The sequence below is a fragment of the Melozone crissalis genome, unplaced genomic scaffold (assembly GCF_028551555.1).
Source record: "Melozone crissalis strain CALT ecotype California unplaced genomic scaffold, PUWL_Pcris_2 ptg000111l_1, whole genome shotgun sequence".
Lineage (NCBI taxonomy): Eukaryota > Metazoa > Chordata > Aves > Passeriformes > Passerellidae > Melozone > Melozone crissalis.
In genome coordinates, this window is record NW_026535888.1 from 5,283,423 (window position 1) to 5,354,144 (window position 70,722).

Genomic DNA, 70,722 nt, shown 5'->3' on the forward strand with positions numbered 1-70,722 from the left:
TTTCCTAAATAGCTCATCCTCGGAACCTAATCCACCGATCGTGAGACATTTTCTAAACAACACACAGGCAAAGCTAAGGGAAAATCCTTTAGTTTTGATCAGAAACCCAGAAACAGGACAAATAGAGGGTCCTTTCAAACTAATCACTTGGGGCAAGGGTTTTGCTTGTATTTCCACAGATCGAGGTCTGAAGTGGGTGTCGGCGCGGCACGTGAAGCCATTCCGGACGCGAGAACACGAGAACACTGATCCAAGAAACAAAGAGACGAGTACTCAGACAGAAGTCGAGACTCAGACTGCGAAAAACGACCCGGAAGAGAAATAAAAAGAAACTAAGGACTTTGGGGGTTTTCACATAAAAACGAAAGAGATCTTCTTGGTGCAAACAGAAGGGGGAGATGTGGGATCTCAGCCTCTCAGAATTGGGGTGCAGGGTGAACAAGACCACCCCTGGGGGGCTCAGGAGTCCTGGAATGTTGCCAGAAATATCTGGTGGCTGGACTTTGATCCCACAGGGGAGATGAGATCAGTATGAGGATAGGAGGATTTCACCGGGGTGAACGGTGAAGGGATAAGTTAATTGGAGTGTGAGACAAAGGGTTTAAGATTTCTGTACAGGGGGGTCTAGAGAAGTAAGATGGAGGAATTGGGGTGTGCCCTTCTCCTTCTTCTTCTTCCTCTAGGCCTCCATCTTCTGTGGTGATGTTGGCACTCTGGGATTGGACCTTACTAGGGGAACACTGGTTAATAAGGGTAGAGGGTATTGGAGAAAAATGATAAATATTGTATACGTAACTCCAAGTATAAAGATAGGTGACCGCCCCAGGGGCTCTCAGTGTGTGCCCATGGCTGACTGCTGAGCAGAACTCTGTCAGGCCAAGAGAAAATCTTTTAGATAAGCATTTAATAAACACCGAGACCGAGAAAAGATCTGAAGTCCCTTCTCGTCCTTTGGAGCGCGGGCGGCCCAAGGCCATCTTCGGGCTTTTCCAGACCATCTAAACAGCCGAAAATCCGACAGTTCATGATCACTGCTGCTACTGCCCTGAGGCAGGCAGGCCAGCCCTTTCTCACAGTATCGAGTTGTTTAGAAATCAGGCCACTGCCCATTTGTAAGGACCCAGGTGTTGTGCCAGAGCCCCTAAAGTTATTCTCTCTCTCACTGGGAATAACCAAAACAGCTTGCTCTCATCAGGCAGCCCCACAGCAGGGGCCCTCATGAGTTCACGCTTCAGTTCCTCAAAGGCCCTGTTCAATTCAGGCGTCCATATCACGGTATTTTTAGAGATTTTCACTAATTTGTATAAAGGTTTCATGATCAATCTGTAGCTGTATATGCGCAGTTGGCACCCAGCTGTCATTCCAAGGAAAGCAGGGAGTTATCTTAAAGTTTGTGGTCGAGGTGTCTGCAAATTACTTCCTTCCAGGCAGTTCCCAAAGACCGTTATCCTCCCGAGACCCCATATCCACTTGTTGCTTGTTGTATTGTGTTCTGATCTGTTGTAGTTGCATTAGGCTGTACTTTGGTTTGCTGAAGTTCCTCCATGTTACAGTGCTTCTGCCCCCGTTGCCTCCTCCCTCCTTTTTAATGTCAATCTGCCTCCTCCCCTGGTTCCCTGAAAACTGCCTTGCCATCCCCTCAACCCCTTCCCTGTGTCCTGTCTGTCACTCCACAGCTCATCCCTTCCCTACAGAAACTTCTTCCAAGGGCGTCGAGTGATAGGTTCAGGCACTGGGGCCCCTCCCCCGGTTTACCCAAATTGGTTCCCCTATATGTCTGTTTTCCTGCTGCCCACGCCCTCCTGTAATTCCATTGGCAGATGGGCGATCCCCTCCCCTGTTCACTCACCCCTTTATAACACCTTGCACAGCCCAGTTCTCTGTCTGCAGTTGGCTGGATCCCTAGGATTGCAGATCTCCTTGGAGCTCTCTAATAAAGCTGGACTTTGCCCCCAGCTTGAGTCCCCTCTCCTTCTCCTTGATTTGGCCTCAGCTTGGTCTGTGGCTGCTTTGAACCTCCTCTGCCTCTGCTATTTTGGCCCCTGCCTCTGCTTCATCCACGCCCACGTCCTCTCCCTGGGGCTGATCCAGAGCTGCCACCATGGCTGCAGGGAGCTCTTTTCCTTTTTCTCTGTCTTTAATATCATACACCTTCTCTGCTTTTTTCATTAATGCCTTTAACTCTCTCTTTACAGGCTCTTTCTGCTTCTGAAGTTTCTGCCTGACATCTGGGCTAGATTGCCCAAACATCAGGGAAATGAACTGCTGTTTTCCCATATCCAACCAGGGATCCAGGGCTGTGTGTTTATGTGCAGCTGCTCAGAACCTGTCCACAAAGTCAGTGGGTGACTCGTGCTGTCCCTGTGTAACATTGTATATTACTAACCAATTTATTGCTTTTGGAAAGGCATTTTTTAATTCAAATTTGACTAGTTCTTGGTATCTGGTTTACATTGCACAGCTGCCTGTATCATTCGTGTTCCACAAAGGATTTACAATAGGAAACAACTGGTGCACTGTACCTTGTCAGGCTCCACTAGCAATTTGTCCCTGCACATGGGCTCTGGCTGTGTTTATCACCAACTCTTTTGCTGGTTTTCTTAGCTCTGTCAGCATGAAATCACTATCACCTCAGTCTGGGTCTTCATTTTCGACTATGAACTCCAATCATTTTGCTACTTTGCTGGGGTTTTCAATATCCATTTTAACTTTTTCCTGCCAATGATTCAGGTCACTAGTAGAAAAGCAGAAGTTCACCCACATGGCTTCACCTGGGGGACCCACTAATTGCCTTAAGGGGGAGACTAAAGGCACATCTTTGTTGGTTTGATTCCTTGTGTTGGTTGTCCCTGGGGTCTCTGAAATTGTCCCCTCACCAGGATTATTCATCTCATCCTCACTGCCATTTGGGTTTAATTCAGGAGGCAGAGTGGTTGGGTGAGGGGAAATGTACCCGAGCTGGCCTGGGGTAACTCGGCTGTAAGTCTTGGACACCTAGAAATCAATTTCCTCGTGCTTTTTAGCCAATTTCAAACATCTCTGCCCTATGCTACATGCAGAACAACATCGCTTCATTTCCTGCCTGTTATCTCTTTCCAAAGTTAGGACTAAAGGGTCCTGTGGGGCCAAATAAAAGCCACATTCTTTCTGCCACTCAGGTTTATTCTTCAGGGAAAAAAAACATGTCTGCATATATCACTTGATCTCATTTTTCTTCATTTCTTAAAAATAACATCAACTGTCAGAATGTATGATAATTTGAAGTTCCATTAGGGGGTCACTTTTCACCACTTTCTAACTGATACCAAGGCTACCATTAGGTAGAGTATTTAATCAGATTAGCTTTCTTTGAAAAATTACCCTCTGGGATTCCTCCCAAATCTTTCTCATGTGCTAAAATACATTCTAGTAGACTCTTTTCAATAACATTTTTACTTCTTGTGTTACTCATTCTTAATGCTATCTAAATCTGGAAACATATCAATATGTGTTAGTACTTCTCTTTTCCTTCTCCTTATGCCCTGTATACTGCACCTAACACACACTGGGTGTCTCCGAATCACCCAGGACCAATATTCTTTTTTATAGTCCTAACAAGCAATGGACACAAAAGGATTACACGTTCCACACAATCTACAAGGAACTGGGGTATGATCGGAGATAAAACAAGTTTCTTACAACACTGCCTAAAATAATACTCAGGAATAGATCTCATGTAAACCTAGAGTTCACAACCCTTGACTTTTTATGTAGTGTCTAAAAGCTTGGGTGACTGCTCGATGTTGTTCAAACACTTCTCAACCTCAGATGGGCTTGGGGCTGTGCCCGTTTCCCTGGGGTGTTGCAGTTCATGTTTATTTATCAGTTATGGTATAATAGGTTTTTTTAATGTACCTCATGTTTTCCCCAAGTTGGTTTACCCCTAGGTTTTTCCCTCCCTCAAAGCTGTCCCTCATGCCATGCCCCACTCTTTGTTCCAGCTCCTTCCCTGCCTGTCAAGATGACCCAGCTCTTTATTCCTGAACCTTCCCTGTCAGTTTTGTCTTGGACCAATCCCTGGCTGCACCACTCCTTTGGAATTCCCCTATTTCAGGAAACCCCACTGGCCCATGGGACCTACCCTCTCCTCCCATCTGTCCTAATTAGTCCCAAGCAACTGATGGAATCCCCTCGCTCCTCCCCTGCAGATTCCTTCCTGCTCAATCGTTTGTATCCACCCCCTGAGCTGTACCCCTATAAAATCCCGTGCACAGAAGTGCTCGTGGCTCTTTGCTTCTGAATCCTTCCCTTAGAATAAACCTTTGCCTGTGGAACCTCACATTCGAGGAGCCTCCTCCTTCTGTTTTGCCTGGTTCATGCTGCAGTTTTCAGATCCTGAACCACTGAGCAGTGGCTCAGGAGCTTCAGCCGCAGGCAGAACCCATGCCTTGGCCGTTCCCCACTCCTGGCGCAGCGCCGCAGTTTTCCCAAGAGCCAGCCTGGGCTCCGCTGGGCTGCGTCAATGGGGAACCTGTGCTAGTGCCCGACCGTGCTCTGGGTGAAAAACCATTTCCTGATATGGGAATGAAACTTGCCCTGTCCCAGCTGCCTGCCCTTTTCTCCAGTCCTGTCACTGGTCCCAACAGTGACGGGAGCTGCAGCAGCCCCTCTGATTGCCCTCAGGAGGATGTTGAAGACCACAACGATGCCCTTTACTCTCCTCCAGGCTGAACAGACTAGAGTGGCCTCAGCTCCACCTAGGGCTTCCCCTCCAGACCACGCTTCATCCTTGCAGTCCTCCTTTGCATTCTGGCTAATGGCTTAATATATTTGTATATTGTGGTGCCAAAAACTGCACCTGTCTGCTTACAGCACTTCTCTTGGCTGCTGCTTCAGGGTGTGGGCACCATAATCAGAGACACAGAACAGCTTTTCCTCTCAGAGTTATCCTTATCCTCTGCACTTCCATGTGTCTCCCTTCATACTCACTGTGGAACCTCTCTATTTGTGGCTGTCCATTGCTGTGCTCAGCAGGGACACAGTTTTGTTTGGACATGAGCTGCCTCCGCCGGACAGACAGCAACTGAAGCCAAGAATGTCAGAGGCTGCGCAGATTCTATTTTTTCCAGAATGCGGAAAAGAGAGTGAGGAAAGCACAGCGTTCCACTGAAATCTGATTGTCCTGGGAAGCTCAGAAGCTGATGGTGTTGTGCTGCTATTGCCAATCCCTTCCATGAGAAAATCCTTTCAGGACTGACTAACAACTTCTGCCTTCTGACAGACAGCAAGTGTAGACAGCAGTTGCTCCAGGTGCTCCGACCATCAGCCCCTGCAGGTAGGAGCACAGCCCCCAATGCATGTGGGCTTTGGCTCCTTCTGGCACAGAAGCCCCCAGGGGCACAGGTCTTTGGGGCAGGAGATGGGCACCAGCGCTGCCAGGGCTCGGGGGCAGCAGCTCTGCTTGGGCAGGGACTCTGCCACAGCTGCTAATGGCAGCGCTGCCCGGGCCCCAGGGCTCAGAGCAGCATTGGTGCCCGGGCTCACACGTTCCTTGTGTGTGTCACACCCGCAGGTTTAGGATGGCCACGGGCCAGGCCGTGTCCCAAGGAGGCCGTGCCAGCTTCCCTGGAAGGGCCCGTGCCCTTCCCAGCGCGGCTGCGTCGGCAGCCCTGGGGGCTCCTTCTGCTGCCCTGATCCCACAGAGCAGGGCAGCGTTTGCTGATGCTCTGAGCCCTTCCTAAAGATCCTGTCAGGCTGCCTTAGACACCTGGGGCCAGGCATTTCTTCCAGCTTGGGCCAGTTTGGCTGGGCTGGGGGTGGCCCCAGGGCAGGCGGCAGTGTGTGCAAGGGCCCTTGGTGACACGCTGCAGCACGGTCACTGTGACATGGAAGCTGGTGTCCAAGGTCCCTTTGTGACACGTGGTGACAAAGGAGCTGGCGGTGAGCGGAGCAGGCCACAGTGCCCGGAGCACGCGACGGGACAGGATGGGACAGAGCGGTGCTGTGAGGAGCCCCCGCACAGCGCGCTCGTTCGTGTCCTACCCGGAGCTTTTCCGTGGCGTTACTTCCACAGGTGACCTCGTGGAAAGACTGCGGGCCTTGCTGATCTGTGGCCTTCCCGAGGTTCTCTTTTGCAGGAGCCTATGAGGCCAGACTGTAGGACTGGGTGACTCAGAAATTCTCTGAAGCATCTCCCATCCCTGCTGCTGGCGCCCTTGAGGACAGACCACAATCCTTGACAGGAGTCTCCTGTCCTTGTGGCAGGAGCCCTTTAGACCGAGTGCAGGACTTGCTGTCCTGCAGCCTTCCTGAGGCTTCTCTCTTGAAGGTGGCTTCCAGGCGCAGCTGCAGGACTTGGTGACTGGGAGCTTTTCCAAGGCATCTCTCCTGCAAGTTGCCACAAATCCAATCAGAGATATGGAGCAGAGACTCCTGAGAGTGCCAAACTTGGCCTGGGTGGAGGAGGAGGAAGAAGGCCCTGGAGCTGCTCCAGCACTGGAGACCAAGGAGGTGGTGCCATTCCAGCCACCGCAGGAGGGTGAGTGGCAGAGCTGGGCCACAGGAATGGTGCCTGCAGCTGGCTTGACCCCATGCCATGCCATGCCATCCCCTGGGGACATGCCCAAGGACAGGACGGAAGAGGGGCCGGGCAGACACCCCACAGTGGCCGTGCTCCATCCCCTGGGCCATCCCGGGGCTCTCCCTGCCTGGGCAGAGCAGGGCTGGGCTGTGTTCTCCGGCCTCTCCCACAGCCTCTCAGCTCTGGCTGCGCTCGCTCTTTGCCAGATGCAGCCCTGGAGCACACACAAGAGCAGGAGTCCAGCCGTGGCCGCTTCCACAGCACAGCGCAGGTACCTGCAGCCACCCCCACCTGGGCTGGGCCTGCTGTCCCTGCTCAGCCCAGCAACCTGTGTGCAGCGTTCCATGCAACATCCCCGGCTTCCTGCGCTTCTCCTACAGCTCGTCTGCAAATTCACCAAGAGCATTCAGCAGGAAGACACCTGCACTATGGGCACTGGGCACAGAGCGCACTCTGAGCTCCTCAAACTTAAGACCAGCGTCACCCTGATGCATTTGCTTGTGGAGAAGGGTGTTTTCAGGCCAGAACAAGTAAGCAGCCTGTGGCAAGGCTTCAATTCCCCCATGAATCACATGGCTTCCCGAGCCACGCCTGCTGGTCACTGGGTGCCTTTGAGGCCATAGCAGTGCAGTGGGAAGGGAAGCATTTCTCTGGGGAAGCTGGAAACTTTGCTCCATCTGGCAGCTTTCCAAGTCTCCTCATGCCTTCTCCAGGTGCACTACCTCCCTGAGCTGTCTCCCAGCTCTCTGCCCTCTCACAGCCACAGCTGCCAGATCGGTGCCCATGCCCTGTGCTGCTGCCTGGGCCCAGCTCTGTGCGGCTCTGGGCTCCTGCCAGCCGGCTCCCCTGTCACTGCCCTGTGCCTTTCAGGTCCTTGAGTGCCTGGACTTGAGGGAATGCAGTGACAGTGTTCTGGAGATCATGTCAGAGAACTTGCAGAATGAGCACAGGGAGAGGCGTCACTTGGCACTCAGAGGCTTCGTAGTGCTGGGCAAGAATCCCTCCGTGGTGAGAAGAGGGCAGTGGCTGAAGCTGTGCAGGCAGCGTGGGGCTGGGCAATGCAGTCGCCTGGCCTTGCCTGGGCTACAGGTGCTGGGGCAGCTGCTCCCAGCTCTCCTGCCTCCCGCTTCCGCTGCCCCAGTGCTTCAGGACAGGCCTTTGGCCTCTGGGCCCTGCGACAGCAGAGTGGCCTTTCACAAACTTGTGTTCCACACAGGCTGAAAAAATGTGGAGCCTGACTGAAAGTCTTGTGGAGCTCCAGCAGGAAAATGAAAGCAATGTGATCAGGATGACCATCCTTCTACTGAGATATTTGCTGCTGGATAATGGTGCCCCAATACCCACCCCCATCGCCCTGCAGCTGGCTGAGGCGCTCCTGCCACTCTTTGACCATGTAAGGCTCTGTGCCCACAGCCACGGCCACTGGCTGCTGCCCTGACACTTCGTGCCCTGTGGAGATGCACGCCTGTGCCCTGGGGGCCTGAAGCAGCTGATGCTGAGGTCTTTGGCCTTTCCTTTCATCCAGGATGATATCCAGGTGCAGCTGAGCTGCATGTGTGTCTTCCAAGAGATGCTGGACTTGTTAACCAAAGATGGAAGAAAGGCCCTCAAGTCCCATGTGCACCAGAGCCTGGTCCCACTCTCCTTCCACTGCCTAGATGAGAATCAGATTGTTGCTGAGGTGAGGACCTGTGGCCGGCTGTGGTCCCCCTGGGAGGGGGCTGGGCTGCCTCCTGCCCTGGCACCTTGCGGGCTGCAGCCTCCTCATGGCTGTGGCACTGGGATGCTCCTGTGCCCTGGCCTGTGGCGCCAACTGTGCCTCTCTGGTGCTCTCCAGGCCTCTCGGGAAACCCTGCATTCTGCAGCCAGATTCCTGAAAAGGAGGAATATTGAACAAATGCTCCAGGTGGATCAGACATTGAGGTTCGGAGAGGGCCTGGTAAGAGCTGCCGCAAATCCCCAGGCTCAGCCTGGAGAAGGCCCCTGAGGGCGGTGCTCAGTGTGCGGGCCGGGCAGCTGTGCTCCCACCCGCTGCTGCAGCCAAAGGCCTCGCGGGCTCTTCTCCAGGCTCCTGTGGGCCCGAGCCGGGTGCCCATGGAGCCCCGGCCCAGCGGGGCTGCGTGCCGGCACCACGGCTCCCTGGGCAGCAGCCGGGCCTCTTCCCCCTGCCCTCGGGAGCCCTTGGCCAGCGGCTGCTGGCCGCGCCTCAGGGCTCTGTGGCCAGGGGAGGCTGGGGCTGGGCGCAGGCAGCGCCCGGCCCAGGGGCTGAGCCTGTGCCAACCCTTCCCTCCTGCTGCTCTCTCCAGCTGGCAGAGGACAGGAGCAGAGCGGCCAAGCACCTGCGCCAGGCACTGCACTACCTGCAGAGCCCACAGGAGTCCCTGCGAGAGGCGGCCATCAGGTTCATGGGTGAGTCCCGAGCCCAGGCTGCCCCTCCCCTCCCCGGCCAGCCGCAGCTTGGCCCCAGCCCCGCCGGCTGCCCCAGCAGCGCCAGCCGGGCCCGGCGCCGTGCAGCCCCGCCTGGCCCAGGCATTGCTGCTGCCACCCTCTGGCAGCCGTGCCCTGGGGCGGCAGCGTGCGGCAGGGACCTGGCTGAGCCCTGCCGGGCCAGCAGCCCGTGTGGCCACAGTGCTGGCAGTGCCGCTGGCAGGGAGCTGTGCCGCTGGGGCCGTGACAGGCTCTGTGTTCACAGGCATGGCCAGGCGGCACCTGAGGGGGCAGCAGCAAGAGCTGCAGCTAATCTGCACTGGTGAGTGAGGGCAGCGTGCTGACAGCCGGGGCTGCCGGGGAGAGCTGCAAGCCCTGCCCCGGCTGTGGAGGGCTCTTCTCCCGTGGGCAGAGCACACTGAAATTTCAGGGCCACATGGGGGACTTGTTGATTGCAACTTCGGGCTGATCCCCTTGCTCCCTGCTCCCTCCTGGCCATGGCAAGAGCTGGCTGGGATGACCCTTGCAGGGGCCTCTCCTCAGCTCCTCGCAGATCTGGCACCTGACCTTGACTCTGTTCCTCTCTCTTGAAGCCCTGGAAGAAATGGCATCTGACAGCAGTCCTGCCATCGGAAATCTGTCAGCTGAAGCTGGGTTCGTTCTCTGGGCTGTACAGAGGGCTGCCTACTCCACGTGGCATAAGCTGCGAGATGAGTTCCGCAGCGCATGGAAGAAACGGCCTCGCCTGTCCCACAGAGCCTTGCTGTTCTGCTGGAACTCTGTGTAAAGATGATCTGGAAGATTCGTCTGCTGGGGCTACTTGAGCCAGCAGTGATTTTCTTTTTATTCAAGATTTTTGTTTTCATATTTTTATTTTTCTTTTGTATGTAAATAAAAATATGTATAGTAGAGAGACTCCCAGGATCTTTTCCTTGCGAGGATCGGCAGGGCTTAGGGGAGGAGGATGAAAAGGGTGCTTGTGCTAAGCCAGCTGCCCGGGCGAGCAGTGCTGCAGGGGAAATGGCCAGAAGCCCCTTGGCCTGTGGTGGTTCTGCTGAAGCCTTTGTGCTGCCCACAGAGCAGCTGGGCAGGGGCCGGGGCTGCGGGGATCCCTGCCAGAGCGGTGCCTGGAGATGGCCACAAGCCCTGTGCCAGGCAGGAAGTGCCATCCGTGTCCTCCTGCCCGTATGCTGCTGGCTGCCTTGCTGAGGGCTCCCAGGTGCCTCTGGATGGGGCTGCTCAGGAGCTGCTGTGGGGCTGCGGCACTGCTGCCGGGCAGCTTGGCTGGGCTGGGGCAGCCCCTGAGGGGCTGGGGCGCTGGCAAGCCCTGAGCAATGGGCTGTCAGAGGCCACAAGCAGCCCCCTGGCAGCTGCCTTGTTCCTGCCAGAGTGACTTGCAAGGCGGTTCCTGGGCACTCTGGAACTGACAGCATCAGTGTTGTTGGAAACAGAAATGCAGGGAGTTCTCACATCTTTGGGCCGGTTAGCCAAGGCCTACAGTTAAACACAGTATTTGAGCTGAGGCCTTGCAAAGGGCTTCCAAACTCAGGTGCTAGAAGCGAGAATGTAGATTTCTAGTATAAGGCACAGAAACCTTAAGCTAAGTGGAAGAAAGTTTAGCATTTTAGAGTTTAAGATGTAGAAAAAAAAAAAGTAGTTGAATCAGTAAACACGAAGTTTAGACTGCAGTGCTGTAGGTTTGTGTGTCAGAACATGATATCCTAAGAAAGCTTACACTGAAGCATGAGTCCATAGAATGAAATATTGAAGGATTGGGTCAGAAACATACATATCCTTGTTGGCAACGTTTTATTGGCCAATAAATCTTTAAAAGGTCTTTGAACTAGAAGTCTTGTGACCTTCTGAGCCTTGTAGTGGAGATGTGAGCCAAACTCATCCTTCCTATCGATGTAGAAGATAAGAAAAAGAAATGGCATCATCTAAAAAGCTCAGAGGTCTGGTTTCTCACTCGGTCCAAACCCTTCAAATACTCCTAAGTGTGATTTAGCTGGAAATAGATGACAAGGACTCTTAATGGTGGCTCTTTGACTCCAAAGCAGCTGCTTTAGAAACTTTCACATAACACTGTGGGGCTAGGTGCCAGAAATAGATCATTTGAAGAAACATTCCCAACTGACTTGAAGAGAGGTTTGTTTGAAGGGTATTTGAGGGGAAACCCTCCCAGCAGAGGTCTGGGCTTTGGCCTGGCTGTGTGTCCTGCTGATTGTGAAGTGTGCCATCAGCTGCAGGTGTTTCTGGGCTAAAAATATAATTGAGTCATGTTGACTTGCTCTCTTTGGTCTATAAAAGCTGGACCCACTTTTGGGGCAAATTTGGAGATCTCATCTCTGTGTGAACAGATGACCTAGGATTTTCCCAATTACGGGGAATGGTTCCCCAGGTCCTTGGTGTAAAATGGGACTCACCAGCAAGTGCAGATCTGAAAGATGATAAACAATTTAGGCAACTGGTGATGCATCTTTCTGAATCACTCTCATTTCTCTCTTATACTACTGTATTAGGTGCATTACCTTGCTTGTTACTGCTTGTCACTTAAACCAAAAGCACATTTTTTATTGAATGTATCATCTTACATTGTGGTTCCTCCATATTCACAGTAAAAGAAGAACATTATTTCCAGTGATGTGTCCTTTTTATCACCTCAGTCAATTGGCAGAACACCAGGAGGCCCCTGAGGAGCCGGGGTGCTAGGAAGCCCTGAGGATTTGGGTGTCAGAGGGCACAAGCAGCCCCCAGGAAGCCGCCTTGTCCCTGGCACCCAGCTGCTCTGGCGCTTGCCCAGAGCGTCTCCCAGGCCTGCGGCAGAAGCCCTCAAGGCCGGGCCTCAGCAGGAGGGTGGGGGCACCCCTGAGGTGCCCAGGCTGGGCTGGCTGGGCACAGGGAGGGCAAAGCTGCCCTGCTGGGGCATGGCATGAGGGAGTGGGAAGGCAGAGAACCTGAGATTTTATCCCCAAATGTTCTGGCTTTGCCATAACTTTTACCTCAGGTTTTGTCACAAAATTATCTATATGTGCCCTCGAGAAATTACTCAGACTTTGCCTGAAAAGAAATTTATTCTCCTGGAGATCACCTCTGATCATCCTGCTCAAATATCCACTACATGTACTCGACATATCTCCTCCGATTTCATTATTCTCACAGTCCAATGATTACCTCAACTTGAAAGCCCAAATGTTCATTTTGTGCCCTACAGGTGACACCAGGAAATTCCAGCAGTCCTGTGCTAGGAAGTTCTGTCCCTCTAAGCTACTGCAGCTTCACCCCTGGCAAAGTGAAACACTCCCTGGCACTGAGCCAAGGCTGCCCCATGCTCCTCGGTGTGTACGAGCGCAGGGCAGCCCCGGGGCAGCTCCCCCAGGGCTTCTGGAAGGCCGCCCGGCGCCCGGCCCCGTGGGGCGGCCCCAGCGGGTTCGAGTTGCCGCCCGCGGCTGAGGGGAGCGGCGGCGGGGCGGGGCCGCCCGCGCCTGAGCGGGAAATGCTCCCCGCGGCTGAGAGGAGTGGGCAGCGGCGGCGCAGCGGGGACCGGCCCGGCCCTGCCGTGTCCCTCAGGGCGAGCCCATGGCCCCTCAGCGGCCCTGGCGTCCCTTCAGCCAGAGGCATGTGTGCTCAGCCACGTGTGGCATGCCCGTGTCCCCCTCAAGTGACGCTCCCGTTCCCTCAGTGACACCGCCGTACCCTGAGGGACATGACAGACACCCGCCTCCCCTCAGGGACTCTCGCTGGCCTCAGTGGCATGCAGGGCTTCTGCTCTCCCTTCAGTGACGCAGAAGGCATCTGCAAGCTGCTGGGGAAGCCTCAAGTCTGCTGAGTGTGCCCTCAGCATTGGGGCACCCACCTTTCTCTCAGTGCCCCTCACGTCCCATCAGCAAATGAAGAGGCACCAGCCAGCCTGTAGGTGACTCAGAGCGAGTGCAGTGGGTCATGGGGACCAGGGGCCAGCAGCAGGCAGAAATCCATGAGAGCTGGGGAAAAGGCTCTGCTCTGCTTACAGCATGGGCTGAGGACCGGGAGAGTTCCATTTCTGCCTTGAGATGTTGGAGACGGCCTTTCACCCTCCTTATAGGGCTGCCCCTCTCTGCAGGCAGCCAAAGGAGCATGACGGCAACAGGCCGAGGACAGCAAAGCAAAGAGCCAGCCCTGCACACAGGGAGGTGGCCCAGTGCAAAAGGCAGCGTGGCACCCTGAAGGTACCTGCCACAATCTCATGTGTCCCTGCCCTGGGAAAGCCAGGAATGCCCTTTGTGCAGAGGGCCTTTCTGTGGCCCTTCTGAGCTCAAAGCTGCTGCTCTTCTGGCTCATTGGGGCCTAAAACCTCAAAGCTTGGCCTCCCCCATGGCAACAGGAACAAGACTCGGCAGGCAGGTAGTGGTGCTCAATGCCTAAGGCTGAGGGGCCAGGGGCTCCAGTCTGGAGCACAGGGAGGGCACACGCCCAGCCCCACAACTCCTGGCCTCACAGCCCTGAAAGGCCGGGACCAGGGTTCCACGCCTGATTCCAGGGGGTCCGCCAACCGCCCACTGAGGAAGCACCAGAGCAGGCGGCTGTCAGGATCAAGGCAGCTGCCAGGGGGCTGCTTGTGGCCTCTGACAGCCCATTGCTCAGGGCTTGCCAGCGCCCCAGCCCCTCAGGGGCTGCCCCAGCCCAGCCAAGCTGCCCGGACGCAGCACCGCAGTCCCACAGCAGCTCCAGAGCAGCCGCATCCAGAGGCACCTGGGAGCCCTCAGCAAGGCAGCCAGCAGCACACGGGCAGGAGGACACGGATGGCGCTTCCTGCCTGGCACAGGGCTTGAGGCCATCTCCAGGCACCGCTCTGGCAGGGATCCCCACAGCTCTGGCCCCTGCCCAGCTGGTCTGTGGGCAGCACAAAGGCTTCAGCAGCACCAGCAAAGGCCAAGGGGCTTCTGGCCATTTTCCCTGCAGCACTGCACGCCTGGGCAGCGGGCTGAGCACAAGCACCTTTTTCCCTTCTTCTTCTATGCCCTACGGACCCTGGGCAGCAAAAGAAAGATCCTGGTATTCTCTCTATAATAACACATTCTGTATTTACATACAAAAGAAAAAAAAAAAGAAGAAAAGAACAGTCTTGAACAAACTGAAAAAATCCATGCTGGCTCTGGTGGCACCAGCAGGGATAATCTCTCTGCAGAGCTCCAGCAGCACAGCCAGCTGAGCCCCAGCAGTTGTGGCCCTGTCTTTCACACCCTGCAAAGTAGGTCGGGCAGATTCGTAAAAGTGAAATATTGAGTTCTGTGTAGTGCCCTGAGAATATGCAAAGTTTGAATTGTCAGACTTCTCACAGAGAGGCTGATGTCATTTGCCATGTCTTCCAGGGCTGCAAGACAGAGGAACAGAGCCAAGGTCAGATCCCAGATCTGTGGGGAGCTGAGGAGAGCCCCCTGCCAGGGCCATAAAACCGGCTCTTGCCATGGCCAGGAGGAAGCAGGGAGCAAGGGGATCAGCCCGAAGAGCAGCCACGAATCCCCCACGGGGCCCTGAAATCTCTCTGTGTGTGAGCAGCCGGGGCAGGGCTTGCAGCTTCCCCGGCAGCCCCCACTGCCAGCCCGCTGCCCTCACTCACCAGTGCAGATCAGCTGGAACTCTCGCTGCTTCCCCCTCAGGTGCTGCCCCGCCATGCCTGTGAACACAGAGCCTGTCACGGCCCCAGTGGCACAGCTCCCTGCCAGCGGCGCTGCCGGCGCTGTGGCCACACGGGCTGCTGGCCCGGCAGGGCTCAGCCCGGCCCTTGCCGCATGCTACCGCCCCAGGGCACGGCTGCCAGAGGGTGGCAGCAGCAATGCCCAGGCCAGGCGGGGCTCCATGGCGTCGGGCCTGGCGGCACTGCGGAGGCACCAGGCGGGGCTGGGGCCGAGCTGTGGCGGGCCAGGCCGGGGAGGGAGCCCGGGCTGGTGGCTCACCCATGAACCTGATGGCCGCCTCTCACAGGGGCTCCTGTGGGCTGTCGAGGTAGGGCAGGGCCTGGTGCAGGTGCTGGGCCGCTCGGCGCTTGTCGTCTGCCAGCTGCAGAGAGCGGCAGGAGGGAAGGGTTGGCGCGGGATCAGCCCCTGGGCCAGACGCTGCCTGCACCCAGCCCCGGCCTCCCCTGCCTGCACAGTCCTGAGGCGCGGCCAGCAGCCGCTGGCCAAGGGCTCCCGAGGGCAGTGGGCAGAGGCCGGCTGCTGCCCGGGGAGCCGCGGTGCCGGCCTGCAGCCCCGCTGGGCCGGGGCTCCATGGGCACCCGGCTCGGGCCCACGGAAGCCTGGAGAAGAGCCCACAAGGCCTTTGGCTGCAGCAGTGGGCAGGGGCACAGCTGCCCAGCCCGCACACTGAGCACCGCCCTCAGGGGCCTTCTCCAGGCTGAGGCTGGGGCTTGCAGGCTGCCCTTACTAGGCAACTGGCGAAAATCCAGAGTTTCTCCTTCTTCACCAGTTTTTCTAGATCGTTCCTCTTCAGGAACTTGACCACACGATGTAGCGTTTCCCGAGAAACCTGGAGAGCAGCAGAGTCCCAGATATGGCCACACAGCCCACGGTGCAGGACCCATGTCCCAGTGCCACAGCCTGGGGGAGGATGCAACCTGGGAGGTGACCAGAGCAGGAGACAGCTGAGTCCCCTCCCAGGGGCACACCAGCAGCCCACAAGTCCTCACCTGTGCCACACGCCGATTCCCTTCATGGCAGTGGAAGAAGAGTGGGAGCAGGCTGTGGCGCACTTGTGTCTTCAGGTCCTTTGTTTTCTTTTCCAGTGGAAGACTCAGCAATGTTTGGAAGAGCAATATGGAGAGCTGCTTCACCTGGCTATTATCCTGTAGGAAGAGAAGAAAAGAAGATCTTAGCATGGGCTGTGAGGGGTTCACCTGGGTGCAGGCCTGCATTTGCACAGGGCACCAAGTGTCAGGGCAGCAGCCAGTGGCTATGGCTGTGGGCTCAGAGCCTTACATGGTCAAAGAGTGGCAGGAGTCCCTCAGCCAGCTGCAGGGCAATGGGGCTGGGTATTGGTGTGTCCTTCTCTAAGATTATAAAGCTGAGCACCATGGCTGTTATCTTAACTATCTCTCCATCTTCATCCTGCAGGAGCCCCACAAGTCTTTTAGTCAGGCACCACATTTTTTTGGTCTGTGTGGAACGCAATTTTGTGAAACACCACCCTGCTGCTGCAGGGCCCAGAGGCCAAAGGCCTGTCCCAAAGCACTGGGGCAGCTGAAGCGGGAGGCAGGAGAGCTGGGGAGCAGCTGCCCCAGCGCCCAAAGCCCAGGCAAGGCCAAGTGACTGCGTTGCCCAGCCCCACGCTGCCTGCACGGCTTCAGCCACTGCCCCCTTCTCACCATGGAGGGATCGTCAGTGAGTTTGAGAAGGGCCTTGAACACCAGGCGACGCCTCTCGCTGCACTCGCTTTGCAGGTACCTTGAGAAGATTCACAGGACTCTCTCAGCATCACGTTCCCTCAAGTCCAGGCACTCGAGGACCTGAAAGGCACAGGGCAGTGACAGGGAGCCAGTCAGCAGGAGCCAGGAGCCGCACAGGGCTGGGCCCAGGCAACAGCACAGGGCACAGGCACTGTCCTGGCAGCTGTGGCTGCGAGAGGGCAGAGAGCTGGGAGGCAGCTCAGCCAGGCAGCGCTGGCCTTGAGGCTCACCTCCACAAGGAATGCCAGGGCGGGCAGATCCCAACGTGGCTCCCGTGTTCTGAGCAGCCGGAGCAGGTAGTGAAGGATCCGGGAACAGGAGGGAATGGAGACGCAGGACATCTCCCTGGCAGGAGAAAAAGTCAGCAAGACTGTGAGCCAGGAGAATAAAACCACTCACAGGAGTGACTCACAGAGGTCAGGTCTTTCTCCAGCAGCCTGCAAGCGCCCTTGGGCTACTTCAGAGGCGGCTCTTTTGGCCACCTTCCTCCCCCAGCCTTTTCCAGTTTGCTTGGCTGTCCCTCAGTGACAAGGCCCTCTGGCCCATGACCACGGGGACTGTGTGGGTCACTCTGGGCACAGGGCACAATTGTCAGAGGCAGTGGGGAGAAGGGGGTCTCACCTGGCCAGCAGACCCACAGCATAGTGGCAGGTGTCAACAGAGAGCAGTGTGTCTCAGCCACACCTGCGTTCCATTGCCACCACCACATTGTTGTACTGCTTTCGGCAAAGCAGGGACTTCAGGGTCTGCACTGCAAACCTGTGTGCACAGCAAAGCCCAGGTCACACTGGCAGCACTGGCTCCTTCCCAGGCCATGTGGCAGAGACAGGAAGAGTGGGATGGAGCACCTGTTGGGGCTGGTGGCAAGGCCATGCTCTTCCTGGCATCCTTTCAAGAATGTATCGACCTCCTCTGGCATCTCTTCTGTGCTTAGGAACACTTGGAAGAGCAGATGCACAAACAGGCGGGGGAAATATACTTTCAATATACATGGAACATGGGGCTCCTGGAGGATCTTCCACATCACCACAGTTGCCTGCAAAGGGCAAAGCCCCCAAGAGAGCGTTCAGTGCCGAGGTGTCCGTGTGGCAGGGCCCCAGCGTGGCAGGGAGAGGCCAGGAGAGACCTTGGCAGGGGGAGCACGGGGCCTGGTGGGCCTGAAGCTGCCCCTGGGCCAGGTTTCAGGCCAGCGCCTGAGGCAGGGAGATGCAGTGGGGGAAGGAGGATGGAGAGCTGCTGGAGAGGGAGCCTTGGGGCCAGCAAAGGCCAGTTGCAGAAACTCACAGCCAGGGCAAAGACACCCATTTCGTCCCCATCGGAGGTGCACGTGCTGTACTCTGACCAGCTCTCCAGCACATCCAGGAGTATCAGCTGTGCCAGCTCTGCAGTCCTGGCTGAGCCCATGCTGGTCTTCCACATGGCCATGGCAGCTCTGTGGGGTCAGAGCAATGTCTCAGGGGGGTCTCAGACACAGCAACGAGGGGAGCTGAGCTGGCTGCCAGTTCTGCCTCTGCCCACTGGCCCTGGCCAGCAGCAGCCAGACAGCCCAGCCCTGTGGGGACAGAGCCCTGAGGGGCAGGGAGGGAGCATGGCAGCAGACTCAGGGAATGATGTGCCAGGGCTGGGAAAGGCAGCAGCCAGAGGGCCCTGGAAGTCTCTGTTGGTCAGACACCTGGGGCAGGCTGTACAGGGTGATGGGCTGGGGAGGCCTGAGCCCTGTGGGCAGGTGGACCCCATACCTGTCAAAGGATGGGGCCACACGCAGGAGCGTGATGACTGCGTCATTTGGCTGTGCTTCAGTGAGGTCCAGCAGGGCCTTGTCCAGCCTGTGCTCATCACAATCATTGGCCATGATCCTCTGGTGGATGAACCTCACCATGGCGGGCACCTGGAGAAGGCACAGGGAGACTTGGAAAGCTGCCAGAGGGAGCAATGTTCCCAGCTTCCCCAGAGAAGTGCTTCCCTTCCCACCCCACTGCCATGTGGACCCAAAGGCTCACAGCAACCAGCACACGTGGTTTGGGAGGCCAAGCAATTCCTGGGAGGATCAAACCCTGGCCACAGGCTCCTTACTTGCTTTGGATTGTAAAAAACTTCCTCTACAAGCATACACAGGAGGGCCGCGCTGGTCTCATGTTCGAGGAGCTCTGAATGTGCTCTGAGCCCAGTGCCCATGGCGATGCCCTCTTCCTGCCGAATTCTTCTCATGAATCTGCAGACCAACTGTAAGAGAAGGGCAGGAAGCTGGGGATGTTGCATGGAGTGCTCCACACACGGTGCTGGGCTGAGCAGGGACATCAGGCCCAGCCCAGGTGGGGGTGGCTGCAGGTACCTGCACTGTGCTGCGGAAGCGGCCACGGCTGGACTCCTGCTCTTGTGTGCACTCCAGGGCTGCATCTGGCAAAGAGCGAGTGCAGCCAGAGCTGAGGGGCTGCAGGAGAGGCCGGAGAACACAGCCCAGTGTGGTAGACAGGGAAAGGCGCTGCGGAAGATCTCGCGATGTCACGGAAAGCCAGGACCCTCAGATCCCCTTAGATAAGACCATCTGCTTCCCATGGATAAGAAACTAACATAGGAAGGTAGCCTCCCTTAACCAAATTCCAGTAACTTTCCATCCCCTACCCAGTAACAGTCCACCTCTTACTAACCATAGATGGTAAAGACAGACCCATGCTGACGTAGAGACCCCTTAGACTATAAAAACCCAAGAGATGAGATAATAAACGCCTTTTGACCGTCCATCACATTGATGTCTGCGTGTGTCATTGGCCCGAGTGGCCCTGGTGAGTGGGCCACCGTGCTGTTCGTCTGAACCAGGTCGCCTGCCTTGCTCCAGAAGGCAACAAACTGGTGCCGAACCCGGGACTGCTGCAGCCCCCGGGGTTCGGGAATTCTCCTGGCCAGATATCAGCGGCTGCTGGCAGCAGGTCTGACCACAGCGGGAGGGACGCCTCCGGACCAGCGTGGACCATGGAAGCCATTGCGAAGGTCGTAACAGAGATGCATGCACAATGGGGTATAGAATGTAAACTTAGGGATTTATCTCTCACATTGCTGAGACTGATTAAGCTTGGGGCTATTGAAAGCCCCGTGGACGTCCTACATTCGGACGTGTGGGATAATTGTACAAAAGCCCTGGCAGAGGACACCATGTCCTCGGGCTCAGGGAAAGCCATAAAATCGTGGGGCAGGGTTGTCCAGGCTCTGCAAAAGGCTCGACAAGAGCAAGAAACCTGGATAGTTGCGCGAACTTTTTTATTAGCCGTGCCGCAGTTGGGGGTGGGCGCGGCGACACAAACCGCAGAGGGGCCTGACCCGGGCAGGCGCGCGGAGGCGCGAACGCCAAACCCCCCTCAGCGAGCGGATTCACCATCGGAGGGGGGGGAACACCCGCGGACGTTCTGGCGGGGGCTCGCGGAGGAGGCGCGGAACGTGGCCGAATCAGCGGACCCCGTAGGGACCAATAAAAACGCCCCCCCACCATATGCGTTTGAAAATGGCGCTGAACCGCGTGGTCCAGGCGGAAAGGAGGAGGCGGGGGGCGGAAACGCGGTCAGCCCGCTCAACAACGCATGCGCGGGCGAGCGGGGGGACGGGGCGGCCCCTGCGGAGGCGCGTAAGATCAACCAGAGCCCTCAGTTCAAATTAGGTCCTTATAGGGCAAGGACCTCCCCCAGCAGGAGGCGGGGGGACCTCAGGGAGAGGGAACGGCCCGACCCCCGCAGGAGGGGGCGGGGTCGGAGTCCGGGGAAAAGGCAGAGCAGCCCGGAAGCGTCTCCTTATTCAACTTCCGGTTTGGACTCGGGCTCGAGCTCCGAGCCCGAGATAGGATCGGAGGATTCCGATCGGGATTACGGCTTTAACAGAGAGAAAGAAGCGGCATGTAAGGTTACTAGCCACAGTGCTCCCGCTTGGGTGAAGGGGTTACCAGAGAAAAACCAAACCCCGCTCACAAACTGGCGGAAAATAAAAATGGCTTGCGCCGAATGGGCTCCGTCTGCCACTTTAGTGTTCCCGGTCCGTGGGGGGGGGGCAGGTGGAAACCAAAGGACTTATTCACCAGTCAATCCGAAAGATGTGCAGGCAATTGTTAAAGCGATTGCGGATAAGGGAATTAATTCTGCCATGGTTTGCACACTTATTGACGGCCTTTTTGGTGGGGACGACATGCTTCCCTTTGATATTAAGCAGACGTGTAGAATGATATTTGATGGTGCAGGGATGATCGTTTTCAAACAAGAATGGGAGGATAATTGCATGAAAAAGCTAGCCTTGGTAACAGGGGCAGACCATCCACTGCACGGCTCCAGCATACTGAGGCTCATGGGCACAGACCCCACCATGATCACCCCCCAGCAACAGGCTGAGGGCCTGCGAGCCCATGAGGTCATGACAACGACCCGAGCTGCCCGAGAAGCCATCCGTGACGCTTCTAAAGTGGTAGCCAAACCCTCTCCATGGTCTTCCATAAAACAGGGTGAGAGTGAGAGCTTCACTCAATTCGTGGATAAGCTCCAGGCTGCATTAGATTCCTCGATGTTACCTTCAGAGGCAAAGGGTCCCGTGCTGGCAGAGTGCTTATGCCAGCAATGCAACTCAGCCACTAAGGACATTTTAAGATCACTGCCACAGGGGTGCTGCCATGATCAGACACGTTGCAAAGGAGGAACACCTAGCTCCCATCCAAGCAGCAGTTCAAACTGCAATAACCGGCGTGATGGCGTGCCTTAAGTGCGGCCAGGCAGGCCACTTGGCAGCAAACTGCCCCCAGCCAAGGCGCCTATCAGCAGCTGCTCCACCACGCCAAGCGGGAGGCAGGGGACCGTGCTGGGGGTGTGGAAGGAAGGGGCACTTAGCTAAGGAATGCAGATCCAGGCCCCAGGGAAACGGGAGAGGGAGGGGGTGGCCGGGCCGTGTTCAGCCCCCTCCCACCTGGAATATGCAGCGGCCCAGCTACAGCAACCCCCAGTGGGGCAGGGGACCCTCATACCCTATGCCCCCACAGGGACCAGTCACCTTTGCATCCCCCCCAGCAATACAATGGCAGAGCTGTGCAGCACCCTCAATACCTTCGCACCCCCCACCACCACAACCCGCGCCGGAGCCACAGGAACAGCAGGGGACACCCCAGAGCAGGATCCCTGGGTGGCCTTGGTCATGAAAATAGGGAAGGAACCTTTGATGGTGTGGGGGACATGCCCCCTTTACGGCAGCCAAGATCCTCACGTCATAGGGCTTCAGTTTTGGGCAGACACGGGATCAGACTGCACGATTATTCCCCAAACGCATTGGCCCGGACATTGGCAATTCAAAGAAGTCCCCCCAGTGAACGGAGTGGGGGGGCAGTCCCGGGCATGGAAAAGCACCCAGCTGGTGGCCATAACACTTCACACGAAAAAGGGACCAGAACAGACAGTAGCAATCTACCGCTACATTTTGCAGAATTCTCCACCCCTGTTAGGAAGGGATGTTCTCTCCTTGCTAGGATTCCGGATCACAAATTTATCCTGAGGGCCACTGCCATACACCCTCCGCTGCCAATCAAATTGACTTGGAAATCATCAGACCCTGTATGGGTCAAGCAGTGGCCCCTGACAGAGCCTCGAATGGCAGCCTTGCTGGAACTGGTCGATCGAGAACTGCAAAAGGGTCACATAGAACCCTCCACCAGCCCCTGGAACACCCCGGTATTCGTGGTCCCCAAAAGGCCCGGACAAGGCTATCGTCTCGTCCACAACCTGAGAGAAGTGAACAAGACGATCAGACCCATGGGTCCAGTCCAGACACTGCTTCCCGCGAACTCAGCCATCCCCACAGGGCAGCCGTGTGCAGTACTGGACATCAAGGACTGCTTCTTTTCAATACCCCTGCACCCTGAGGACAGAGAACGATTCGCCTTTTCCGTGGCATTTCGGAACGGCAAGCGGCCCAACCTTCGCTTCCAATGGAGAGTACTTCCGCAAGGCCTGCTCGACAGTCCCACCATATGCCAAATCACCGTGGACAAAGCACTGATGCCAGTCCGACACTCCTACCCCACCGCAACCATCATCCAGTACATGGACGACATCCTGGTCGCAGCACCATCGACAAGACAAGTGGATCACCTGGTGACCACAGTCACGGAAACCCTTCAAGCCAACGGCTTCGAGATCGCGAGCGCGAAGATCAAGAGAGGACCCCGCGTGACCTTCCTGGGAGTAGGCATCACGAGCTCCTACGTAACACCCCCCGAGATGAAGATCAACCGAGACATCGAGACGCTCCACGACGTGCACCGCCTGGTGGGATCGCTGCAGTGGCTTCGCAACATCGTCCTGATTCCTCCCGAGGTCATGGACCCTCTGTACGACCTCCTGAAAGGAAAGCACCCCTGGGATCCCAAGGAGCTGACACCGCAAGCAACGAGCTCCCTCGACTTCATCGAAAACCAAATGGCCACTGGCACGCTTGCCAGGTGGAACCCAGCCGTGCCACTGGACCTGTACGTCCACTTTACACCGAAGGGGGGAGTGGGAGCACTGGCCCAAGGACCTGCAGAAAAGGCCCGACCGATCCAATGGGTGGTCCTCGGAAGACCTGCTCGTGCATTTTCCCCAGGAATCAAGTGCATTGCCAACCTCATCATGAAAGGCAGGAGACTTGCCTTGAAACACCTAGGGACAGAGCCGACAAGCATCCACCTTCCGTTTCGCAAGCAACCAACCACAGAGTCAGCCGCAATATCGGAGTACCTGGCCCTTGCTCTCTCCGGCTTCGGAGGAGAAATCTCCTACTCTTCCAAGCCACCCTGGACTAAGCTGCTGACCATAGTCGACATGGACATGCCACCGAAGGTCAAGGACAGACCGCAGCCGGGACCAACGGTCTTCACAGACGCTTCCTCCACGACTTCAACCGCAGCAGCAGTGTGGCAGGCAGGAGAGCAATGGCACTGCGTTAAAGCGAGGGACCCCACACTGTCAGTGCAACAACTGAAGGCAGCAGCAGTGGTTTTGGCATGCAGACTCTTCCAAGACGAACACCTCAACATGGTAACGGACTCTATATTCGTGGCAAGGCTCTGCCTAGCCATGGCAGGACCAGGAGTGTCAACATCAGCAGCAGCCCTAATGCTGGAAGAAGCACTCTTCTCGCGACAGGGCACCGTGTCAGTCATCCACATCAACAGCCATGACCCAGTCAAAGGCTACTTTCAGATCGGCAACGACAAAGCGGACGCCGCAGCGAAAGGCGTTTGGACCTTGCAAAGAGCCCGTCAACTGCACCAGTCGCTCCACATCGGAGTCAAAGCACTGGCGAAGAGATGCGGAATCTCGACGGCGGACGCCAAACATGTGGTAGCCACCTGCCCTCATTGCCAGAAGTCACCCCTTTGGACCTACGGAGTCAACCCGAAAGGTCTCAAGCCCTCAGAAATCTGGCAGTCGGACTTCACCTGGTGCGAAATACTGAGGCCCCGAGCATGGCTGGCAGTGACAGTAGACACTTATAGCGGAGCGATCATAGCTACACAGCACCCCAAAACCAACTCCAAAGCCACAATTCAGCACTGGCTGACAGCCATGGCTTGGCTTGGTATCCCCAAGCAGATCAAAACGGACAACGGCTCCAACTTCAAATCCAAACAAGTACAGGAATTCGCCTCGAAATGGGGTATCACGCTAGTGCATGGCATCCCACATAACAGTACCGGACAGGCCATAGTAGAGAGAGCAAACCAGACCCTGAAAACCAAGATAGAAGTGTTGGCAAAAGCAGAGGGCTTTGCCAATGCCATTCCCCCAGGAGATCAGGCACGTATGCTGGCAACCGCCTTGCTGGCACTGAACCAATTCCCTAAGGGAGATGAAACAAACAGTCCCGTTCAAAAACACTGGGTCACTCGAACACTAGAAGAGGGCCCACAGGTGGTAATCAGAAACGAGCTAGGCGAGTGGGAACGGGGTTGGAGGCTGATGCTCACGGGGCGAGGGTACGCAGCGGTCAAAAAGGACGGCAAAATCAGGTGGTGTCCACTTAAGTCGATTAAACCAGACCTTCAGGGCGAGCAGAATGAGACTGACGAGAATTGCGAGCATTTGTTTACAGGACCTGCTCGTGGGACGCCCTCGTGACGCGTACTTCCCGGTTCCGGATGAAAGCGACAGACCACCAAGCCGCCAAGCAGCACCCGAGAGACCCACACGGGTGAGACCCAAGCACCAAGGGTGTTTCTGTGTGATTTTGCTGTTGGGGCTTGTTGCCAGGGGGCAAGCCGGGGGGCTTGTTGCCAGGGGGCAAGCCAGCCCAGACCACTACCCCTATCAGCCATTCAGGTGGGTCATGCGACACCTTAGTAGGGGCAAAGCGCTCAGACATATCACCACACCAAACACCCCATCCTTCGTGCTCCGCATCACCGACCTGTTTCCAGGACAGCCAAAGGTACACCCCTATTCCCCACACGTCGCACACTCGTACCTATCCTACTGGTGCCCAGCTTCAAACCCTGGGAAAAGCTACTGCAATCACCCAGGGTGGGGATACTGTGGGCACTGGGGCTGCGAAACCATAGTTACAGATGCCAGACCATCGGGGCCTGGGTGGGATCCACAAGAGCCAGACAAATTCTTACAATTCACCGGGGCACCCATCGGTTGCAAAATACCCCTCTTCTTTCACGGGAACTTCCATCGAAACCAACATACAGTCCCTAGATTTCGGGCATGCACTGAGTACAACAAGACGGTCTTGCAGCCAGATCACCCTAGCTGGGCCACAGGCAGAACGTGGACAGTGGTCCTTCAAGGGTCAAAAGAGAGGGCGAACGTTCAAATTATCAGGCTCCAACCGTCAGTACCCCGAGCAGTCGGACACAACAAAGCGATTAAAAGCACGCCGAAAGGGAGAAACGTAACCTACCCCAAAACCTTACCCACAGGGGTCAGCAAAGTCCCAACCGGTCAAGCGGAAACGTTTCAGATGAGCCGCTTAACTGAGCCAGACTCAGACCCAATCCTTCATATGTTAGAAGCTACCTTTGTATCCCCAAACGAATCTTACCCTAACCTCACCGAATCCTGCTGGCTTTGTTACGATGTCAAACCTCCCTTTTTCGAAGGAGTTGCCTTAAACACTCCCTTCAGTTACTCCTCAGCCAACGCCCCTCACCAATGCAGATGGGACACCCCTCGCAAAGGAATCACCTGGAGTCAAGTCACAGGCCGAGGCAGATGCTTTGGCAATGCAACCCTAGCTAGATGGAAAGGCAACGTCTGCACAAAAATCGTCAAGCCTAACAGGAAAAACAATAAATGGGCAGTCCCAGCCGCATCTGGGATGTGGGTTGACCAGCGATCCGGAGTGAGTCCTTGTGTGTTCCTTCCCAAATTCAATGACTCTAACGACTTCTGTGTCCAAGTTCTGATTGTTCCTAGGATCCTGTACCACTCAGACGAAGAAATGTACCATCTTCTTGAGGGACCCAGCCGGATCCACAAAAGAGAAATATTGACAGGTATAACTATCGCAATGCTGCTGGGTCTGGGAGCAGCCGGAACGGCCACAGGAGTCTCAGCCCTAGCGACCCAGCACCAAGGACTGTCACAGCTGCAAGCAACAATTGACGAGGACCTGCAAAGGATCGAGAAATCCATCTCTTTTCTAGAGAAGTCGGTCTCCTCACTCTCAGAAGTGGTGTTGCAGAACAGGCGAGGCCTAGACCTCCTGTTCATGCAGCAAGGGGACCTGTGCGCCGCCTTGAAAGAGTAGTGCTGTTTCTACGCAGACCACACGGGAGTCGTGAGAGACTCCATGGCAGAACTCCGGAACCCACTGGCTCAGAGACAGAAAGACAGGGAGGCCCAACAGGGCTGGTACGAGTCCTGGTTCAATCAATCACCTTGGCTAACCACTCTAATTTCTGTCCTGATAGGTCCATTGGCGATGCTGTTTCTAACAGTCACCTTCGGACCATGCCTGCTGAACAAGCTGGTCTTGTTCGTTCAGACCCGCCTGGAACGGATCAATATCTGGTTCTTAGGCCGACGACAATTGCTGTGAATTCAACCGGAGAATTCAACCAGAGAATTCAACCAGGGAACACCGTCAGTCACAAGCTCCTCCGAACTTGTCTGACAAAAGCTTACTCAGGACTCCCAAGACCCTTTTCCCTTGTCAAGCTACAACCTTATACCTCATTTAAGTACCTATGTGCATGACTACCTCATTCATTTGTGAAAAAGGGGGGGGAGATGTGGTAGACAGGGAAAGGCGCTGCGGAAGATCTCGCGATGTCACGGAAAGCCAGGACCCTCAGATCCCCTTAGATAAGACCATCTGCTTCCCATAGATAAGAAATTAACATAGGAATGTAGCCTCCCTTAACCAAATTCCAGTAACTTTCCATCCCCTACCCAGTAACAGTCCACCTCTTACTAACCATAGATGGTAAAGACAGACCCATGCTGACGTAGAGACCCCTTAGACTATAAAAACCCAAGAGATGAGATAATAAACGCCTTTTGACCGTCCATCACATTGATGTCTGCGTGTGTCATTGGCCCGAGTGGCCCTGGTGAGTGGGCCACCGTGCTGTTCGTCTGAACCAGGTCGCCTGCCTTGCTCCAGAAGGCAACAGCCCAGCCCTGCTCTGCCCAGGCAGGGAGAGCCCCGGGATGGCCTAGGGGATGGAGCACGGCCACTGCGGGGTGTCTGCCCAGCCCCTCTTCCGTCCTGTCCTTGGGCATGTCCCCAGGGGATGACATGGCATGGCATGGCATGGCATGGCATGGCATAGGGTCAAGTTGGCTGCAGGCACCAGTCCTGTGGCCTAGCTCTGCCACTCACCCTCCTGTGGTGGCTGGAATGGCTCCAACTGTTTAGTCACCAGTGGTGAAGCAGCTCCAGGGCCTTCTTCCTCCTCTTCCCCCCAGGCCAGATTGGGCACTCCCGGGGTTCTGTGCTTCATGTCAGTGACACTAGCTTCTTGCAGAAGAGATACCTTGGAAATGCTCCAAGGGCGCCAAGTCCCACACGCTGCCCTCAAGGGCAGCTGTGAAAGAGAAGCCTCGGGGAGACCACGGGTCAGCAAGTCCTGTGGTCTGGCCTCGAGCTCAGCAAAAAGAACAACGCCTCAGAAAACTTCCAGTTGGGACACAAACGAGTGCGCTGTGCGGGGGCCCCTCACGGCACTGCTCTGTCCCATCCTGTCCCATTGCGTTCTCCCAGCACCCGGGCACGCTTCTATTTCTCACGTGTCACAAAGGGACCTTGGACACCGGGTTCCATTCCATGTCACAGTGACCGTGCTGCAGTGTGTCACCAAGGGCCCTTGCACACACTGCCACCTGCCCTGGGGCTGCCCCCAGCCCAGCCAAAGTGGCCCAGGCTGGAAGGAATGCCTGGCCCCAGGTTTCTAAGGCAGCCTGACAGGATCTTTAGGAAGGGCTCAGAGAATCAGCAAACGCTGTCCTGCTCTGCGGGCTCAGGGCAGCAGAAGGAGCCCCCAGGGCTGCCAACGCAGCCGCGCTGGGAAGGGCACAGGCCCTTCCAGGGAAGCTGGCACAGCCTCCTTGGGACACGGCCCAAGTGGCCATCCTAAACCCACTGGTGTGACTCGCACAAGGAACGTGTGGGCCCGGGCACCAATGCTGCTCTGAGCCCCGGGGCCCAGGCAGTGCTGCCATCAGCAGGTGTGGCAGAGTCCCTGCCCAAGCAGAGCTGCCACCCCCCGAGCCCTGGCAGCGCTGGTGCCCGTCTCCTACCCCAGAGACCTGTGCCCCCGGGGGTCTTCTGTGCCACAGGGAGCCAAAGCCCACGTGCATTAGGGGCTGTGCTCCTTCCTGCAGGGGCTGATGGCAGGAGCACCTGGAGCAACTGCTGGCAATGTTAGCATTCAAAACACATAATCACATAGGGATTATATGCGGTGCTTTTTATTAAAAAGCTCTGGGAATCGAGGTATATTCAACCCAAATCTGATTCTGACCATACATCCGAAATGATCATGTTTTATACTTTATATAACTTTCATGTTAATTATTAAACTTATATTGTTCTATTGTATACATATATTTAGCCCCTCTCTGAATTTCCAGCATAGTTTCTCAATATTCTTCTTTTGGTTATATAAGAATTACATTTAATTACTAAACAGTCATCACATCTAACAATTATATAATATATCATACTGCTTACGCAGGTGCAGTTGATCTGGGAAAGCACAAAGCCTAACATTTTAGATTCTATCTTTAACTTTTTCCAGGGCTCCACTATCATTCTCCCCCCTTTGAAAGCATTTTCACTTCACTATAGGTGTAAATGTTTTCACTTGATACAGTCCTTTATTCCTCAGTTCGTACTTGGTTCTTTAAATCCAGGGTTGATGTAAACATTGTCGTGGATGGTGTTACGAACTGGAGAACCAGAAGATGATGGGCGTGGATCTCGTGTTAGTGGCTTTATTATCCTCTGGTTCCAGGACGTTTTCTTCTGTATCTCTCCCTTTAAGATGCTGTAAACTAACCAAAATGCTAAGAATACAATTAGTAAGATTATCACACTCTCAATGATAGATTTTAATCCATGAACTCACATTCCACCCTAATCTAGTAAAGATTTTTCCTAACCAGCTTGTAGCCAAATCCTTTTGCTCTTCTTGTGCTTCATGCTCTATTTGTTTCAACTGATTGATGTCATATTCAACATCTGCAGTTACATTTGGGATATGAATGCAGCAATGATCAACTTGTCCCTTTAAGAATCCACATACTCCATGCTTTTTCAGGAGTAACATATCTAGGGCCAATCGATTTTGTAAAGTAATTTTTGTGGTGGCTTGTAATTGTATATTTAATTCTTTAAATCCTTCCCGGGTGACTCTTGCCAGTCTACCTACCTGACCTGTAAGTTTGTACAGCATCTCTCTGCTCTTATAGTTTGCTACAGGACCAAGCAATGACTCTAGGGCCCATCCAAATTTCACTCCACTAGAGGGTTCTTGCCAAGCGTCATCTGGATTTTCATCGTCTAGAACTTCTCGTCTTGCTCTTATCTGCAGAAGTTCATGTTTTCCATTAAATGGGGACTTTTTCCAAATTGGACATAAGGTTTGGAGGCCTAAAGTAATCTCCTTTACTTTCCCGTCTACAGGCAGATATGTTGTCCAGGTACCATCACTTGCTGCCCATACAAATTGTCCTGGACCTCGGATTGTAATCTGGTACACCCTATAATTACTCTATAATTCACTCTGCCTTGTTTATGTTTGATCCCTCTGCAAGCACAACCAATTTGTAGGGCTATTGCCAGGGGTGGCATCTGCTTTATCTCTTCATCATCTGAAGTGCAGTCGTAAGTTTTATTACATGTCCACCAACTTACTTTGTCTGCCCTCGTTCTGCTACTAGTGTCACTGTTCGTTATTGCTGGATCTGTTTCATTCTCAGGGCCTTCCCACTTCATACACCAAAGGGTGTTTGCCATATATTGGAATCTTTGAAGAATACTCACAGACCACGCACTGTCCCAAGGTTCTATCTGATCTTTCCTATCCTTGGCCTCACATTTCCATACCAGAGTGGTTTCTGTAACTTGCCTTGATTTGGGTACCTGTTTACATGTAATTGTTTTGTTCTTTTGTATTTCAGGTAGTTTTGATGTTATGATTCTCCAATTTACTGGGTCTCCTGCTGCCTTTGGCATTGGCAGACAGGCAGTTATTCAACTGGTGTTTTGCATTTTGGCAAAATCTTTGACTAATCCAATCATTACATTCTCAGCCCGAACTGCATTAGAAACCTTTATCACCTGTGTTTCCGTTTGTACCTCTCTCTTCATTCTAGAATGAAGAATGGTTAATCGATCATTTTGCACTCCATATCCCAAAGATATTAATAACCATAACGTTAGCACAATTACTGATAGCATCCTGAAAGCAATTAAACACATCTTATCTGCAGCCTTTGTTCATTCCAGAGTTTATACAGTCTGTGATCCAGGATGGACTTTCTTCACTTGGGTATAGTGAATCCAGGGGTCCACGCCGGCTACTTTGACTGCTGTAAAGGTGGTCAGTAGTACCTGATGGGGTCCACTCCACTTTTCTTTCAGCAGTTCCTTGTTCCAGTTCTTGATGTACACCTTGTCTCCTGGATGTATGTTATGAACTGGGTTCTCGAGAGTCAGTGGTCTATTCCACACGAGGATACTCCGGAGCCGAGCTAAAGTTTTCCCAAGAGACAAAACATAATTATACACTTCCTGCTTTCCTGTGATGTGTACATTAGGGTTCAGGAGATTCATATGGTTTCCCATACAATATCTCATAAGGACTGACTGACATCCCACTCCTAGGCTTTATCCGAATCCTCCACAGTGCTATTGGCAAAGCCTGGGGCCACTGCAATTTGGCTTCTTGGCATATTTTACTGATTTGCCTTTTTAGTGTCTGATTCATCCTCCCTACCTGCCCACTTGACTGGGGTCTCCACGGTGTGTGGAGGTCCCAATTTATCCCCAGCAATCTACTTACCTCTCTTACTACTGTAGCTATGAAATGGGGTCCCCTATGTGATGATACCCCTAGGAGTACCCCGAATCTGGGAATAATCTCCTGTAGTAACCACTTAACTGTTTCCTTTGCTTGGTTCATACGACAGGGAAGGGCTTCTGGCCACCCAGAGAATGTGTCAACCCCCACTAACAGGTATTTGTATCCTCGAGTCCTTGGTAGCTCTACAAAATCTACCTGCCAATAGTCTCCTGGCTCTATTCCTATCCGAATTCTTCCTAGCTGTGCCTGTTGCCTGGCCACCGGGTTGTTTTTCAAGCAGATATCACATTTTGACATTACTGATTTTGCCATTGTTAACATCCGTACTGAAATTAAACTCTGCTTTAGCAATTTTACCAATGCCTCTGCTCCCCAGTGACATTCATTATGTTTAATTTATAGAACTTCTCTCATTATCAAGGGGGGTACTAATATTTGTCCTTGTGCAGTTACATACCATTCCTCTGAATTCCTTTGTGCATTTAGCAAACGTGCCAGTCTCTCATCTTCTACTGAATATTTTGGTTTTGGAGGCAAATTGAATTGGGATACATTAAGCTTCAAAGGTATCAATGCCATTGTTGTTTGTACCTCTCGAGCAACCTCTCAGGCTGCCCAGTCTGCCTTTCGATTTCCCTCACAGATTTTGGAGTTTCCTGATTGGTGTGCTTTGCAGCGTAAGATTGCCACTTGTTCAGGTTTTTGTACTGCCTTTATCAATTGCAGGACTGCATCCTGATGTTTAATGTGCGTACCCCGAGAAAATAACAGTCCTCTTTTTTTCCACAGCGCTCCATGTACATGCACCACTCCAAAAGCATATTTTGAGTCAGTCCAGATATTTACCTTTTTCCCTTCACTTAATTCTAGTGCCCTGGTTAAAGCAACCAGTTCTGCCTTCTGGGCAGATGTATTTGGTGGTAATGCCTTTGCCTCCACTACTGTATTGACTGTTGTTACTGCATATCCAGCGTACCTGGTTCCGTTTTCCACGAAGCTGCTCCCATCTGTAAACAGCTCCCACTCCGGCTGCTCTAGTGGGACGTCTTTCAGGTCTTCTCTTGCTGAATGGGTGTACTCTCTATTACTTCTACATAGTCGTGTTCTAATGGGCCTTTTTCAGTTGTGGTACCTAGGAACAACGCTGGATTCAAAAGGTTAGTTGTTTTTAATGTGACATCATCCTGCTCAGTCAGGACTACATGAAATTTCATCATCCTGCTAGGAGATAGCCAATGGCCCCCATTTTGTTCTAAGACAGTGGTTACCATGTGTGGTACATAGACATCTATGTGCCTTCCCATAGTAAGTTTCCTGGCTTCTTGTATCAGGATCACAGTAGCTGCGACTGCCGGCGGACATGGGGGCCACCCAGCACTTATGTTGTCAAGTTGTTCAGAAAAGTAGCCCACCAGCCTTTTCCAGCTTCCCAGACGTTGGGTCAGGACTCCTAGTGCTAGGCGCAGCCTTTCATGTACAAACAGCTGAAAATCTTTAGACAGATCAGGTAACCCTAATGCTGGAGCAGTTGTCAGTGCTTCCTTTAATTTTAGGAAGGCTTCTTTCTGTGGTTTGCCCCAGGTGAATGGCTGTGTCTTCTGAGCTTCATACAGGGGTTTCACAATCAGTCCATAGTCCATGATCCACAAGCGACACCATCCTGCCATCCTGAGGAAGACTCGCAGCTCATGTAAATTCTGGGGCTCTGGAATAGCACAAATAGCTTGGATATGGTTAGTACCTAGTTTTTGTTGCCCTTGTGAAATTTAAATCTCAATGGTTACCTTTATACAGGTTACTTTTTCTTCTGTAGGTATTAGTATATCATCAACATACTGCAACAATAAGTATTGGTCTCTTGGTACTAGCCCATTTTCGGTCCAAATCTCCAGTTCCTTTGCCAGTTAGTTTCCAAATAGGGTCGGCGAGTTCTTGTCGTGTCCAGGTGAGCTGGGTCTTTCTTCTGTTCCCTGGGTTTTCCCACTCAAAAACAAACAGTTTCCTACTTTCTTTCTCAAAGGGTATGCAGAGAAAGGCATCTTTTAAATCAATTACAGTAAACCACTTAAAAATCCCCTTTACGGATGTTAGCAATTTGTGAGAATTTGTTACCACTGGATAAATGTCCTTTTTATTTATTGCTCTCAAATCCTGCGCTGACCTATATTCAGATATTTGTTTTCTTTACTGGAAATATTGGTGGATTAAATTCTATTCTATATTTGTGGTGAGTTCTTGAACCTGTTCCACAGGTTCAGCTAGTTATATTCTCCTAACACCATGGCTTTGGCAGCGTTTCCCTGCTGGAACTGATTGCCCTGGTCAAACTGGTTATTCAAGCTTGGACAATTTCACTTCCAATGCCCCTCCCGCTTACAATACGCACATTGATTCAGGCTTAACCTTTGTGTGACTGGCCTCTTACCGCGGATATTCCTGTTACGTCCCGTGAAATTTGGGTCACCTTCTCCTTGTATTACTGCCCATAGATTCTGCTGCTGTCTGTTACTAGCTTCTTTTTCCCGATTGCTATATGCCATCCAAGCAACCTCAAGTAACTTATCCAAATTCCTTAATTCTTCCCCCTCTAATTTTTCCAATTTTCTATGAATGTCATCCTGTGATTGGCCCAAGAATATGAGAGTGAGCTGAACCTTTGCTTGCTCTGTATCCATTTGGAGGTCTGTATATTTCCTTGCTACCTCCTTAAGCCTTTCCAAAAACGCAGTGGGAGATTCCTTCTTTTCCTGTTGAACCTCATATAGTTTGGACCAATTTATAGTTTTGGGCACAACATTCTGAACTCCTGTTTGGATCCACTCTTGATATTTGCGTAATTTCCTCATATCGCACAATAAATTAGGGTCCCAATTTGGATCCTCAATTGGGAAATTCACATCTAAATTCCCTGTTACTAGCCCATTTCTAATATCTTCTCTTGCCCTCTCTTTGGCTGCCTTAAGTACCATTTCTTTTTCAGTAGAATCCATCAGAGTATCTAATATTACTTGTATGTCATCCCAGTCAGGATTTTGAGTTTTCATAACCATTTTTACTACGTGTGCCACTTTATCAGGATTTTCTCTATAAGTTCCGGCTGACTGTTTCCAAATAACTAAGTCTGCAGGGGAAAAAGGCACTTTTACAAATACTGGCCCTTCCATTCCGACACCTTGTTGTAAGGGGGCAATCACAGCCCATTTTTGTTTGCTTATGCCTTTTCTATGCACAACTGGGGCAAGCTTTGACCGACTCCGGGTTCTGTGGGCAATTGGGGTCACTGATTCATTACCATTGCTATCTTTTTCACTCGCATACCTCTTTCTCCTTTCTATCACAGTTAGGTTTTGCTCATCTTCCGAGGAAGAGGGACCGGGTGATGATGGGAGAGGAAGATAAAGAGGGAAAGGTGTACTAGACGAGACGGGCTCAGGACTAGGTGGGTGAGGAGCAGGCAGTGGGATAGGGACAGGTGAAACAGGTGAAACAGGTGGGATAGGGTTAGGTTCTCTTGTAGCTTTCTTAGCTCCTATTGGAGCTACTTGTAATTCAACATCTGTATAATTTTCCCTACTCAAGCTTTCTTTTAACGCCAAGTGTTCTAAACAACGTTCCTCACAAACCCCACACTTTGCAGATGTTTTAACCACTAATAATCCACATTCATCCTGCCATTCTGGCTTTCCCTGTAAATAGAAAACCAGATCAACTTATGGGACTTCATCCCATTTTCCTTCTTGTTTACAAAACAACATTAACCGCGAAATAGTGTTATAATGCAGAGTACCGTATTTTAGCCATTTTTCGCCATTCTCCAAGGCATATTCTGGCCACCATGAATTACAGTAATCAATCAACTTAGTTTTACGTAATTCTTCCCCAAAGTTACCCTGTTTCCAATGTGCTAATAAGCACCCCAAAGGAGAAGTTTGCGGGATAGGGGTGTTACTGCCCAAAATCCCTTTAAATTTCTCCATTTCAAATACACCACAAATGCTGAACCCGCAATGCTTTTGTGATTGTCTTATGGAATGGTGCCTAGGCTTGTACCAACAGGAATTCCTTTAGCCCAACCAAGCGTAGCTTTTGCTGCATCTTATTTGGCAGGCATCCAAAACCAAACCAAAGTAAAAAAAGCACTTTACCTTTCTCCCGGGGACGTTGTGAGCGGCAGGAGCGGTCGTGGCCAATGGGCTCCCCAAGAATCCCTCGGTGCTGGCTGGAGTGTGATCAAGTCACGAACTCGCTCAGCAGCACTCACAACGGTTCCATCTGGGTCGCCAAAATGTTAGCGTTCAAAAACACATAATCACATAAGGATTATATACGGTGCTTTTTATTAAAGAGCTCTGGGAATCAGGGTATTGCCCAAATTTGATTCTGACCATACATCTGAAATGATCATGTTTTTATACTCTATCTTTATATAACTTTCATGTTAATTATTAAACTTATATTGTTCTATTGTATACATAAATTTAACCCCTCTCTGAATTTCCAGCATAGTTTCTCAATATTCTTCTTTTGGTTATATAAGAATGACATTTAATTACTAAACAATCATCATATCTAACAATTATATAATATATCATACTGCTTATGCAGGTGCAGTTGATCTGGGAAAGCACAAAGATTAACATTTTAGGTTCTATCTTTAACTTTTCCCAGAGCTCCACTATCATGGAGAGAGCTGATGTGGCTAGCAAAGGAGCAGGTGCAGTGTCCTCTTGCATCTTTGTGCTGTAGGTTTTTGAACTGATAGAAAGGAACGGGCCCCCAAAACTGCAGAAGCCCAGGCACCACTCGGCTCTCCTGCACGACTTCCTCCACTGCTGCCTGCAGGCAGACGAGGACAGGCGCTGCTCTGCCCAGGAACTCCTGCAGGTAAGAAAAAGCAAAGGGGCAAAAAGCCCTGTCAGCTGAGGACACCTGCATGAAGGGATGAGGAGGAGTGTGGGCCACGTGGCGAAGACAGCTCCCAGGACAGGAAGGCGCAGGGGGACACGCTGCCTTCGGTGCTCTTGGTGTGTCTTCCTTGTAGCCAAGGAATCCTGCTTGAGCCCATGAGGATGGGATCCTGGAAAGTAAGAGTTCCTTTCTTTGTTCTTTTTCCTCTGGGCAGCATCCCTTTGTGACCTCAGGCCATCCTGCCTCCAGCCTGGCTGCTCTGATCATTTCAGCCAAGCAAGTGCAGGAAGACTGGAGAGGAGACACCTGCACCTGAGGAGACCCTTATGCCCCGCCAGCTGAGAGGAGGGAAAAGGGGATGTGTCATCTTGAGGCAGAGCTTCAGCCATCCCCCAAGTATTAAGAGGAGCTGTGCCCTAGATAGGAAATGTGACAGTTTTCATATTTGCTCAGTTTAGGTCTTAGGTTAGGTTAGGTTAGGTTAGGTTAGATTACGTGTGTGTTAGGTTAGGTTAGGTTAGGTTAGGTTAGGTGTGTTAGGTTCCATTTAAAACTCTGTTGTTTTTTCTTTCTCAAAAAGATGAAAGTTTAAAAAAATTAGGAAATATAGGGATCAACTTCTAAGGACTATGGTGCCATTGGCACGCTATATACAGCCACAAACGGAACGGGACACTCTGAATCAGTGTCGTGAGCTGTTTATTTCAAACATCAGTCTCAGTACATTGTTAGGACAATGGAGACAGGATATGTTTACAGCTCGCTGATTCAAATGGAATGCCAAGGAAACATCACATTACAGGGTAGCATAAAACCCTCTCAGCCTAAGTTTCAGCCAATCACACATGGAGCAAAACATATTGACAATAATTCTATCCAATCATATGAAACAAATGTAACAGTAGTTAACAAAATAAGGACTTATTTTCTAACATAATGGCTCGTTTATGAGAGACAAAGCACAGAGACTCATTCATACTAACCTTCTACAGATATACATTAAATAAACTTGTTGCAACCTATAAGGACAAATCACAGGGGCTTATTGTTCTGTTTCTCATGTCTGCTCTACTGCTTAGAAAACTTTTTGCTGTATTAGCAATGTTCACAAATCTGCTGTCTGAGGCCTGTCTTTTTTACCACTTTCTCAAAACCCTCAAATTTTATGAATCCCAACATTTGGAACATAGATAGCTTAGATAATAGAGGATTGTTTAGCTTAGAGTAGAGTGTTGTTAATTTACGGAAGCTCTGAGGTATCTTTTAAGTAGAAATGAAAGAATTGTCATAATAAGAATTAAGCTGTGAGAGGAAAAGCTGGGCTGCAGCCCAACTGGAGCCTGCAGGCGCTCCAATCTGTCAGCCTGAACAGGCCACCTGCAGGACAGAAGGATGAAGATGGAGAAGTGGCGAGGGGATACTTTGTTTCAGCCTGAGTGCCAATAAAAGTCTAAAATATCCAGAGTGTTGTAAGACTCCCTTCCTTGCCAGGCTGTAGCTAAGTGGACAATCCCTTTCAGAGGCCCAAAGAACATAGTGAGATAAGCAGCTTTGCTTGCCTGAAGTGTGGAATGCCCGTGGGAAGCTGAGAGACTTGCGGGTAATGAACGCCAGGAGATGATCTCACATTCAGGACAACACTAGGAGGCAGATGTGCAGTCCTTGCTGGGCCTCTTGTCTTGGAGATGTCAGGGTGATCAGCAGCAATCACCATTTGGTTCCCACCCTCCTCTCACTATGTCACCTATGGGATGGAATGGCATTCTCATAGCGGCTTCTGGCCCTTCCTCCCTGATTCTCTTTTCCTCCCTTTTCAGCCCAGAGCCCCAGAGCCCATCTGGGCCAGCCTCATCCCCCACGGGTGTGTGCAACCACCAGGGCCTCCTCAGAGCCCCATTCCCACTCTGCTGCTTCCTTGGCCTTTTCCCACATCTGGGCCAGCCTGCTGTTGCCAGCTGTTGGGCACACACACATACAGCATACCACACCTATCAGGGAGCAATTTGATGCAGGAGCCCCTGCTAACCACGACTCACCAGCCCGGCACTTTTCCCACCCAGCTGTGGCTCCATTTGGACTCCATCTGCTGGGATACCCACTGTGAGGGACTGCTCAGGGCCTGAAAGCTCCTTGAATGGTGTCCACGGGCCTGATTTCTACGCCTCCCCATTCCTCCTGCCCCTAAGGGTGCCTGAGCCTTCTAAACACAATTGTTCTTACTCTAATGGCTTCCTGTGCTTTCCTTAATACTGTAAGCAGGAGTACACAGTTTTCATTGTCTTTATTCTAGAATTAATAAAAAGAAGTTGGAAGTGCTGCTAGAGCTTGTCATTTCAAACTTGAAGCAACTGCAAAAAGTAGAGAAGCTTTCTGTGCAGCTTTTCAGTGAATCTGAAGTCTCCTTCCTTTTCACTCAGTTTCAGCATATCTGTTGATTTTCCTTTGCTGTCATCTTTTAAACTTCATCACTTGTGTATCGATCTGTAAAAAAACCCTATAAACCCAACACAAATTTACTATCCTTTGTATTTTTCCTCTTCTGGAAAAGTTGAGGCTCCTGTGATCTTCTCCTCTGATCTAGACTTTGATTCCCATCTTGGCTCTGGCTAAGAGCAGAACAAATGGAATTTTTTACCTGCTAGTAAGATCTGCGAGCAAAGGTCACAGTTAGAGCTAAGCATGATGCTTCTCTCCCTCTGTTGAATACACATCTTTGTGTCTAGACCTGGTAGTTTCCAGGAGCACCTGGAAGCTACTGCCAAGGACAAAAGTCTCACTCTTGCTGGTTTGGACATGGATTTTTTGGTAGGATTTTGATCTACATCTACAGTGGCCTACAGGAAGTGGATCTTTGACACAAAGTGCCTTCAAGCAACATTTCAAAGCACAGTGGGCAATGAGGTCCAGATACTAATGAGTTGTGGTTTGTTTGAACTCTGTGTAACATCTGGTACAATATCCCAAAGCATGTCATTTTTGAATGTTTCAAGCATTTAAAACTCAGGCTTATTCTTGTCAACACTTTTCTTTCCTCCCTTCAGAAATCTGCATGCCCAGGTACTAATTTCTTTCTCAGTTTGTTGACAAGTTACCTGTCAGACAATACTTGTTTCTTGACCCAGAGATGGGGCAACTGTCGCCATTAGGCCGGACGTGACATACACACGTGATCAGGGTACAAGAAGAAAAAGTTTTTTTTATTTTGTGTGTTCTCCAGCTTATAGACTCTTAACCAAGCGTGATCTTAAGTCCGCCGCTGGCCTTGGCTCGCAGGTGGCCATCAAGCGAGTGTCCCGGGAGTGCATCTCGGAGTGGGCGTGGCTGGGGAGTGAGCGGGGCCAGCGGGAGGAGCCGGTGGGGCATGCCGGGCGAGGTCCGGCAGGGCGACAGCGAGGGCAGCAAGCGCAAGCGTGGAGTGAGCGTGGGCCGCGCAGCGCCCCGGGCCAGGCCATGGCGAGCCGCGGCCGGGCCGGGCAGGGGCTGCCCGAGGCGCAGCGCAGCATCGGCCCCGCTGACGGCATTGCGGTCCTCCCACAGCGCAAGGGCGCCCTTGTGCCCCTGGAGCTGGCACTGCTGTGGAAGGTGTCGCGGCCTGGCTTCTGTGGCGTCGTGCGGCTCCTGGACTGGTTCGTGGTGCCCGAGGGCTTCACGCTGCTCATGGAGCATCCGCAGTGCTGTCAGCACCTCTGGCACTTCCTGCACGAACGGCGGTTCCTGACGGAGCCCATGGCGTGGGGGCTGCTCCGCCAGGTGCTGGAGGCCGTGCGGTGCCGCAGCAGCCGCGGTGTCCTGCTCCACCACATCAAGGCCGAGAACGCCTTCGTCGACCTGGCCGCGGGTGAGGTGAAACTCCTCAACTTTGGCTGCAGCACAATCCTCCAGGACACGTTCTACACCCGGATGTCAGGTGAGACCAAAGCCGGGGCCCAGCCAGGCAGCAAAGTTCCCCCCTTGGCTGGCAGAGGGGGAAGAGGGAGGGAAGGAAGGAGGGAGGGAAGGAGGGGGAATCCTTCTTCAGCCAGCTGTAGCCAAGTTGCTTTTTGGCAGGGCAGGGGCTGGCTGTTGTGGAACGGGAGCTGGCTGGGAGGGAGGGAGCAGCATGGGCCTGATGAGCTGCGCCCATGTCCCATAGGAACACCGGAGTACAGCCCACCGGAGTGGATCCTCTTTGGCTGCTACCATGGCCAGCCAGCCACCATCTGGTCCCTGGGCACCCTGCTCTATGAGCTGGTCTGCAGGCACCTTCCATTCCACACCAATGAGGACATCATCGGGGTCCAGCTCTTCTTCCCGCCCTGGGTGTCTCAAGGTGGGGATGCACCTTCAAGGCATGAGGGGAAGAACGGGATTGGGAGGGGCAGCTGGCACATAAGTGTCCTACTCTTGCAGCTGGTGAGGAGTGGATCTCCTGGGCTCAGCTGGAGGAGGTGGCACCTGTGCCTCTGTGCTGGTGTCCTCTGCAAGAGAGGATCAATAGGAAGTTTTTGGCTGTAGCTCTGAGCACTCCTGGTGGCCTGGGCATTGTGGAATGTGGGAGAGCATGGACAGGAGCCCCTTCCCGCTGAGGGGCGGTTTCTGGTTTCTCTCCACAGAGTGCCAGCACTTCATCAGGTGATGTTTATGCATGGACCCCACAGACGGGCCATCATTGGAGGACCTTTTTGAGCATTCTTGGCTGCAGGAGCCCTGCCTGGCCCAGGAGACAGCAGAGATGCATCTCTGTGCACAGTGGGATCCAGGAGCCAGCATGTAGCAGCGGCACGCGTCTCGTGGCGCTGGAAGAAAACCCCAGAGCATTTCCCTGTGGCCACAGCGCTGAGGAGAGAGCGCAGCCGAGGAGATGCTTCCGCTGGTCGCCGTGAGCTGTGGAGGGAGCGGCTCCATGCTGCCCATCCCATTGGAGAAGTGGTGGCAGTACGATGAAGATACCACGGACTGGGACAGGGGAAACATCCCCCTGCAGCTCAATGGCATCGTGATGTCCCCGCAAGCCGAGGCACAGCTGGCGTGTTCTTCTGGAGCACGACGTGGAGCTGGGAACACCATCCTGGAGCTGGCTGCTGGCAGGGCAGGGCTGATTGGCTTTGGCTGTGGCCCCTGCCTGGAAGACACGCTCTGCGCCCCGATGGAATCAAGATGAGTCCCCAGCCGGCGCAGGGGCGGAGGGATGCTGGTGCTTCCAGGCATGGCAGGGCTGGGCCTGGCCACGTGCCGGAGGTTCCCCGCTCGGCAGCGCTGGGGAATATTAATTGTTCTGCCGGCCGCCGAGTTGCTTTTTGGTGGGACTGGGGACAGGTGTTGTGGAAGGGGAGCCGGCTCCTGGCCTTGCTGACAGCTTCTGCCAGGCAGCCTGGCACGGGCTGAGGCGGGGGCAGCCAGCCTGACAAAAGCATCCATCCATGTGGATGGGGGGATGGCAGAGGGGGACGGGTTCCAAAGCTGTTCCCCAGCTGGCCTGCTCTGCAGGCCCTTGAGGAAGGGCTGCGTTTATGGGCAGGAAAGGTGAGGATTTTCCCTACCCGTGGACAGGTTTAATTCTCCCATGGAGTGGTCAGACTCTCCACAGGCCCATGAAACAGTGACAGGCTTTGTGCTTTTTCTTTTTTCCAGGTCTTGTTTTGAATTGGCATTCATGCAATTGTTCTTTGTTTTTCCCAGGAGGATTACACCTGGTGCCTGGACCGGACGGGGAAGCGCCTGCAGCATCCGTGGAGCGCGTCCAGTGCCAGTGCTACCCCAGGGGCCACGGTCTGCAGGGACAGCCCCTTCCAGAAGGACGAGGACCTGGTGCATGATCGGCTCCTCTCCTGGCAGCAACTCTCCAGAGGTGGGCATCCGGATCCACAGCTCGGCTGACAGAAGGGCTCTGGGCAGGCGGCAGCTGGAACGCGGGCATGACGCTCCTGCAGCTGCTGAGGAGGTTGCTGTGCCGTGATTAAGCAGAGGAGGTGGAATGTGGCCTGCCACGCTGCCCTTCTCTACAAACAGAGAATGGTTCGGGAGGTTTGGGCTCTGAGCATAGCCAGCAGCCTGGCCTGGGCACAGCCATGGCGGGACAGGGGGACAGGAGCCTGCTGTGACTGACCGTGGCTCTCTGGTTTCTCTCCGCAGGCTGCTAGCGCCTCATGCCATGGGAATGGCCCCACTTGGCCTGCCAGGCTGGGAGGGCTGGAGGGCGGCCGGCGTTCATTTGCTGTCAAAAATAAATTGGGTTGTTTTGTCATTGTCATCATTGGAGCATTTCTTTCATCCTTTCCAAGCTTTTGGCCTTCTGTGATAAATGAATGTGGTTCATGCTAAGAAAATTGTAATTATATCAATATTTTTGGAAAATAATTGGAAATGTAAATGTGATTAATATTATGAAGCAAATGGGTTTCTTTGTAGATGATACATGTGGGAAAAAGTATACAGGAGATTGGAATTGGCCTTGATGAACAAAAGTTAGGAAGACTCTCAAGTCAGAATTGGCATCAAGACAAAGTTAAGACAACTCCCAGGACAGGATCGGCCGTGACATGAATAAAGTTGGGACAATTCCAGACAGGGAGTCTAAAATAGTGCTCTTATCTATAAAATAATAAGGCTTACTTGGAACACAGTGCTTACTTACATAACACAGGACTTGGGGCACATGTACAACCTGCCAGGTTATTCAGAGGACAGCGAGGAAGACTGCTGGCCTTCCTCCAAGAAGAGCACCAAAGAGCCATAAGCCCCCTTAGCCACAGCGGAAGCATGCGCTGCGTGTGCTGTGGTGATGTAGATTTCAAGAATCGGAAATAGGAGGAGATTTACAGGAAAATATTGATGAATATGTATTAGCACACAGTATATAAGTTGTGTTGGGATCTTTTTGCCTTTTGCACGTGAGGCAGGGTGGGAAGCCCTCCCCATACCCCGATCGATGGGTTTTGCTTATGCTTTATCCAAACCACTGCCAAATTTCTTTTTGTAACTACTGGATGCTATTTGATCGTATTATTTTATCTCAATTAAAACTGCTGCTAAATTGTAAGTTTGTGGTTTATTAGACATATGGGACCACATATATAAGATCAGGAATATGACTTAATAGTTTACAAAACCAAAATGCATATTATTCAGTTAAATTAACAAGGAATAGAAAAGCATTCGAGACTTAATCACAAAGGATAAAGTAACAGAAATAATGATACTTGATTAAATGAATACGTTTTTACTTAATGAGTTAATAGCTCAGTCTCCTCTGGCTTTTGATCTCCTCCCCAGAAGGGGTGCAGTTCTTTGATCTCCTCTCCATGGGGGGCACAGTCCTTAGGGTTTGGTCTAGGCTTTGGCATGGGGTGTTGTGTTTTGGATGATGATGACTGCCAAAAACCCCCATAAAATCTCCCCCGGACCCCCAAATTCACTCAAACCCCCTCAAACTTCCTCCCAACCACCTTAGGAAAAATTTTGGGTGGATTTTGGGGGGGGTTTGGGTACCTCATGCATGCCGAAGTGGGCGTAGGATTCAAACCCACTAAAAATTCTCCCCTAAAATTCCCCTAAAATCCCTCCAAATCTCCCCCAAACCCCCAGAGGATGGATTTGGAGGAAATTTTGGGTTAATTTTTGGTAATTTTGGGTCAATTCTGGGTGGGTTTTGGGTGGTTTTGGTACCTCCCGGACACCAAATTTGGCGTAGGATTCAAACCCAGACAAAATCTCCCTCAAATCTCCTCAAAACCCTCCAAATTCTCCCCTAAAATGTGGGGGTTCCCAGGAGGGGGCATCGCTGATCCAGGGCATCGAGGCGCTGCCTGCAATCGTCCATAACCGCCCCTAAGGAGCCTCCAGGGCTTTACCCTCCATGAGCTGCAGCAGACGTGTCAGGAAAGGTGACAAGAGCCCGTGGAATGGTCCTTGTTGCAGGCAGATTAGCCGCTTGTAGCTCTTCAAAACTCCCTCCCATTAAAAACATAAAAACTTAAACCGTTCCTAAATGTGAAAAACACGTTCACTCTCCTGTGAAAATGTAAAAAGTTTAACAAAGGACAATGGGAGACCAGGACCATGGAGCAAAGGTTATCACGGCCGGGTGCATCTTGGCACTGGGGATCCCCCTGAAATACCTTTCCCCTTACATCAGCCTGTTGCATATTCATAGACCCCATAGTTTGCACAGCAAACTTTACCCCCAAACTAGTTTACATGCTTCAAGAACGGTTTAGCATGGCTCTTCCTTGGATCTACCTTTTTAGGGCATGCAGATTCCTTGGTTGTGGTTTTAGTGCATTCTTATCACCTCCCGTTTTTGGGCCTTGGTCCATTCTGCCTTCAGACGGGGAGTGCTGATAGTTGGCAGATCTGTACAGGTTTCCTCATCCTGTGTGCATTGGACGTTATCCCATCCAAGCAGGCAGTTTCACACAAGCAGCTATTTCACTAAGCTTAATTAACGACAGAAAACAAAACTGTATCTTTACAACACAGTTACTTTACATCACACATATAAAATCTATTTTAATATCTGTGAAAAGCCAATATTATAATACGTATCCATAAAAATAAACCTCTCGCTGAATGATGGTAGATGTCGGTCCCATGGCCCAGTCCCAGTACTGGGAATTTTGCTTCCCTTACTGGAAATTCCCCTCCTCATAAGCTTTCTACCCCCATGTTTTTAAGGTCACTATCGTTATACACATATATTATAATATTGGCTTTTCAAAGATATTAAAACGTAGTTTATATCTGTGTGTTAAAGTAACTGTTATTGTCTTGGTTTGAAAAGACAGGTGTCAGCTAAGGAAGGCAGGTTCCTCCCCTGGAATGGAAAATGTAAACTCCCTCCCTCTGAATTGTTGTAATTTTGAAATTAAGGGGCTCTCAAGCAAAGATATGGGAATAGGAATAACAGGTTTTATAAGGAAAAATTAAAAATACAAATGCTGTAGTACAAACAAACAAAACCACTGACAGAGTCAGAACAGTACCTGACACCCTGTGGGTCAGGCTGTTGGCAGCAGTCCCAGTGAATGGTGGCTGCAGCCCTCCTGCAGTGCCAGGTGTGGTTCTGTTGGGGCAGGGATCCTGGAGAAGGGTGGAGTTTTCCTCTGAATGTCTGGGCTGCTGCAGATGGGCCGGGGAATCTTCTGTCCTCTGGGAATCCAGTGGAGAAGACAGCTGCTCCTCTGGGAATGCAGTGGGAAAAGGTTGATCCTCTGGGAATCCAGTGGGAAAAGGCTGCTGTGGAATTCCAAACCTCAGATTCTATCCAGGTAGGAATGCTTGGCTCCTGCTCCTGGGCGGAGCATCACCTAATGGCAGGATGTCATTTTATCAGCCATGCAGAGACACTCAATGGCCCATTAACAGCAGATAATTAATAATTAATGGTCAGTCCATTATCAGAAGATATCTCCTGGAGGGAGGATTGGTTGTGGAAGAGATAAACTGCCCAATGAACAGAAGATAACTGCCCCACCTCTGACAGATGGCAAACAGAACACACACTTATCTTGCAATCCAGGACCTGTCCTCACTGGCTGCCCCCATTCTCCAGAGTTCATGGTATGCAGGGAGGCTGCAGCTGCTGATGTCGGGAACAAACAAGTTGGGTCTTGGTTTGAGAAAGCTCCAGAATCCATTTCTGACCCCCGACAGACAGGGCAAAGGCAGAGCCATGGGGTTTTTATAGGGTATCCCAGGGCTGGAGTTGGGGTTTGGGTCAAGGGAGGAGTTCTTAGCAACACAAGAAGGGTGAAATCAAATTCCTGCCTCTTAGACACAGAGGCACTCCACACAGAATGTGTCCCCAAGTCCTAAATTCCCCCTCCAACTCCTGATTAATGGAGGGACTTTGGACATCTTTGATCAATTTCATTCATTTAACCCTGTTTGGCTGCTTTTAAAAGACAAAGATGAAGCAGAAGAAAATTCAGGCCAAACGGAAAGGAGAAGCAGCCAGGTGTGTTCCCACCATGGATCACAGGGAATGTGAGTGACCAGGGCTGTGCCCAAAGTGCCTCCTCCAGTGGGGGACGGAGCTGGAGCAGCGCACGAAGCTCTTCCCGCACTCGGGGCACTCGCAGGGCTTCTCTTACTGGTGGCTCCACTGGTGCTTGTTCAAGTGAGAGCGCTTTGAGAAGCTCTTCCCACACTCCTCACACTCGTAGGGCCTCTCCCCAGTGTGAATGCGCCTGTGGGTGACGAGGGTGCAGTTGTGCTTGAATCCCTTCCCGCAGTCGGGGCATTGGAAGGGCCTCTCCTCTCTGTGAACGCGATAGTGCCAGAGGAGACAGGAGCTGGTCTTAAACCTCTTCCTGCATTTATCACACTCGTAGGGCCTCTCCCCAGTGTGGATCTTTTGGTGGCGGATCAGGTAGGAATGCTGCCTGAAGCCCTTTCCACATTTCCCACATCTGTGCGACCGTTTTCCAGTGTGGATGTTCCGGTGCTGAATCAGGTTGGCGCTCTGTCTGAACCTCTTCCCACACTCCCCACACTCATAGGGCCGTTCCCCAGTGTGGGTCCTCTGGTGCCTGATGAGGGTTGAGCTCCGACTGAAGCTCTTCCCACATTCCTCACACTCGTGGGGCCTCTCCCCAGTATGGATTTGTCGGTGCATGACAAGATGGGAGTTGTGCCTGAAGCCCTGCCCGCAGTCGGGGCAGTGGAAGGGCCTCTCCTCTGTGTGCGTGCGCTGGTGCTGGAGGAGATCAGAGCTGGACTTAAATCTCTTCTTGCATTGATCACACTCATAGGGCCGTTCCCCAGTGTGAGTCCTCTGATGCCGGATCAGCTCGGCTCTCAAGCTAAAGCTCTTCTCACACTCCTCACACTTGTAGGGCCGTTCCCCAGTGTGGGTCCTCTGGTGCCTGATCAGGGTTGAGCTCCGACTGAAGCTCTTCCCACATTTCTCACACACGTAGGGCCTCTCCCCAGTGTGGACCACCTGGTGCCTCATCAGCTGGGATCTCAAGCTGAAGCGCTTCATACATTGCCCACACTCATAGGGCCTCTCCCCGGTGTGGATTACCTGGTGCCGGATCACGCTGGAGCTCCGGCTGAAGCTCTTCCCACATTCCTCACACTTATGGGGCCTCTCCCCAGTATGGATTTGTTGGTGCATGACAAGATGGGATTTGTGCCTGAATCCCTTCCCACAGTCGGGGCAGCGGAAGGGCGTCTCCTCTGTGTGCGTGCACTGGTGCTGGAGGAGATGGGAGCTGGTCTTAAATCTTTTCCTGCATTGATCACATTCGTAGGGCTTCTCCCCAGTGTGGGTCCTCTGGTGTTTCATCAGGTCAGAGCTCCCCCGGAACCTCTTCCCACACTCCACAGGTTTCTGGGGCTTCTCCCCATCACGGAGCTGCTCATGGAGCACCAGCTCCGAGCTCTGGCTCCATCTCCGGCCGCCTTCCCGGCCCAGGCTGGCTCTTTCCCCCTCAGATCCCTGCCAGCTGCGTTTGCAGCCCCTCCTTGTGCGGTATCTCCAGGGCTTTTCCTCCCCTTTGGATTCCTGCGCCGTGGAGCCGCTCAAAATGGCCTCTTCCACCAGGTTCTGCCACGGGCATTTGTCCTCCCTGCTCTCCATGCTCAGCTCCTGCTCTGGGGGAGGAAGGACAAGGACAGGATGGGATTTGCCTCCATACCATAGGCAAGGGCAAGGAGATCCCCCAGGGCTGATCTGCAGTCGGGCCCATGCTGGGCTGGGAGATGGAGCAGCACAGAGGGGAAAGGGGCACTGACTTCCTCCTCACCTGCCTCAGTGTCCGTGGGCATCTTCCTCTTCCTCACAGCCTGCCAAGGGTTGGCAATGGGAAATCCTGGTTTGGGGAAAACAAGGGATGAGCACATTGAGTTTGACGGTCCCTCTGCCCAAGTCCATCTCTAGGAGTCACTGGCAATCTGGGTGGCATAAAAACCTCCCAAACACCAAGATTCAGCCCTGGAAAAGCCTCCCAGGAGTTCCCCACCCCTGGTCCCTCGTCTTTGGTGTTTGGGGGTTGCCCCTGTCCCAGCTGCTGGGGCCACGCTTGGATTGGGGGTCCCCCTTCTCCTCGGTCCCTGCCCTGCCCAGGCTGCAGGCAGTCCCAGCAATGCCAAAAGCTCCCCCCTCTTGGCTCTCCCCATTTTGGGATGCCGGGGCTGTTTGGGCTCCTGGGCTCCCTTCTCCCCTCATTCTCTGCTCTGGGCTGCAGCGGCTCCAAGGAGTCCCCCCTGCCCCTCTCCAGGCTCTTGAGGCTCCCGCCAATGGCAGCGCTCCCCCCTCTCTGGGCTCCCCACTTTGGACTCCTGGGGCACACAGGGCTCTGCTCCTCCAGGCTGCCTCTGCCGGCAGCCGCCACCGGCACCCCGCGATGTCCCCCCCGAGGGGCCTTTTCCGCTCAGCCTTGTGTGGGATCTCAGTCTCTCAGAACTGGGGTGCAGGGTGAACGAGACCACCCCTGGGGGGCTCGGGAGTCCTGGAATGTTGCCAGAAATGTCTGGTGGCTGGACTTTGATCCCACAGGGGAGATGACATCAGTATGAGGACAGGAGGATTTCACCGGGGTGAATGGTGAAGGGATAAGTTAATTGGAGTGTGAGATACAGGGTTTAAGATTTCTGTACAGGGGGGTCTATAGAAGTAAGATGGAGGAATTGGGGCGTGCCCTTCTCCTTCTTCTTCTTCCTCTAGGCCTCCATCTTCTGTGGTGGTGTTGGCACTCTGGGATTGGACCTTACTAGGGGAACACTGGTTAATAAGGGTAGAGGGTATTGGAGAAAAATGATAAATATTGTATACGTAACTCCGGGTATAAAGATAGGTGGCCGCCCCAGGGGCTCTCAGTGTGTGTGCCCATGGCTGACTGCTGAGCAGAACTCTGTCAGGCCAAGAGAAAATCTTTTAGATAAGCAATTAATAAACACCGAGATCGAGAAAAAATCTGAAGTTTCTTCTCGTCCTTTGGAGCACGGGTGACCCAAGGCCATCTTGGGCTTTTCCCAGACCATCTAAACAGCCCCAAAATCCGACACCTTGGACTGCTTCATTCTCCAAACATGCCCCCAAAAACCCCACCCAGGGACCCCCCGGGATGTCTGGGCCGGGCTCCCCCTCCCCGCTAACCGGCGCAACAGGGGGGGCGATGATCCCACAGGTGGGGGCCGCACGTTCAGGCAGGGCTCCAGCGCATGGTTCCATCTGTTCAGCCTTGATCCGCCTTTGTACCTCCTCTTCCTCTTCCTCCCGCTCCTCCTGTTCCATCCCTTCTCCTCCTCCTTCTCCCTAACCGCACCTCCTTCTCCTCTTCCATCCTTCCTCCTCCTCCTCTTTCCCCACCTCCTTCTCCTCCTTTGTCCCTCCCTTTCCCTCCCTCCTCCTCCTCCTCCCTGACCCTCCCTCCTTCTCCTCCTTCTTCCCTCCCATTTTACCCCTCCTCCTCCTCCTGCTCCTCCCTAACCCCACCTACTCCTCTTTTTTCCATCCTTTCTCGATCTCCGTTATCCCTCCTCTTCCATGCCATCCCTGTATTTCCAGTCCCGGTCCATGTGATCCCAGTTTGGTGGGATCCCAGTCCATAGAATCTCAGACCAGTTTATCCCAGCGTGTATGGCCCGGATCCATAGTGTCCCAGTCTGTGCAGTCCCAGTCTATAGGATCCCATTTCACAGGGTTCCAGTTTATACAGTCCCAATCCCTATTTGGTCCCATTCCAGTTTATCCTTTTCCGTAGGATCCCAGTGCAGGCTATCCCAGTCCAGTTTATCCCAGTCCATAGGATCCCAGCTGCATATAATCCGAGTCCATAGGATCCCAGTCTAGGCTATCCCATTCCAGTTTGTCCCAGTGCATAGGATTCCAGTCTCTCAGGCATCTGCTGAGTAGGGAACTGGGATAACTGGGGGGCACAGGATAGCGGGGTGGGGGGTATTACAGCGACCTGAGTGGGTCGCTGGTGGTGAGAGAAAGACGGTGAATCTTGTTTCTTGATCAGAAGGCTAGATTTATTGATATACATAATACATTATGACTATACTAAATAGAATAAAGAGAGCAGTTTCCAGATGCTGCTGCTAGGCTAAGAATAGAAAAGAAAGAATCTATAACAAAGTTGTGTCCAAGGACTCAGTCCCTAGCTTGCACCCGTGATTGGCCTCCAATTATAAACATAGAAGCATGAGCCAATCAAGGTGCATCCCATTACATTCCACAGCAGCTGATAACAATTGTTTACATTCTCTTCTGAGGCCTCTGCCTTCCAGAAGACGCAGAAATCTGAAAGGAAGGATTTCTGTGAAAAAATGTCTGCGACATCTCAGCTTTCTAAATTGTATAAAATAAAAGAAAAATGCTGATGTGGAATGAACAGGAAATTTCTTCACCTATAAAATATACAATACTAACAAATCACTAAAAACAATCCTACAATCTAAAAAAATGCAAAAAACCAATGCAAAGAAAATTCAAGTGCATGCAGCTGAGTTTCAGGAACAGTCCAAGAGCCGAAGTTGTTCCCTTGGAATATCTGAGAGTCCTTTTGGTCCTGAAACAGACTTCTGCAGAAGAGTTCCATCAATAGTTATCAAAAACCATTGACAGTCTTACAACAATTTCAAACAATTTCAAACAATTTGAACAACTTTGGAATGTCCTTTTCTGGCCCTTCAATGCTTCAGTGCTTCAGAGCTGCTGCCCGCTATTTTCAATCTTTTTAATTTAATTTAAATTTTTTTTTTTTTTTGATTGAGAAGCGAAAGAGCAGCAGCCAAGCAGAGCAGTGCCAGAGAAGGAAAGGCCCTGGGGGCCCTGGCCCATGATGGATGAGGAACCCCAAAACTGGCTCACAAAGGGGGACCAGGACCGGTAGGACAAACCAGAATTCCCAGAAACATAAGGAGGCCACGCAGTGGGCCTGGCCCAGGACCTTCCTGAGCCCAACGGCCCAGGCCAAACCGGGTAGTGAGATGCTTCCTTTCCCCAATACCACTGAGGCATGCCAGCAGCAGGGAAATAGAAGCCTTCTCCAGAAATGCCATCTGGGGTCTGGAGATGTTTGTTCCCCACAGCAAACCAGCTATGGTCTCCTCCAGCTGTGCCCTCTCCCTCTGCACTGCATTGGGTTTGTCTCTCATCCGCCCCATGGCTTCATCATCCACACCCCCTCCGGGCTGGGGATCAGAGGCAGGGCTCTTGGGATGCACCTGCCCCCCCATGCCACTAGGACGCAGGAGAGGCGGTGGAGATGGGAGCCTCCATGGGACCATCCCCGAAAAACCACCCCCCAAACCGCCGAGAATGCTGATCTTAAAAACAGGCAGCTGGACTGCCGCAACAGTCAGTTGGCAGGCAGCCCCCGCTCCACGGAAGGAGAGACCAGCCTCCAGGGCCGCTGCTGGGGCAGCCAGTCCGGGATGGTCCGAACTCGAACAAGCCGCCGGTTCCAAGGCAGTCTCTGACGCCGACACGGAGGACAGAGCCTCCGACAATGGCAGAGCCACTGGGACAGCCAGCGGAAGCAGCGGGGGGGGAAGCCGGAACCGGGGAGGGAATCACGCTGGATAAAGGAGCAGCCAGAGGCTGCCCCGAGGTTCCCGCGGATTCGGGGCTGTCTTCCACACCATCCTGAACAGGGACTGTCTCGGCTTGAGGCGGCGGGAAAGGCCGATGGAATCGGCGGAGGGGCCGATGAGATCTCCTCCTCCGCTGAGCCGGAAGCTGGAGACATGTCGTCGTTGCCTAGCAACTCAACAGGGACCGGAAGTGCTATCTCTACAGTCTCCGATGCAGGCGCTGGCAGGGGTGGGGAGGCCAGTGGAGCCGTGGGCGGGACCGCCTGGAGAGGCGGAGATGGGATCTCCTGGAGAGGCGGAGCTGGCAAGGGCGGAGAAACCTCAGAGACCGGTGCCGCCCCCATGTCTGAAGGAGGCGGAGTCTGGGAGGCCGGCTGTGGCAGCACCGTCCACTCCCATCTTCCCTGCGGGGGAGAAGGCGGGGGAGGAGAAGGCTCGGGAGAAAGAGTAAAAATAACTTCTTCGCGCGGCGAAGTTTCAGCCCCCCCCGCCGCGAAGCAGTGGGGGCTGGGAAGCAGAATGTCCTCCCCCACTGGGTCTTCTCCCAGGGACGGTGGAAACGGGGCCTGTCCATAACAGTTAGAAATCCATTGAAAGACAGCTGCTCTGTGTTTCAGCACTGGAAAAAGCTTTATAAATGCTGGGTAGATAGAAGGCAAAAGACGTCCCTGACTGTAGACGAACTGAATAATCGAGTCCAGGCATTCCCAGACAAAAACATCCAAAGCGTACAGGACATCAGTAAAGAACCGAGAAAGCTTTGCCCATCGAAAGAACTCATAGAGATCTGTTGCTGACAGAAAAAACCCATCTTCTCTACACCAGGGTTTGCCAGAGGGCAATAAGTTTCTCCTCTGAAGGAGAGAACTGAACCTCTTCCGGCAAGGCATGTGTCTGCCATACGAAAAGCCACAAGCAACGAAGGGCTGAATCCTCAGGGATAGAAAAGTGAACAGTACGTTTTGAAAGAATCCAGCTTGCTCTGGCCAGCTCTGCAGGTCTGATGCTCTTTTCTATCATCTTTCCTGAAGGTTTTCCAGAAGAAGGTTCTCTTTGTGATCAGCCTTGGCTGTGAACTCTGTCCAAATCAGGATCTTCAGTTCTTCAGTTCCTGGCTTGAATCCACTTCTGTGGTCGCTTCAAAGCAACCATCAAATGCTACACATACAGGATTTTTACCCAGTGCAGCAATTTTGCTCCTCTGGTCTTGTCAAATTAATTTTTGCTCTGACACGAGGGGTCACCAGATATTACAGCGTCCTGAGTGGGTCGCTGCTGGTGAGAGAGAGACGAGAAACTTGTTTCTTGATCAGAAGGCTGGATTTATTGATATATGATATATAATACATTATAACTATAATTATTATAACTATACTAAATAGAAATAAAGAGAGAAGTTGCATATGTTACTAGCTAGGCTAAAAATAGAAAAGAAAGAATCTAAAACAAAGTTGTGTCCAAGGACTCTGTCCCTAGCTTGCACTTTGTGATTTGCCTCCAATTATACACATGGAACATGAGCAAATCAAGGTGCCCCTGTTGCATTCCACAGCATCTGATAATAATTGTTTACATTCTCTTTCTGGGGCCCTCAGCTTCCCAGAAAATGCAGAAATCTGAAAGAAAGGATTTCTGTGGAAAAATGTCAGCGACAGAGTTTGGTACGGCACTGAGATTTTTTGAGGTGGGATTGAGCCCTTTTGCGTAAGATTGAGTTGTTTTCACTGGGATTTCAGTGGTTTTCAGGTGACAGATCCATCTCTCTTGACTTTTGGAGTGCAAAGAGATAGAGAAGCTAGAAACATTCAGGCCAAAACAAAAGTAAAAGCTGCCAGGTGTGTTGCCAACATGGATCACAGGGAATGTGAGTGACCAGGGCTTTGCCCAGAGTGCCTTCTCCAGTGGGGGATGGAGCTGGAGCAGCGCATGAAGCTCTTCCCGCACTCGGGGCACTCGCAGGGCTTCCCTTACCAGTGCCTCCGTTGGTGTCGGGTCAATTCAGAGTTGCTGGAGAAGCTCTTCCCACACTGGGGACACTCGTAGGGCCTCTCCCCGGTGTGGATGCGCCGGTGCTTGACGAGGGTGGAGTTGTGCTTGAATCCCTTCCCGCACTCGGGGCAGCAGAAGGGCCTCTCCTCTGTGTGAATCCGATAGTGCTGGAGGACATGGGAACTGGTCTGAAACCTCTTCCTGCATTTATCACACTCGTAGGGCCTCTCCCCAGTGTGGATGCGCTGGTGGGTGATGAGGTAGGAGTTCTGCCTGAATCCCTTTCCGCAGTCAGGGCATTGGAAAGGCCTCTCCTCTGTGTGACTCTGATAGTGCCGGACAAGATGGGAGCTGGTCTGAAACCCCGTCCTACACTTGGAACACTCGTAGGGCCTCTCCCCAGTGTGGGTCCTCTGGTGCAAGATCAGGTGGGAGCGCTGGCTGAAGCTCTGTCCACACTCCCTGCACTTGAAGGGCCGTTCCCCAGTGTGGATCCTCTGGTGCTTGATCAGGTTGGAGCTCAGGCTGAAGCTCTTCCCACACTCCCCACACTCATAGGGCTTCTCCCCAGTGTGGGTCCTCTGGTGCAGGATCAGGTCGCAGTTCCACCTGAAGCTCTTCCCACACTCCACGCACGTATGGGGCTTCTTCCCATCATGGAGCTGCTCATGGAGCACCAGCTCTGAGCTCTGGCTCCATCTCCGGCCGCCTTCCCGGCCCAGGCTGGCTCTTTCCCCCTCAGATCCCTGCCAGCTGCGTTTGCAGCCCCTCCTCATGCGGCATCTCCAGGGCTTTTCCTCCCCATTGGCTTCCTGCAGCGTGGAGCCGCTCAAAATGGCCTCTTCCACCAGGTTCTGCCGCGGGCATTTGTCCTCCCTGCTCTCCATGCTCAGCTCCTGCTCTGGGGGAGGAAGGACAAGGACAGGATGGGATTTGCCTCCGTGCCACAGGCAAGGGCAAGGAGATCCCCCCAAGGCTGAGCTGCAGCCGGGGGCCGTGCTGGGCTGGGAGATGGAGCAGCACAGAGGGGAAAGGGGCACTGACTTCCTCCTCACCTGCCTCAGTGTCCGTGGGCATCTTCCTCTTCCTCACAGCCTGCCAAGGGTTGGCAATGGGAAATCCTGGTTTGGGGAAAACAAGGGATGAGCACGGTGAGTTTGACGGTCCCTCTGCACCAGTCCATCTCTACAAGTCACTGGACATCTGGGCTCCAGAAAACCTCCCAAACACCAAGATTCAGCCCTGAAAAAGCCTCCCAGGTCCCTCGCCTCTGGTGTTACAGTGTTCCCCCCTGTCCCAGCTGCTGGGGTCATGCTTGGACTGGGGTCCCCCTTGTGCTCGGTGCCCGCCCTGCCCAGGCTGCTGGGAGACTCGGCGATCCGAAAAGTTCCCCATTTTCCATCTCCCCATTTTGGGATGCCGGGGCTGTTTGGGCTCCCGGGCTCCCTTTTCCCCTCATTCTCTGCTCTGGGCTGCAGCGGCTCCAAGGAGTCCCCCCTGCTCCTCTCCAGGCTCTTGACGCTCCCGCCAATGGCGGTGCTCCCCTCTCTCTGGGATCCCCACTTTGGGCTCCTGGGGCACACAGGGCTCAGCTCCTCCAGGCTGCCTCTGCCGGCAGCCGCCACCGGCACCCCCCGATGTCCACCCGAGGGGCCTTTTCCGCCCAGCCTTGGACTGCTTCATTCTCCAAACATCCCCCCAAAAAAACCCAACCCAGGGACCCCCCGGGATGTCTGGGCTGGGCTCCCCTTCCCTGCTCACTGGTGCGACGGGGGGAGGGGATGATCCCACAGGTGGGGGCTGAAAATTCAGGCAGGGCTGCAGCGCGGTTCCATCTGTTCAGCCTTGATCAGCCTTTGTCCCGCCTCTTCCTCCCGCTCCTCCTCTGTCTTCTCCCCACCTCCTTCTCCTCCTCCATCCCTCCTCCCCTGTAACCCTGCCTCCTTCCCTCCTCTTTCTCCTCCTGCTCCTCCTCTTCCATCCCTCCTTGAGCTCCTCTGTGTTATATCCCCCTCCTTCTCCTCTTCCATCCTGCCCCTTCCATTCCTTCTCCTCCTCCTCCTCCTTCCTTATCCCTCCTTCTCCTCCCCCTTCATCCCTGCCCTTCCTTCCCTCCTCCTCCTCCCCCAGCAGCAGCCACACCCTCGGTGCCCATTCCCCGCAGCCCTCGCAGCCCGCGGCAGGAGCCAGGATGGAGCTGGGACAGGTTGGGATGGGCCGTGCAGGGCTCTCGGCTGCTCCCAGCCGCTGCGGGCGGGGGGAAGCCGGCCCGGGCCAAAGGAGAGGCAAAGTGGGCAAACTGGGGGCTGCACATCCAAACTGGGCCTTGCTGGGGACCCTGCCTGGCCACTGCCAGCCCTTGGGGCTCCTCTCAGCACATCCGCCAGGGGGGAACGCACACAGGGCTGGGGGATCCCAGCAGAGGCAGCACTGCCAGGGACTGGGCTGGACTGGGATCGTACTGGGAGTGACTGGGACTGTACTGGCTTTGTACTGGGATCATACTGGGATCGTACCGGGAATGACTGGGACTGTATTTACTATGTACTGACATCATGCTGGGATCATAGTGCCATGTCAGGCCAGACTGTGATCGCACTGATGGAGACTGGGATCATACTGGGATCATACTAGGAGTGAGTAGGAGCCTGCAGGGAGCAATTGAGACCCTGTTAGGGAGAAATGGGATAAACTGGGAGTGACAGGGATGGTGCTGAGTGTGACTGGGAGTAGCTGTGAGTAACTGGGAACATGCTAAGAGTAACTGGGAGGAACTGGGAGTGACTGGGTGTGGTAGATAGGGACAAGGCGCTGCGGAAGATCTCGCGATGTCATGGAAAGGCAGGACCCTCTGTTCCCCTTAGATAAGACCCTCTGTTCTCCTTAGATAAGAAATTAGCATAGGAATGTAGCCCCCCTTTAACCGAATGCCAGTAACTTTCCATCACCTACCCAGTACTTTTCCATTCCTTACTAACCATAGGTAAGAAGGACAAACCCCCTTTTGACGTAGAGACCCCTTAGACTATAAAAACCCAAGAGATGAGATAATAAAGGCCTTTTGACCGTCCATCATATTGATGCTTGCGTGTGTCATTGGCCCGAGCGGCCCTGGAGAGTTTGGGCCGCCGTGCTATTCCTCTGAACCAGGTCACCTGCCTTGCTCCAGAAGGCAACATACTGGTGCCGAACCCGGGACTGCTGCAGCGCCCGGGGAACGGGAATTCTCCTGGTCAGAGGGCGGCGGCTGTAGCGGCGGGTCCGACTACAGCGGGAGGGACGCCTCCGGACCAGCGTGGACCATGGAATCCACAGCGAAGGTCGTAAGTCAGGCTCATGAGCAATGGGGAATTACAGGTGAGCTCAGGAACTCTAATCTTGCTATTGCAAGGCTCCTAGAGCTGGGGACGATCAGACGTCCGGTAAATATATTATATTCGGAAGAGCGGGAGAAGTGCACTGCCGCCTCAGCAGAGGACTCTAAGTCCGCAGGCAGTGGTAAAAACCTCAAAGCGTGGGGGAAAGTAGAAGAGGCCCTACGCAAGACGTTAGAAGAACAGGAGACGCGGAAAGCCGCGCGTATAGGTTTATTAGCTACACCAAAGCTGAGGGTGGGGGCCGTGACACAAACCGCCTCTGAGAGCAATCGGATTGAAGGCGGGAACATGCAGGGGCCGGGCGCGTTCCACCCCTTCCCGAGCCCAGACCCCCCGGAACCCCCAGGAGACCCCCCGGAGCCCCCAGGGGACCCCCCGACCTTCCCACGGAGCCCGCCGGGTCCAAGCCCCCCCGCGGAACCATCCGAAAAAAACGCGGTTTCTCTATCCGTCCCTTCGCCGGTCGCCAATCCAGCACAAGAGGCAGAGCAGCGCACGCGATGCTTCTGGCAGGGACCCGCAGAGAAGGCGCGGAATGCGGCCGGATTGTCGGACCCGCAGGGTTCGGTAAAAACTCGCCCCCGCCATGTGCATCTAAAAATGGCGCCGAACCACATGGTGAGGGCGGAAAGGAGGAGGAGAAGGGCGGAAATGCACTCAGCCTGCTTAACAACGCATGCGCGGGCGAGCGGGGAGGGGGGGCGGTCCCCGCGGTAGAGTGCAAAACCAACCAGAGCGCTCTATTCAAATTAGGTCCTTATAGGGCAAGGACCTCCCCCGGCAGGAGGCGAGGGAACCTCAGGGGGAGGGAACGGCCCGACCCCCAAAGGGAGGAGCGGGGTCGGAGCCGCACAAAACGGCACGGAGCGTCGGAAGTGTACCAGCAGTCAGCTTCCGGCTCAGACTCAAGTAACAGCTGCTCAGACAGCTCGGAAGAGCCGACCGAGCCCAGCTGGGACTCGGAAACTGAGAGAGCAGAATTAATGCGGTTTCGAGTGAAACCGAATAAAGCTTTAAACAATATCGGGAAACAATCGCAACACAAACTGACCGATTGGGGAAAAATAAAAGCAGCCTGTGGGGACCGGGCACTGGCAGCCTCCCTGCACGCTTTCCCGGGGGGGGGTTGCCGGAGCGCGGGGGAACCAACAAATATACCCCAGTTAACCCAAAAGAGGCCAAAGCGATTTCAGAAATAGGGATCAACTCAGCTGTAGTACCCACTCCTGAGGACGACCTTTCTAGCAATAACGATCTGCTCACTTTTGATATTACGCAAATAAGCCGCATGCTTTTTGACAGGGCGGGGCGGATAGTATTTAAGCAGGAGTGGCAAGACGACCGCGTTAGCCCAGGCTTCTGGGGAAGGACAGCGACTCAGCGAGCTGTCCCCAGCCGGCACAGCTTTCCCTGGCAGCACCCCCACTCCAAACACGACCGAGAGGGATCGGTCGGAGCTGCGGGAAGACGCCTCACTAGGGACTGTAGATCCTGGCCCCGGGGAAACGGGAGAGGGAGGGGGCGCGCGGGCCACACTCAGCCTCCTCCCGCTGCAAATGCGAGACGGCCCAGCTACAGCAACCCACAGTGTGGCAGGGGACCCTCATACCCTATGTCCCCACAGGGAGCAGTCAACTTTGCAGAATTCTCCACCCCTGTTAGGAAGGGACGTCCTTTCCATGCTCAGATTTTGGACTACAAATTTAACACGAGGGCCACTGCCGTACACCCCCCGCTGCAAATCAAATTGACTTGGAAATCATCAGACCCTGTATGGGTTGAGCAGAGGCCCCTGACAGAGCCTCGAATGGCAGCCTTGCTGGAACTGGTCGATTGAGAACTGCAAAAGGGTCACATAGAACCCTCCACCAGCCCATGGAACACCCCTGTATTTGTGGTCCCCAAAAGGTCCGGACAAGGCTATCGTCTCGTCCACAAACTGAGAGAAGTGAACAAAATGATCCGACCCATGGGTCCAGTCCAGACACTGCTTCCCGCGAACTCAGCCATCCCCGCAGGGCAGCCATGCGCAGTACTGGATATCAAGGACTGCTTCTCTTCAATACCCCTGCACCCTGAGGACAGAGAGCGATTCGCCTTTTCCATGGCATTTTGGAAAGGCGAGCGGCCCAGCCTTCGCTTCCAAAGGAGAGTGCTTCCACAAGGCCTGGTCGACAGCCCGACCATATGCCAAATCACCGTGGACAAAGTACTGATGCCAGTCCGACACTCCTACCCCACCGCAACCATCATCCAGTACATGGAACCCATCCTGGTCGCAGCACCATCGACAAGCTAAGTAGATCACCTGGTGACCACAGTCACGGAAACCCTTCAAGACAACGGCTTCAAGATCGCGAGCGCAATGATCAAGAGAGGACCCTGCGTGACCTTCCTGGGAGTAGGCATCACGAGCTCCTACGTGACACCCCCCGAGATGAAGATTAACCGAGACAGCGAGACGCTCCACGCTGTGCACCGCCTGGTGGGATCGCTGCAGTGGCTTCGCAACATTGTCCAGGTTTCTCCCGAGGTCATAGACCCTCTGTACGACCTCCTGAAAGGAAAGAACCCCTGGGATCCCAAGGAACTGACACCGCAAGCAATGAGCTCCCTCGACTTCATCGAAAACCAGATGGCCACTGGCACACTTGCTAGGTGGAACCCAGCCATGCCACTGGACCTGTACGTCCACTTTACACCGAAGGGGGGAGTGGGAGCACTGGCCCAAGGACTTGCAGAAAAGGCCCGACCGATCCAATGGGTGGTCCTCGGAAGACCCGCTCGTGCATTTTCCCCAGGAATCGAGTGCATCGCCAGCCTCATCATGAAAGGCAGGAGACTCGCCTCGAAACACCTAGGGACAGAGCCGACAAGCATCCACCTTCCGTTTCGCAAGCAGCCGACCACGGAGCCAGCCGCAATATCGGAGTACCTGGCCCTTGCTCTCTCCGGCTTCGGAGGAGAAATCACCTACTCCTCCAAGCCACCCTGGACCAAGCTGCTGACCGTAGTCGACATGGACATGCCACCAAAGGTCAAGAACAGACCGCAGCCAGGACCAACGGTCTTCACAGACGCTTCCTCCACGACTTCAACCGCAGCAGCAGTGTGGCAGGCAGGAGAGCAATGGCACTGCGTCAAAGCGAATGACCCCACACTGTCAGTGCAACAACTGGAGGCAGCAGCAGTGGTTTTGGCGTGCGGACTCTTCCAAGACGAACACCTCAACATGGTAACGGACTCTATATTCGTGGCAAGGCTCTGCCTAGCCATGGCAGGACCAGGAATGTCAACATCAGCAGCAGCCCTAATGCTGGAAGAAGCACTCTCCTAGCGACAGGGCACCGTGTCAGTCATCCACATCCATAGCCATGACCCAGTCAAAGGTCACTTCCAGATCGGCAACGACAAAGCGGACGTCGCAGCAAAAGGCGTTTGGACCTTGCAAAGAGCTCGTCAACTGCACGAGTCTCTCCCCATCGGAGTCAAAGCACTGGCGAAGAGATGCGGAATCTCGACGGCGGACGCAAAACATGTGGTGGCCACCTGCCCCCATTGCCAGAAGTCACCCCTTTGGACCTACGGAGTCAACCCGAGAGGTCTCAAGCCCTCAGAAATCTGGCAGTCAGACTTCACCTTAAGTCAACTGCTGAAGCCCCGAGCATGGCTAGCAGGGACAGTGGACACTTATAGCGAAATGATCATAGATACACAGCACCCCAAAACCAACTCCAAAGCCACAATTCAGCACTGGCTGTTGTTGCCAGGGGGCAAGCCAGCCCAGACCACTACACCATCGGCCCTTCAGGTGGGTCATGCGACACCTTAGTAGTGGCAAAGTACTCAGACAAATCACCACACCGAACACCCCACCCTTCGTGCTCCGCATCACTGACCTGTTTCCAGGACAGCCAAAGGTACACCCCTATTCCCCACACGTCGCACACTCGTACCTATCCTACTGGTGCCCAGCTTCAAACCCTGGGAAAAGCTACTGCAATCACCCAGGGTGGGGATATTGTGGGCACTGGGGCTGCGAAACCATAGTTACAGATGCCAGACCATCGGGGCCTGAGTGGGATCCACAAGAGACAGACAAATTCTTACAATTCACCGGGGCACCCATCGGTTGCAAAACACCCTTCTTCTCTCACGGAAACTTCCATCGAAACCAACATAAAATCCCTAGATTTCGGGCATGCACTGATTACAACATGACGGTCTTGCAGCCAGATCACCCTAGCTGGGCCACAGGCAAAACGTGGACAGTAGTCCTTCAAGGGCCAAAAGAGAGGGTGAACGTGCAAATTATCAGGCTCCAACTGTCGGCACCCTGAGCGGTCAGGCCCAACAAAGCGATTAAAAGCGTGCCGAAAGGGAGAAATGTAACCTACCCCAAAACCTTACCCACAGGGGTCAGCAAAGTCCCAACCGGTCAAGCGGAAACGTTTCAGATGAGCCGCTTAACCGAGTCAGACTCAGACCCAATCCTTCATATGTTAGAAGCTACCTTTGTATCCCTGAACGAATCTTACCCTAACCTCACCGAATCCTTCTGGCTTTGTTACGATGTCAAACCCCCCTTTTACGAAGGAGTCGCTCTAAACACTCCCTTCAGTTACTCCACAGTCGATGCCCCTCACCAATGCAGATGGGATACCCCTCGCAAAGGAATCACCCGGAGTCAAGTCACAGGCCGAGGCAGATGCTTTGGCAATGCAACCCTATCTAGGCGGAAAGGCAACGTTCTGCACCAAAATTGTCAAGCCTAACAGGAAAAACAATAAGTGGGCAGTCCCATCCACATCTGGGATGTAGGTTTGCCAGCGATCCGGAGTGAGTCCTTGTGTGTTCCTTCCCAAATTCAATGACTCTAACGACTTCTGTGTCCAAGTTCTGATTGTTCCTAGGGTCCTGTACCACTCAGACAAAGAAATGTACCATCTTCTTGAGGGACCCAGTCGGATCCACAAAAGAGAAATAATGACAGGTGTAACTATCGCAATGCTGCTCGGCTTGGGAGCAGCCGGAACGGCCACAGGAGTCTCAGCCCTAGCGACCCAGCACCAAGGACTGTCACAGCTGCAAGCAACGATTAACGAGGACCTGCAAAGGATCGAGAAATCCATCTCCTTTCTAGAGAAGTCAGTCTCCTCACTCTCAGAAGCGGTCTTGCAGAACAGGCGAGGCTTAGACCTCCTGTTCATGCAGCAAGGGGGCCTGTGTGCCGCCTTGAAAGAGGAATGTGGTTTCTATGCAGACCACACGGGAGTAGTGAGAGACTCCATGGCAGAACTCCGGAACCGACTGGCTCAGAGGCAGAAAGACAGGGAAGCCCAACAGGGCTGGTACGAGTCTTGGTTCAATCAATCACCTTGGCTAACCACTCTGATTTCTGCCCTGATAGGTCCATTGGCGACGCAGTTTCTAATAGTCACCTTCGGACCATGCCTGCTGAACAAGCTGGTCTCGTTTGTTCAGAACTGCCTGGAGCAGACCAACATTTGGTTCTTAGGCCGACGACAATTGCAGAGAATTCAACCAGGGAATTCAACCAAGGAACACTGCCAGTCACAAGATTTTCCGAACTTGTCTGGCAAAAGCTTACTCAAGTCTTCCAAGACCCCTTTCCCTTGTCAAGTTACAACCTTATACCTCATTTTAGTACCTATGTATATTACTACCTCATTCATTTGTGAAAAAGGGAGGAGGGAAGTGGTAGATAGGGAAAAGGTGCTGCGGAAGATCTCACGATGTCACGGAAAGGCAGGACCCTCTGTTCCCCTTAGATAAGACCCTCTGTTCTCCTTAGATAAGAAATTAACATAGGAATGTAGCCCCCCTTTAACCGAATGCCAGTAACTTTCCATCCCCTACCCAGTACTTTTCCATTCCTTACTAACCATAGGTAAGAAGGACAAACCCCCTTTTGACGTAGAGACCCCTTAGACTATAAAAACCCAAGAGATGAGATAATAAAGGCCTTTTGACCGTCCATCATATTGATGCCTGCGTGTGTCATTGGCCTGAGCGGCCCTGGAGAGTTTGGGCCGCCATGCTGTTCCTCTGAACCAGGTCACCTGCCTTGCTCCAGAAGGCAACAACTGGGGGCATGCTGGTGGTGATTGGAAACTGCTGGACTTCAACTGGGATGAACTGGGATCGTGCTGGAGGTGACTGGGATAATACTGGCAGTGAGTGCCACTACACTGAGGCTGACTGGGAGTGCTTGTGAGCAAATGGGATCATACTGGAAGGAACTGGAAAGACGGTGGAGGAAACTGGGGTACACTGGGAGATACTGGGAGTGACTGGAACAAAAGTGAGGGTGAAAGAAAGCAACTGGAACCATGTGGAGCACAACTGGTTCATACTAGCAGGGACTGGGAGCACACTGGGCTCATCTTTGGATCATACTGGGAGGGACTGGACTAATACTGGGAGTGTCTGAGAGCGACTGGGAACACACCCTGCACATCATCCCCCATACTGGGCCTGACTGGGAGCAACTGGGAGCACGCTGGGAGCAAATGGCGTCAAACTGGGACTGACTGGGTTGATCTAGGAAGCAACTGGAACCATACTGGATGCAGCTGGGACCATACTGGGAGAGACTGGAAGCAACTGGGATTATACTGGGACCACACTGGGAGAGCGGGCATGTGAATGGGATCAAACTGGAGCTTACTGGGATGATACAGAGGTTGAAAGGGAGCAACTGGGATCACACTTTGGGCTACTGGGAGCAAGTGAGAGAGACTGGGATGATGCTGCAAGCAAACTGGAGAAACTGGGAAGGACTGGATGCATGCTGGAGGCAACTGGGATATTCTGGGCATGACTGGGGGATCATACTGGGAGAACTGACACCTTACTGGGGCCACTGGCAGTGTCTGGAAATGACTACAGACATGCTGGGGGCAACTGGGATATACTGGGAGTGTCTGTCACCTTACTGGGGGGACTGGAACCACACTGGGAAGGAGAAGGACCATGCTGGGGAGAACGGGGCCCACACTGGGGGCAACTGGGAGTGAGTGGGTATAGGAGGAGTCCTAGTAAAATATATGTATTGTATAAGTGGCCGTGCCCTGATCCTAATTGTAAATGGGCTGCAGCTGTGATGTCCTTAATTGGGTGGCTGCTGTGGCCGATGAAGATAACTGGGATAAAAGGGAGTGGGTTGGCCATGCAGGGAGAGCCTTGGAGGAGCCCTGACCAAGAAGCAGGAGCAACACTGCTGTGAAGAGCTGTGTGTGAGAAGACCGCCCTGAAGGTATGGGACTCTAGAAATATAACAACAGCAATAGAAGATAGGACAGCCGAGAGCTGGGACTCTAGAAACATAATAACAACAACTGGGACCATGCTGGGAGGGACTGGGATCATCTGGGGAGTGACTGGGACTAGAGCAGGGACAACTGGGTTCAACTGGGACCATACTGGGAGTGTCTGTAACCACACGGGAGTGATGGAAGCACACTGGGAACAGCTGGGCCCATGCTGGGAGCAACTGGGATCACAGTGGGGGCACTAGCATCAGACTGGGAGTGACTGGGAGCAACTGAAATTAGACTGCAAGTGACTGGGATCATACTGGGAGTAGACTGCAATCATACTGGGATTACACTGGGAGTGAACGGAACCTGACTGGAGGTTACTGGAAGCTACTGGGCCCATGTTGGGAGGAAAATGTGACACACTGGGAGCAACTGGGATCGGCTGGAAGGTTCTGGAACCATGCTGAGAGGACTGAGACTACAATTGGGACAACAGGAATCATACTGGGAGCAACTGGGGCAACCCTTTGAGCAACAGATGGAAACTGGGATTGTGCTAGAAGAAACTGGGAGTGACTGGGAAAGACTGGGATCATTCTGAGGTAACTAAAATATACTGGGAGTATCTCTAACCATACTGGGGGAACTGGAACCACACTGGGAGCAGCTGGGATCATGCTGGGAGCAACTGGGACAATGCTGGGGGAAACTGAATCTACCCTGGAGGCAACTGGGCACAACTAGGACCCTGCTGGGAGGGACTGGGACTGTTATTGGGGCAACTGGGATCATAATGGGAGGAACTGGGAACAACCGGAATTATGCTGGGAGCAACTGGGATCAAACTGGGATCACAGTGAGAGCAGCTGAGTCCATACTGGGTTACACTGGGATCTCGTTGAGAGCAACTGGAATCATACTGGGATTGACTGGGAGTGGCTGGTTTTGTGAAATTTAGGGGGTTTGGATTTTGGGGGGTTTTATTGGCATTTTGAGGGGGAGTTTTTCTGGGGGTGTTTGGGGGCTTATTGAAATTCTTGTGGCTGTTTTTGAATTTTGGGGGTTTTACTGAGATTTTGTTAGGATTTTTTGAGATTCTCAGAAATTCTGGAGGTTTTATTGGGATTTTCAGGAGACTTTGTGGGCATTTTACTGGCATTGTGGGGGCATTCAGTGGGATTCACTGGGGATTTGGGGTTTTTTGGGATTTTTGGTGGGATTTTTTGTGTGTTGCCAGGATTTCTTTGGATCTTGGGGGGAGATTTTGTAGGACTTTTTATGGTTTTGGGGATGATTTTTGGGGATTTGCAGATTTTAATCAGGATTTTTGGTGTTATTGGGATTTCAAAGGATTTTGTGGGCTGTTATTGGGATTCTAGAGTGTTCTAATGGGATTTTGAGAAATTTAATTGGGATTTAGTGGGTTTTATTGGGACTTTTGGGGGTTTTAAGGAGATTTTGTTGCCTGTCAGCTGTTCCCCACACCCAAGGAATGCTCCAAAGCCCCCCTAAAATTCCACGAAAACCCCAAAAAATCCCCAAAAATTACAAGAAAGTCCTCAAAACCCCCAGAGAATCTCCAGAAATCCCAGTGGAACTCACCAAAATTTAAAACAACTGCTAAAAATTTCAATAAATCCCCCCCTCCTCAAAAACCCCTCTGCAACCCAAACAAAACACCTAAAATCCAAAACCCTCCAATCAACAAAACACCCCAAAATCACGTAACCATCCCAAAACCCAGTAATTCTCCCCAAAAATTCCCCCCAAACCCCCAACAAAATCCCAAAAAGCCCAAAAAAGCCATCCCGAACTTCCCAAAAACCCTCCAAAACCCCAAAATCCCCAAAAATCCCCCCAAACCCCCCAGACTCAGTGGGGCCATCCTGGATCAGGGGGCACCGGCCGGTGGAACAGGAGCCACTTCAGGGGGCCCTCGGAGCTTTCTGGGGAGGGGGCACCATGGGAGACCCCCCAAAAACCGGGGGGGGGGGAACCCCTGCTGTGCCCCCACCCCCTGAAACCCCCAGACACCGGTTCAGGGTGGGCCTGGGACCCCCCGGGACCCCCAAATCACCCCCGGGACCCCTCCAGGAACCCCAAATCGCCCAGAGCCCACCCAGGGTTGGCCCAGAACCACCCTGGAAACCAAAACCTCCCCAGGACCCTCAGACCCCCCCCATTTCCTCCGAAAATTTACCCCAGACCTACCTGAGACCCCCCTCAAATCCATCAGACTGCCCCAAATCCCCCTCAGACCCCTCAATCCCCACCAAACCCTATGAAATCCCCTCAGAATCCCCTACATTTCTCCAGAGCCACCTCAAAACCCCCAGATCCACTCACGCCCCAGTTTCTCTCGAAATCCCCCCAAATCCCCTCAGACCCTCCAAATTCCCCTCAGATCCCTCTTAACCCACCTGAGAATGCTCCAGACCCTCTCAAGTTTCCCCCCAAATTCCCCAAAGCTCCCCCAGACCCCCTCATTCTCCCCAAACCCATGCACACCCCCCTTTTTTCTGTCGATGCCCCCAAAAATCCCCGACTTCCCCTCAGACTCGCCCCAAACCCCCCCCCAGTTTCCTCACCCCATCCCCACCTCAGCTCCACTCTCCCCTCACAATCTCCCGCCACCACCGCGCGCACGAGCTCCCAACAATGGCGGCGCACCCCGCCGAACCAAACAATCACCGCGCTGTACGTCACCGAAGCAACCAATCACGGTGCTGGTTCCCTTAGCAAGGCCCGCCTCCCCCGTGCCGCCCCAGCCAATCCGAGGCGAGCCGGAAGCGGCCCCTCCCTTCCCGCCGCCCCTGGGACCCGCCGGGCTCGGGACAGGAGCGGGAGGGGCCTGAGAGGGGATCGGGGGGGGGGGGGTCCTTGGAGGGCCTGGGGGGGTTTTGGGGTGGGGTCGTAGGAAGGTCTTAGGAGGGTCTGGGGGTGTTGGGATGGTCCTGGGGGGAGTTTGGGGAGGGCTCTGGGGGGTCCTGAGGGCGTCCTGGGAGGGTTCTGGAGGTTTTGGGGAGGGGCTGTGGGGGCTCTGGAAGGGTTTGGGGAGAGGATCTGGGGGCGTCTCAGGGGACATCCAGGGCTGGGCCCGATTGGGGTCTGAGGGCAGGTTCCTTCCAGGCACAGGCATTACAGCATTTTGTCAGGGACTCCCTTCCCTTCTTCCCTCTGCTCCCAGCTGCAGAATGTGCAGCAAAGCCGCCTTTGCTGTCTGCTCGGGGAGCCAAGCCAGCTGCTGCAGCCTGACACTGCCCTGCACAGCTCCCTTGGCAGGCACGGCAGGAGCAGCGCCCCAGCAGCCTCAGCAATTGCCCTGTGACATCTCTGGCACACACTGCCATGGGCTGCAATTCCAGCTGCCAGCAAGGAAAAGATGCTTCTGCCCTTCAAGGCCTAATTCTTAAGGGGCCAAGACACAAGTGCAGCAAGATCTTACACAGACATTTCACTGCCAGCCTCTGTAACTTCATCCAGGGCTGTTTGAGCACCTGGATGGGGAAGGAAAAAAAAAAATAAAATCAGGGGAGGGTCTTGGGCTGAGAGCTGCCACAGGTAAAGAGAGATCCTGGAAGGGAAAAGGAGCAGACCAAGGAAGGCAGGAAAGAAGGCAGGACAAAAATGGCAACCAGCTGACAAGTTGGCACTCTGAAAACCAAACCTGGGCTTATGGAATAGGAATGGGACAGAAATGAAGAAGTCTGAAACTTTATTTACTTGGCTTCTCTGAGCAATCTGTGAAGCCAGGACTTCACCATCCTGACAGGGAGGAAGTATTTTCTAGATCAAACCTGAGTGTGGTAGATAGGGAAAAGGCGCTGCGGAAGATCTTGCGATGTCACAGAAAGGCAGGACCCTCTGTTCCCCTTAGATAAGACCATCTGCTTCCCGTAGATAAGAAATTAACAAAGGAATGTAGCCCCCCTCAACCGAATGCCAGTAACTTTCCATCCCCTACCCAGTAACTGTCCACCCCTTACTAATCATAGATGGTAAAGACAGACCCACGCTGACGTAGAGACCCCTTAGACTATAAAAACCCAAGAGAAGAGATAATAAAGGCCTTTTGACCGTCCATCACATTGATGCCTGTGTGTGTCATTGGCCCGAGCGGCCCTGGAGAGTTTGGGCCGCCGTGCTGTTCCTCTGAACCAGGTCACCTGCCTTGCTCCAGAAGGCAACATACTGGTGCCGAACCCGGGACTGCTGCAGCGCCCGGGGAACGGGAATTCTCCTGGTCAGAGGGCAGCGGCTGTAGCGGCGGGTCCGACTACAGCGGGAGGGACGCCTCCGGACCAGCGTGGACCATGGAATCCACAGCGAAGGTCGTAAGTCAGGCTCATGAGCAATGGGGAATTACAGGTGAGCTCAGGAACTCTAATCTTGCTATTGCAAGGCTCCTAGAGCTGGGGACGATCAGACGTCCGGTAAATATATTATATTCGGAAGAGCGGGAGAAGTGCACTGCCGCCTCAGCAGAGGACTCTAAGTCCACAGGCAGTGGTAAAAACCTCAAAGCGTGGGGGAAAGTAGAAGAGGCCCTACGCGAGACGTTAGAAGAACAGGAGACGCGGAAAGCCGCGCGTGTACAGGTTTATTAGCTACACCAAAGCTGAGGGTGGGGGTCGCGACACAAACCGCCTCTGAGAATGATCGGATTGAAGGCGGGAACATGCGGGAGCCGGGCGCGTTCCACCCCTTCCCGAGCCCGAGCCCAGACCCCCCGGAACCCCCAGGAGACCCCCCGGAGCCCCCAGGGGACCCCCCGACCTTCCCACAGAGCCCGCCGGGTCCTAGACCCCCGCGGAACCATCCGAAAAAAACGCGGTTTCTCTATCCGTCCCTTCCCCGCTGGTCGCCGATCCAGCACAAGAGGCAGAGCAGCGCGCGCGATGCTTCTGGCAGGGACCCGCAGAGAAGGCGCGGAATGCGGCCGGATTGTCGGACCCGCAGGGTTCGGTAAAAACTCGCCCCCGCCATGTGCATCTAAAAATGGCGCCGAACCACATGGTGAGGGCGGAAAGGAGGAGGAGAAGGGCGGAAATGCACTCAGCCTGCTTAACAACGCATGCGCGGGCGAGCGGGGAGGGGGGGCGGTCCCCGCGGTAGAGTGCAAAACCAACCAGAGCGCTCTATTCAAATTAGGTCCTTATAGGGCAAGGACCTCCCCCGGCAGGAGGCGAGGGAACCTCAGGGGGAGGGAACGGCCCGACCCCCAAAGGGAGGAGCGGGGTCGGAGCCGCACAAAACGGCACGGAGCGTCGGAAGTGTACCAGCAGTCAGCTTCCGGCTCAGACTCAAGTAACAGCTGCTCAGACAGCTCGGAAGAGCCGACCGAGCCCAGCTGGGACTCGGAAACTGAGAGAGCAGAATTAATGCGGTTTCGAGTGAAACCGAATAAAGCTTTAAACAATATCGGGAAACAATCGCAACACAAACTGACCGATTGGGGAAAAATAAAAGCAGCCTGTGGGGACCGGGCACTGGCAGCCTCCCTGCACGCTTTCCCGGGGGGGGTTGCCGGAGCACGGGGGAACCAACAAATATACCCCAGTTAACCCAAAAGAGGCCAAAGCGATTTCAGAAATAGGGATCAACTCAGCTGTAGTACCCACTCCTGAGGACGACCTTTCTAGCAATAACGATCTGCTCACTTTTGATATTATGCAAATAAGCTGCATGCTTTTTGATGGGGCGGGGCGGATAGTATTTAAGCAGGAATGGCAGGACGACCGCGTTAGCCAGGGCTTCTGGGGAAGGACAGCGACTCAGCGAGCTGTCCCCAGCCGGCACAGCTTTCCCTGGCAGCACCCCCACTCCAAGCACGACCGAGAGGGATCTGTCGGAGCTGCGGGAAGACGCCTCGCTAGGGACTGTAGATCCTGGCCCCGGGGAAACGGGAGAGGGAGGGGGCATGCGGGCCACACTCAGCCTCCTCCCGCTGCAAATGCGAGACGGCCCAGCTACAGCAACCCACAGTGGGGCAGGGGACCCTCATACCCTATGTCCCCACAGGGAGCACTCAACTTTGCAGAATTCTCCACCCCTGTTAGGAAGGGACGTCCTTTCCATGCTCGGATTTCGGACTACAAATTTAACACGAGGGCCACTGCCGTACACCCCCCGCTGCCAATCAAATTGACTTGGAAATCATCAGACCCTGTATGGGTTGAGCAGAGGCCCCTGACAGAGCCTCGAATGGCAGCCTTGCTGGAACTGGTCGATCGGGAACTGCAAAAGGGTCACATAGAACCCTCCACCAGCCCATGGAACACCCCTGTATTTGTGGTCCCCAAAGGGTCCGGACAAGGCTATCGTCTCGTCCACAAACTGAGAGAAGTGAACAAAATGATCAGACCCATGGGTCCAGTCCAGACACTGCTTCCCGCGAACTCAGCCATCCCTGCAGGGCAGCCGTGTGCAGTACTGGACATCAAGGCCTGTTTCTCTTCAATACCCCTGCACCCTGAGGACAGAGAACGATTTGCCTTTTCCGTGGCATTTCGGAACGGCGAGCGGCCCAACCTTCGCTTCCAATGGAGAGTGCTTCCACAAGGCCTGGTCGACAGCCCGACCATATGCCAAATCACCATGGACAAAGCACTGACACCAGTCCGACACTCCTACCCCACCACAACCATCATCCAGTACAAGGGCGACATCCTGGTCACAGCACCATCGACAAGCCA

General features: G+C 53.5%; 1 protein-coding gene and 1 long non-coding RNA gene across 2 annotated transcripts; one reads left to right on the plus strand and one right to left on the minus strand.

The window, feature by feature from the left end:
• Positions 1-18,582: 18,582 nt before the first annotated feature.
• On the plus strand, positions 18,583-40,468 carry LOC128947943 (serine/threonine-protein kinase pim-1-like). Its single transcript, XM_054292468.1, has 4 exons — positions 18,583-18,634; positions 39,071-39,760; positions 39,986-40,162; positions 40,446-40,468. The coding sequence occupies exons 1-4, from the start codon at positions 18,583-18,585 to the stop codon at positions 40,466-40,468; spliced, it is 942 nt and encodes a 313-aa protein (XP_054148443.1).
• Positions 40,469-47,272: 6,804 nt separating this feature from the next.
• Positions 47,273-48,998, minus strand: LOC128947999 (uncharacterized). Its single transcript, XR_008484079.1, has 3 exons — positions 48,935-48,998; positions 47,583-47,648; positions 47,273-47,430 (listed from the first exon to the last, which is right to left on the minus strand). It is a non-coding gene; the product is annotated as an uncharacterized LOC128947999 (long non-coding RNA).
• Between the last annotated feature and the right edge of the window lie 21,724 nt (positions 48,999-70,722).

Excerpts from the sequence above, each read along its gene's own strand:
- LOC128947943 (XM_054292468.1), top strand. The coding sequence starts at position 18,583 with ATGGCGATGCCCTCTTCCTGCCGAATTCTTCTCATGAATCTGCAGACC. Across the intron at positions 39,761-39,985 it reads GTTCTACACCCGGATGTCAG|GAACACCGGAGTACAGCCCA; the intron begins GTGAGACCAAAG and ends CATGTCCCATAG. Across the intron at positions 40,163-40,445 it reads CCCGCCCTGGGTGTCTCAAG|AGTGCCAGCACTTCATCAGG; the intron begins GTGGGGATGCAC and ends TTCTCTCCACAG.